This window comes from Maniola hyperantus, chromosome Z (assembly GCF_902806685.2).
Source record: "Maniola hyperantus chromosome Z, iAphHyp1.2, whole genome shotgun sequence".
Classification (NCBI taxonomy): domain Eukaryota; kingdom Metazoa; phylum Arthropoda; class Insecta; order Lepidoptera; family Nymphalidae; genus Maniola; species Maniola hyperantus.
Window position 1 is genome coordinate 10444628 of NC_048564.1, and position 66265 is coordinate 10510892.

The 66265-nt window shown below is 37.1% G+C and overlaps 2 protein-coding genes across 6 annotated transcripts in view; one reads left to right on the forward strand and one right to left on the reverse strand.

The window, feature by feature from the left end:
* The first annotated feature begins 9210 nt into the window (after nt 1-9210).
* On the forward strand, nt 9211-34792 carry scrt (scratch). The gene is made up of 2 exons (XM_069508561.1): nt 9211-9519; nt 28708-34792. The coding sequence occupies exons 1-2, from the start codon at nt 9345-9347 to the stop codon at nt 29757-29759; spliced, it is 1227 nt and encodes a 408-aa protein (XP_069364662.1). The 5' UTR covers nt 9211-9344; the 3' UTR covers nt 29760-34792.
* Nucleotides 34793-46479: 11687 nt separating this feature from the next.
* The window catches only part of Imp (IGF-II mRNA-binding protein), a 65587-nt gene continuing 45801 nt past the window's right edge, over nt 46480-66265 (reverse strand). For 2 of the 5 annotated variants that reach the window (XM_069508557.1, XM_034983738.2), the window contains exons 2-8: nt 59365-59532; nt 56493-56879; nt 55976-56219; nt 54971-55129; nt 54112-54342; nt 53354-53611; nt 46480-51029 (exon numbers count right to left, since the gene is read on the reverse strand). In XM_069508557.1, the coding sequence (XP_069364658.1) occupies nt 50934-51029; nt 53354-53611; nt 54112-54342; nt 54971-55129; nt 55976-56219; nt 56493-56879; nt 59365-59532 (1543 nt within the window). In that variant the 3' untranslated portion in view covers nt 46480-50933. Of the gene's footprint in view, nt 51030-53353; nt 53612-54111; nt 54343-54970; nt 55130-55975; nt 56220-56492; nt 56880-59364; nt 59533-66020; nt 66247-66265 lie in introns of those variants that run through there. The other 3 variants (XM_069508558.1, XM_069508560.1, XM_069508559.1) reach the window with 3 other exon arrangements.

Here is a 66265-nt window from a genome sequence, read left to right on the forward strand (position 1 = left end):
TCATTGAGTGAAGTCTTCCAAACACCATGTCGCCCTGAATTCTGTGTATTCGAAAATCACGGTACACTGTCGACGAAGCATTTGTGTACTCGCCGAGTGGTCGGCTGCCTGTCGGCAACCGCTCGGTACTTATTAATTCTTAACCAATTAATTAAACTTGTAAGATATAAGCTCACAAAAAAATATTTACCAGTTTCTATTCCATTTTACAGTGCTCTATATTGAATGTTATTTTTCACTCGACTACAGAATTTTATTCTGAAAATATATTTAAACGTATGAATGAATACACTAAATTTTTATCACGCCAGGTGACATGCGGTGGTTATCGTTGGATTTTGGGCGGACAAGGACCTAAAAATAAAAAAGCGGCTTATAACTTTGTCAATTTCTAATCTTTTTTATATACACAGATTATTTGAATAAAGATATTTTATACGTGTTTCACGTTTCTATTAATAAAGAATAACGTTTAATAAGTATGTATGTATATTGTATATTATTATGTAAGTAATTTTATTTCCAGAAAGATTTAATTTCTACAATTTTTAAGGTTTGTATTGTAAGGGTTGTTTGTTAATACAAAAATATCTAAGGATAGACAAAAAATATAGCACTCAGATCCAACCCAGGGCAACAAGCTGACACCTTAACTTCCTCGTTGCTGGTGAGTGCTACGAAGCGTGCGTAGCTGGTGGACCGCTACGTCGCGTCGTAGAAAGCAAATTTTAAGGATATATTTACACGTATTCACATTCTTATTTTATTGCAATGAAATAAATATTTGACGCAAAACAAAATATTATATTGATACCTAAGCAATATCGTAAGTTATATAATAATGAAAATTTTGTGTTTAGAATGTACATCTTAGTAAATTTTCTGTGGTGTAAAATAAAATCTAAAAAAGTACCTATAACTATTAAAATCTAAACTTTTTCCGTTCGTACGCTGATTATAAGTTTATCGCTTATCAATTTATATTACTTGCACATTCACGGGACGAATACGTACTATACTAATTATTGTTACGTTAAAAAAAATAAAAAATCAAAATATGTAAACTACTTCTTAATTTTTTTGTATGCAGTCAAACTAATTTGGACAAATCAAGAGATTATCTTGAAATTACAAAGCATATAGTTTAGAACGATTTGAACCACAAAATGTCAACAAGTATAACTAACATGATCACGACACAAACAGCCACGATATTTAAGGCGGATGCACGTTTCAAAGACGTGACCTTAGACGAAATGTACGTATAATTCTGGTAAAGTAAGAATGATTAAAACATTTTCATTTAAACAAGACATTTTATTCCAACTCTTATTAACATGGCTGCAAGACAATTTATACAGTCTTTTGTGAACAGAAGACCTTGAAGTTTATGCCTATACCAAAACCGCCCAACATACCTAAAGAAACTTTAATCCACAATCCATCTTGTTCTGAGATGTCCCTTCCAGAAGGATACCATTTTATCTTCAATTATTTTGAGCATGTTTTTCTTTTTATTATTATAAAACAATTGAAAAAGGAAAATATTTAATTCTACATATGGATCTATGGGAAAAGTACTCGAGCATGCATTAATCCGCTGTCTGCGCTAGCTGTAGGTATAATAGATAATACTTATAGGGTAGTACGTTTGGTATTACGTGTGCACTGTGCGTATATCGAGAAAATTAAAGTAATTTTAACGTTACATGTATCTAATAACTATTTCAAGAAAGGGAAGCTTAGGAGGGAACCTGTTTTTTGAGACATATCTGTTTTATTTTGTTTAGGTATGATTATTCGTTTTATTGGTTTCAAATGTTAGATTTTCTTTCTGGCAGCAACGTTTCTTTCTTGTTTTTCGGCAGCTAAACACATAGACTTGGAGCCTGTAGGGCCACACCTTCGTTAATTTACAAAAGCTGAAAGTGTCTCTGCACATTGTCCCCAACATAGGGAGCGATGATCAGCGACTATAAAATTTGGAATATGGTGACTTTGCAGATACCAAAGGCGTATAAAAATATAAAATCTATTTTTCCAAAGAAAATATTAAAAAAAAATGATTTTATACAACAATGACAGTTTGGACCTCATGGGCTCTTAGTCCATTATAATAAATTCTAGGCTATTCAATCAATGCTTACATGCACAATTTGATGCTTTCTGCTTCAATACGCACGATCGGATGTGCATAGTCAGGTGGATCACATGTCACTACCCATATTATAAATGCGACAGTTTGTTTGTTTGTTACTTTCTCCTTCTAAATCCACGTGAACAAAGTCGTGGGCTAGTATTTCCATAAATTCGTAATATTTAAATAAAATATTTTAAGTCTTAAAATATTCTAGTCGATTCCTACCTGTGAAGAAATTGATAATTAATCGTACTACATATTTAAAATACATTAATATTAAGACACTGAAAAGCAATACTTTCTGTACAATTTTCTGTAGAAAATTATTATTAGAATCAAATATCTATCGTAATATTAAGTCACTATAGGTTCCAAAGTTTATAATTCGCCTAAGTAATCGAAATTGATATTCTACTTATGAGAGTTTTCACTACAGTAACTTAGTAGGTTTTGTTGTGAATAAAATCGTATAAGTTATCATACAGTATGTTGTACATGCTTACTAAGTAACATTTGACGAAGGTAATTTTATTTCTAACTGCACCCAGATTGAAAATTTTGTCGATTCGGATGATGACAGTGGATCGAAAATATCTCGTGTGGAGACTAATACCACTTGGTCACAAACAAACCAGTTTAATATTAAGTAATTAAAACTTTACGTAACACTCATTTTCAACTTTACTTACTTACTTCACTTTAAAGTTTTAACGACGTTTAATGTACTATATCAATATCGACTGTCTAGTGATCGAACCATAAACGAATGTCAAATAAACAATTTCAACTCGAGCTGTTGAGTTTAAAAAAGTATTACATATAATTCCAAATACTCATACTAAGTATAAAGTTATTTACTGACGCATATTGCATCAGTGTAATACACGAAATACTCCAAAAATACTTGTTTAAGTAATTACTTGAGGTTTAAGTTTGTAATAAAATAAATTGTTCACTTCTGTAAATACTCGCTTCTGTATGATCGTTTGGATTCGTCCACTGATCACTTTTAACTGACTTGGCCCAAATAAGTTCCAATAAACTTTTACTACTTTTACTAGGTGGTACGAAATTCCTCAATCACGATTTGAAAATTATAGAAACATACTTTAGAAATAAAAACATAATTCATAATTTATAAAAACGTACATTTACTACAACGAATAATTGCGAATTCCAAAAAAAATAACGATTATTTTTATACATTAGTAAACTATTGTTATTGTTTGTTGAATATGCGCATATATTGCAGGTTTACAACGACTCGGTTACATGAATCAAACAAATGTATAAAAAATTAACTAGTAAGTTTATAATATTAGTGTGTGTATAAATTAATAATACAAGTTTATGGACATCATGGATTATAAAAAGAATATTTACCTTTTCATAATAACGTATCAGTTTACATAGCCATTAAAATTATATTGTATGTTCTACATTATAATATGTGGTGAATAAAGAAAGTTAATTGAGCTCTAAAATACTATTGATCGGCCGTATTGCCAGTTAAACATAATATTGAATCGATAATTACTTATATTATAAAACAGGTGGAATATTATTATATTAGTGTGTAAAAAATATTCACTAGGTATATAATTGAAATCAATGACTCGTATACAAAAATTGTTCACATAAAATGGAAGGGCAATAACAATTACAATTAGCAACATTAACAAAGTCTTGAGTGATTGTTGTTATTTCTTTTTCTTTGATACTCCTCGTATTAGTTATTGGAGGCTAGTTATATATGTGAAATGGCTCAATTGTTAAAAAAGAATGCATATAAACAATATTTTAAATGTTCAAAAAATGTAAAATTAACAAACGAGCACTAAAATGTTGCCTATTTATAATTTTTGTGATAGTGTTTTCTACACTTCGAGGAAATTTCTAAATAATTTTTAAATACATATCGAAAATTGCGGAACCGGCAGGATTGAACCAGGCCTAGCCTGCGCGGCCTAGTCAGTCGATGGCGTTTCGGGCGTGATACCCAGGTGAGACGCACGCAGGTTCGAATCCTGCTGGTTACGCAATTTTTGTTTAAACAATGTTTAAGTAAAAGTGTTACCTAGTATAATACGCCCCTGATAAAAATGTTAAGACATGAAGTCAGGTAAGAAGAACTCTTGACTTAAACTTGCGCAATTTATTGAACTATTCGATGGTACAAACTGAGGTGCCACAGCGCGCTATTGTTTCGTCAGGCAACCTTCGTTCTCTCGTCTTTTACCTGTCGGCATCAAAAGGTAGGTAGGTAGGTACATACAAGAGATGGACATAATTACTACTTAAAATTTTCATTTATATAATTATTATTTTTACATCGTTTGCTACATTAATTTAACTAGGAATTAAGATCAAGATCAATAGCGCTGATATTTCAAAAGTGTTTTTCACGGAAAGTGAAAATCCACTTTACAAACGTAGCAAACGATTGTTTCCTACATTAATGATTTTCATTTTCATTAACACACATCGATGCGAGTGACGAGTGCGCTCACTCACTTGCTCTTAGTCATAAGCAGGATTAAAATGTAATGATTTTCAAACTTTGTGAGATTTATGTTCTTCACAGACTAAGATAGCAAGTGCTTTTGCACTACTACACTCATTTTTCACACGCTACCTGTGAAATGCTGTATCTCTAGCACACACATACGGGCGGCCGCGGCGCCCCTCTTATAATATATGAAGCTCTTCAAAGCCCTGATTCTCTATGAATATGAACCGGGCTGTATTGAATTTCAGTGAATTTAATATTCATTAATACATTTAGTGAAAATCAAATTCACAAACGATGTCTATAATAACATCAACATCATTGAAAATATATCGAATATTTTATCGATTAGCTTATCGTAAAACTTTTCGTAGTTTTATTGTAAATGTATCAATGTATTGTAAACGACTATTTCAATAACTTTACGTAAATGAATAAACAACTGTTGAAAAATGTGTAAACGTTGTATAAATTACGTCTTTATTCATTAAAGATGGAGGGTAAAAATTGAATTGGATAAACTAAACTTTTATTTGTTTATTTTATTATTAAAATAATCTGTTAAAAATGTTTGTCAAGGAAGAATAACTATCGCAAGTACAGTATAATAGTAGTCCGACCGCTGACAATAAGCGTGAAACAAATAGAGCTAAAAACTAGAAACGAGTTGGCGAGCAACGAAAAGCGAGTATGTAGTTTATTGATGTAGGAGGTTTGTACGTTTCTTGAGCGAGAAAACAGTTGATAGCTAGGTGCCTGCCTGAAACACAATTTTTTTAGCGGCCACAAGTATCGTACCTGTTTAAGTTTTTATTCGAATCCCACCTGTTGCACTATTGTCGAGCAAGTACAAGCTTATCGCTTAGCTGGAAGGGAAAGGGGAATATTATTAATGTTAAACATGGCTATTATTTTATTAAACCCCACTCGAGGGTCCTGAAAAAAAATTTTTTTTCAGCCCGCGCATAAATCCGTCATTTTGATTTTTAATAATTTTAGCTTCGTAGTGGCAGTCACGTTTATTAAAATCGGTTGGGCTGTTCAGTAGTTACAAGCGGACATAGCAACGGACATATATATACATACCTACAGATCAAACACATAACCCTCATTGAGCTTCGCCCCAGTCGGGTAAAAAGAAAGATTATGTGGTCATGACATTGAAATTTGCGACGAGCTGTGGCTTCTGGGCTCTATCTTGTCATCACCATTATAAAAACTTTATTCCCTCCAACTCAGCGTTAAGCTTGTGCTTATACATATGTGCGACTATGGTTCAATTGACGGGATTTGAACCCACTGTCGATTTTCAATCGAACACCTTGGCTGTCGAGCTATATTGAGGCTTATGGATACAATGGTACGTTACAAGTAAAACATTTCACCTACTTCGATAGTGATTCTTATCTTGAATCGACTTATTTATTTTAAAATTGACAGTGATTCGTATTCCTTACAATAAATGTTAAGAGAACTTTCGATGTTATAATATTTATATGAAACAGTAAATAATAAATAAAAACTCAACCCCAAAAATAATATTTTATTTTACAAAATAGCTACAGATCCACCCTGAAATTTCTTAAAATACTTTTTATGAGGGTAGTCTACTGAAACGCGGTGATAGCTTAGTGGTTAAAAGTCGTCCGCTTCCTATTCGGGAGGTCAGGGGCACGCAACTTTTCAGAGTTATGTGTGTTTTAAGAAATTGAATATCACTTGTTTTAACGCTGAAGGAAAACATCGTGAGAACATGCATGCCCGAGCGTTCTCCATTATGTTCTCAAAGGTGTGTGAAGTTAGCCAATCTGCACTTGGCCAGCGTGGTAAGCTATGGCCAAAACTCTGATTATGATGATTATGATGATGATGATATTAGTGGAAAGTAAATAAATGAGGAAGTCTGAGGATCAGGTGTGGTGGCGCCCCTTAGGAAACGTTCAGCAGTTGATGATGCCCCAAGCTGAACTGATGAGAATGATGGTGAGGAGTTCAATCGAGTATGCGGTGGCATTTATTCCCCTTTTGGTAGGTACTAGCTGATGCCCGCGACTTCGTCCGCGTGGAATTAGGTTTTTAAAAACCCCGTGGGAACTCTTTGGGTTTCCGGGATAAAAAGTAGCCTATGTCTTTATCTATATCCATGTAAAAAATCACGTCAATCTGGTCCACCGTTGCGACGTGATTGAAGGACAAACCAACAAACAAACACACTTTCGCATTTATAATAAGGGTGATAGTACGCGACAGGTTGGGGAGGGAATGCCCCGCACACCCACACAGCCCCCGCGCTAATCCGGTACAGGCGAGTGCGGGTGACGTGTGCGGGGTATCCCCCTGCCTCATACCTGGATTGCCATCTCGACCTGCCGCGTGCTATATTTAGCTTCTTAGTAGGACATCTCCACTTATATTTGGCACACATAATGATGCGGCTGACCTCACGGCCTATTGAAGGCGCATAAAGAGAGAAAACTCTATAAAATATTACGAGTATACATTGCGGAGCTAGTTTTGCTACTAGTACATTTACTGCAGATGAACGATTACAGGACCCTATAAACTATACATACATAGATATAAAACTCAATTTAATTAAAACATTTTTTTAAAGCTTATAATATAAGCCATGTATTACAAGAGCAGGAAAGTCCTTGAGTGGAGACCGCGTTTAAGCAAGCGTGGTGTGTCCACCCTCCAGCACGATGGACCGACGATATAGAGAGGCTGGCGGGAAGTGGCTGGATGAGGAAGGCTGAGGACCGGGTGTGGTGGCGCTCTTTAGGGAAGGCCTATGTCCAACAGTGGACGTCCACAGGCTGATGATGATGATGATGATGATGATGATGATGATTACAAGATAAATCCAACGAGCCCATACACGACAGAGTTTTAATGAGTACTTGGGGAGTTCCTATGCCCAACTCCCTGCTCCATCATGAGACCACCTCCATGGGAACGTATTAATTATTGCATTGTCATCAATTTACGTGTGTATTCCAAATTACAGCTCAATCGGTTGACGGGAACTGATATAAAATTCAGCGGCAAGATCGGCAAAAGAAGCTTGTAAAAAAAGAACTGTCTGACATGTCAACGTACAGCAGCGCGGGCTAGCTACTGTTCTTATGTAGAAAAAATTATAATTCTTCTGTCCGTCCATATTTTGGTACAGACTTGTTGACACTTCCGTGAAGATTTCTGGCTTTAGTACTGTAATCGTACGTAACGACGTAGGTGGCACGCGATTTACCTTATAACTGGGCTCTAGGTACGTTATTTATAACAGATCGATAGACAGATCTCTGAGTTTATTCTTTACATGTGCATCTTTACGTTCACGCACACATGGAATCGATGCAGTAGCTGCAACACACTTAGGTGTGTATGGCTGTGAAAACAAGAACATATGCAATTTCACGCACCGCTAAAAGCCCATAAAGGTAGAGATGTCATGTCAATGTAACGAGTTTCCGTAAAGCTTCCAAAAATCGTTGCAAAAATGCTAACTTACCAATACTGAGTTTATATTTACCAAAAACGCAGTGCCAAGTAAGTTTTTAATGTTTCACTTAGACCAGCCTTACACGGACAGCTTGAAGCAGTCAGGATGGACTGCTTCAAGCTGCGACTGCGTATTTAACTTAGACTAACAAAATTTTTAAAAGTTTGTTTTCGTTTCATGCTTTAGGTATTCCCATAACATTTTAGAGTTCTTCAAGTTATAAAGCACTAGAGCCACACAAATATAACATTTTCCAAGAAAAAGAATTTTCTATCTGAGGATTCATACTTCTTCCTTAACTATTTTTTTTTCTTCGAAGTTTTAACACTTTATAAATTGTCTTATAACGCAACTACTAGAGCTTCCTCCCTTTTGTAATTTTCCTCTTTTATGTGCTCAAAGTTGTTCCCGCAAAATACACAGATCTCAAATAGTAAAAGCTAACTAACTTTCTAAGACAGACGGACTTCGGTCCTAAAGTTTCTAATATTTTATTGTTTAATTTTTTAGAGAGCGTACTTCCATTTTATATGGGATACATTTAAAAAAAGCAACTATATTTTATATTAATAGTGTTGACAAACTATTTGCTTTTAATTTATAATTTTTACTGTTGGTAAGTGCCGAATTAAACATAATATGTAAATAACATTCATACATGTCAAATTACTAAAAGTAACATATTTTAGGTAAAGCATTTTAAGCAAGGTAGGTACTTAGTTAATTTCTAACATGTATCTAACTAAATCTCTAGGAATAGGTACGCTAGGTTTTACAGTAGGTACGTTTCAGCTTAAAAGTATATATACGAACGGCACGCATGGTCGCGTGCCGCGCGGAGTGCGTGACCGCAAAGGTCCGCGCTGCTTCCACCGGTTGCTCGCAAGGTTGGTCGCGGTTCGTTTCTCGGGCCCGCGCCAGCTTCCCAAGTATCGCTCCAAGTTGGCAGGCGAAGTTTGTATGGCGTGGATTGCCACCCGCCACCCCATCGATCGAAGCAACGGCGCGCGCACCTCCCTGCCTCGATATATACCGCGAGCTGCGGCAGCGACCCTCATAACGCAAGAGAACGCGCGCGATCGCCTACCACGCCGCTCGCCCGGGGCGCCGCTCTTTCTCTTTTCTCTCTTTTTCTCTGTTCGTCTGTTTCTCGCTGATGCGGTCGCGCTGAGGCCGATGCGGGCGCCGCCATGCCGCGCTGCCTCATGGCCAAGAAGTGGAAGGCGGCTCCGACGACCGAGCTCGCCGACGAGTCGGACGAGGAGATCGACGTGGTCGGCGAGGGGCGCGGCCGGAGCCCCGCGCCCGCTGCTACCGCGCCGGGGCCGTCGCCGCGCGACCCCGAACCCACTCTCCTCTACAACGGTAAGCACTTGTTACTTGCACTTGCTACAACTATCGCCACTACCACACTTCTACGATGCTACTGGTGCATTGGACCCATCTACAAATACCTCCAACAAAGTACCCCTGCAAACTTCAGTATACTCTGTAGTTGATGGTAGCCCAAACAATTAGATAAGCACGTAAACACTCCTTACATCTTCAGAGTGCAAAAACTGTCCTTTTAAGTTCGTTACAAAAACGCACAAGAATGAAACGGAACACAAAGTCTTCGCCATTAATAGAGTACAAAATATGTAGTTAATTAAACAGACTTTGACAAGAACAAAATGTAGGTAATATATGCCATTTGCGATTGTCTTTTTGCGAATTTTTCATCTTAATAACAATCATCATAATGCTGTGCGCATGCCATTTGCGACAAATTTGAATAACATGTAAGGCACGGACAAGGCACGGACACATTCATTGTGCTCAAGGCACATTGCGGCAGGGTCAAAACGAAGCGAACGACGCATATGTATGTTAATTAAAATATTGGACTAAGTATGTCTCCACTTTGTATTCAACATACTACTTATATTGGAGAATCAACGAAAGATTAACAAATAGACTCGAGCACTGGCGCCTCTTTTTTACGTTGCTCCATAATTTTCTGCACGGTCTGAAATGTTAGAATTAGATTAAAATCAACAGTTCGCGTCGCTTCGACTCTGTGCCAATATGATTTGAGCTTGATATATCATTTTCCGGTATCAAATTCGGATAGGGTTTCGTACTCGAAGGGTGCCAACGAGACCCTATTACTAGGCCGCTGTCCATCCGTCCGTCCATCTGTCTGTCAGCGGGCTGTATCTCGTGAACCATAATAAGTAGGTAGAATGAAATTAGCACAGAATGTGTGTTTCTATTGCGCTATAACTTATATCGCAATAGAAATACAATAAATCTGTGAATATAACAATTGAAAGAAAGTAATGTACATCGACCTTTAGAAAGAGGTAGCGGTTTTGTAGAGCATTGTCTCTGTCGTTGAAACCCACAAAACGTCACATAGGTATGAGTGATAGAGACAACGCTCTACAAAGCCGAAACGTCATAAGTCTAAAGGCCGATGTACATTACTTTCTGTCGCGTACTGTGCAAAATGACTACTCACGCGCCATTTTAACTCTATGTGTCAACTGTTATGAAGAAAGTATAGTTCACGTTTAAAATAAAGACTAAAATCGTAGTTTTGACACAAAATTTATCACAAAATGTTAAAAACGGCGCGTGAGTAGTAATTTTTTCGCATGATAATTAAAATTTTCAATATGGCCGCCATGAAAATAAAAAAAGTATTATTGCTTGTACGCTGGTACGAAACCATTCGTGTGCAAGTCCGACTCACACCTGACCGATTTTTCCTCATATCCAATTTAAAGAAAAATTTCCAATCTTGAATTTCCTCTTTATTAGTACGACCAGTAAAAATATAATTTTAATTTGTATACGACGTCATTCAATAACGATATAGGTACGCAGACTTTATGACATCTTATAGTTTTATGACGCACTAAATAGCGATAGAATAATATTTATACACACACACTATAATATTTATATGCACTTAATGTTATGGAAAGACATACGATTTATTTGACTATTTATGGAAGACCATCACACCTACTTAGAATTGTATCTATCGGTTGTTCTTTAAAAAACCGGCCATCGGACTCGGACTCGCGCACCGAGGATATTACAGCCGTATTTTTTCGATACTTTGTACGATAAATCAAAAACTAAATAAAAATCTGTTTTAGAATGTACAAGTAAAGCGCTTTCATATGACACCCCACTTGGTATAGTTATCTAACTTTGAAAATTGAAAATACTAATATGTGTTCATGGACACATTTTAATTTGTTTTCTGTGACGTAATCACAAATTCACGGTTATTGGATTTATTCCTTTACGACTACTACTACTACTAATACTAATTTCATGATTCTAGGTCAAGGAAGTACCCTATAGGTTTTCTTGACAGACATGATGGACAGACGGACAGACAGACAACAAAGTGATCCTATAAGGGTTCCTTTTTTTCTTTTCAGGTACGAAACCCTAAAAACTACTCACTTGAACTTAATGATACTTAAAAGTTAAATAAGTTTAATAACAAACACGGCTGAATTGCTTGACAGAATCTTTGTAAACTTGTGGAGAATCTATATATGTATATAAAAGAAAAATCTGACTGACTGACTGATCTATCAACGCACAGCTCAAACTAATGGACGGATCGGGCTGGAATTTGGTATGCAGATTGCAGTTATGACACAGACATCCGCTAAGAAAGGATTTTTTAAAATTCAAGTAAAATAGCGATTTTTGTAATTTGTGTAGTCCACACGTGGACGAAGTCGCGAGCATAAGCTAGTTACAGAATAAAAACCTTCATATTTCACATATTATATAGGTTAATCCATTAGTTATTCTAAAGACAAGTTTAATTTGATACTATTAGTTCATACTAATAGTACTTAGCAAATCAAATTCCTCGCGGCGCGGGCGTTCCCTCAGCGTTGAGAATCGTGGTTTCCCCGAGATATCACTTCCTTCACGGTGTTGCGCTATTTCTACCTATTGGAGGCCGTGTGGAAAGTATGGTGTGTTGACTGCTTCTTTGATTTGATCAGGCCAACATCTCGGGATACCTGTGGGATCTCTCTATTCCAGATCTCCTGAAATTCATATACTTAAGTAGCTGAGCTGAAAAACTTAGTCGGTTGACACCGAGTTTTTTTTTACTTCTTGATAGAAAAAGTATTTTGAGAGCATTATAAAACAATCGATCGCTCATTGAAAATATAGACTGGACAAGTTTATTTATATGCAGCTATTCCTGAAGCTTTGGCCTAGAAAAGGAGAATCTTATAACATTCAACTTATGATTTCCGTTCCTTAGTTCGACAGTGATTCTTGCTTTAAAACATATTTTCACAAATGAGTTACAAACAATGCTTGTACTTAAAAACGGTTAACAAATGTAATCTTTATACTTATAAAAGAAGTCAAAAATATTTTATGCCTAAAAACGTGCCAGTATGTTTTAAATTCTAAAAATCAGTCCTTTCTTTCTTCCTTCTGAGCAAATTTCTGTACTTAAACGTTGTCATCTGTAATATGCTATGATATAGTATGACATGTCGGTACAAACAGTAACATAATAAGTTATGCACCCGTCCAGTGTCGAATAATGCACACAAAAACACACGTAAATATTGCAGTTACAGCTACTAACAACGCACACATACGTAAGCAAAACTGGTTTAGTCGATGCATCGCGTTGCGCTGTAAAATCCACTTTTATAATTTATAGATTTAAAGCAATAAGGATAATATTACGGTACGGATTCAAAGTTTCGTCAATAATTGTGTTAAGCCTAGTATTAGAGATTTAGGCTTCAAATCTCTCTTGCATGTCGTCATTGATATTTTTTTTTTCTACTTATTTTTGTTTTTTTTTTAACTTCGCAACAATAAAATGTTTCTAGGAAAAGCAATAAAACGTCTGTTAACAAATGAACATTTATTTATATAAAATTTTAATATTAATATTAAATGGAATAAATATTAAGTGAGTCTAATTATTATTGCTGTAATTTTCAGTAAAGTTAATAAAAGATGTCAGCAATACATTAGAAGTTCATTGAAAAATTACAATTATAAACATAACATATTATAATAATTATACAACAAAGGGAAAAGAACGTTATATATTAGTAACTGTATATGATGATATGAATCAACATGTTAGTCAGTTAGAGACTATAATAATCTCTAACCTCATATAAAAAGTAACATTATTCACAAATTGGTCCTTCTTTTTAGCGTTCCTTAATATATAATTGGTGCTCCCTTGCTATTTAATACGTACTTGTTGTAATCGTAAATTCGCGATTCCAATCAGATTCCAACATCTAGTTAGTCAGCTTGTTATAATTATCAATTAGTAAAAATGTTGTCGTGTGCATGTAGGAAAATGCACAAATCATCAAAGAAAACTAGGTCAATACCAAGGGATTAGGCACGCTTAAGAATTATTTTAGTTTATTTCTAATTATTTCTATGCTATATGAGCGAGATCGGATTTCAAACGCAATATGCGCGGTAATTTGAATGTAACATGTCTTGGTTAAAAGTTATTAGTAGCATATTTTTTTCATTTCAAAAGTACGAATCAGAAATGTCCAAGAGATGTTTCAATATCAGGCTGAGTAAATATTTTATATAATATAAACATATATATATATATATAGCGAGATGGCAATCGAGGTATGAGGCGAGGGACGCCCCGCACACCCGCACGTCACCTGCGCTATCGCGCACCGGGTTAGCGCGGGGGCTGTGCGGGTGTGCGGAGCATCTCCATCCCGATTGCCGTCTCAACCTGTCGTGTACTATAAGTGTTTTGGTAGTCTGAAATCTGAATCGACGAAAACTGCAGTGAAAACGAAATATTCGTCAGTGTATTTTTTTAGAAGAAGCCTCAGTTGGTACTTCGACTCGACGCACAAATCTCAATAAATATATAAAAGGAAAAAGTGCCTGACTGACTGACTGATCTATCAATATACAGTTCAAAGTACAGCAGGATTAGCCTGAAATTCGTCATGCAGATAGCTTCTGACATCCGCTAAGAAAGGATTTTTGTAAATTCAATCCCAGAGGTGGTAAAATAGGGATTTGAAATTTGTGTAATCCGCGCGGATGACGTCGCGCGCATAATCTAGTTCAATTGTTATAAAAGAAGAAAAACCCGTGGAGTGAAATTAGAGGGTAGAAATTGTGGATAGGGATGAAAAAGCATCCATGCCAAAACAGTCGAAACAAACTTGAAACAAAGAGGCAAAATTTCGATTTTTTGAGTTCTTTTGCTTGTTCGCCTGTATCTTTTTTTGAGCTGAGATAGCATTGCTCAAAATAAAAAACAGTAGATTAAATTTCCTTATAAAATTATAAAAAAAATAACAATATCTAAATTTTGCGTTTGTTACGAGATAGGAATTCGGATTTGGAAGTCGGTTTTTTAATATTTATTTTTTCGGGTTGGATATCAAATTCATTTCCGCTTTGCATTGGAATGTGTCGGTGTTGCTGAATATTAAACGTCTCATTTAACTTATACAACTTTATGATTTCTTGCATTTCTTGTAATGAAGTAGGTAGAGTCCATTGGACTAAGAGCCCGCGACGCCAGACCTATTGTTATTTTATACAAGCTGAAAGTTTCTCTGCTTTTTGTCCCCAACACAGTGAGGAACGATCAGCGACTATGAAGTTTGGATCATGCTGGCTTTGGGAGATACCGGTAACAAAGGTGTAAAAAATCTTACGACAAAGTATAGACTAATTTTTTTATATTTTCTTCGGAATAATATTAGAAATCATGCCATGTATTGCCAGAAACTTAGTGTCGTGGCAATCCCCTGCCAGACACCCTTAAACTTTTAAAGTTCAAGGGCGTCTGGCAGGGGTTGAGTAAGATTTTTTACAACTTTTTTACCTGTTATCCAGCTTTTATAAAATAATGAAGGTCAGGCACGCGCGGGCTCTCTCTCTCTATATATAAACTGTGAGTGATTATTTAACGACTTTGCAACTGGCACACGGCGACAAAATATGTAACTTATTGTTTTTATAACCGCACCTGGTTTTGCTACTAGATTTATTTTATTTTTTACTAGATAATGCCTGCAACTTCATCCGTGTTAATTTACCTTTTTAACCAACTTTCAAAAAGGAAGTGGTTCTCTCAGCCCATTTCCTATTTTTGTGTATGAAGTCGAGCGACCATAATAAAAGAAACTTGAAATCAAAGTATGAAGCTCAACCGACTTCAACATACATACACGTGTAGAAACAAAAGTTATTTGTTACTTTGTAGTGGTTTTGGAACTCGATTTTTTAAATATTTTGTTTTATTTTATCTCACTTCGATTTTCCGTAAGAATCCCGTTTACTCTTTGATTTTCCGGGACAAAAAGTAGCCTGGTGTGTGCTGTAATGTTTCCCGTTTGGTAGCACAAGACACCGCGGTGCGACGGGTGGCGCATGCCATGGTGAGATAGTGACCTTAGTTATAACTTATAAGTTTCATCATGATCAACCCATCGCCAACCGAGTACTGAGGGTGCCATGCTGGGCCAGTGTGGATTGGCAGATTTCACACACTTTTGAGAACATTATAGAGAACTCTCAGGTGTATACTGGTTTCCTCAAGATGTTTTCCTTCACCGTTGAAGCAAGTGATATTTACTCGTAATTACTTAAAACTCATATTATAACTCCGTAAAGTTAGAGGTGAGTGTCCGGGATAGAACTCCCGACCTTTCGAGTAGAAGCCAACGTCTTAACTACTAGACTGTCATCGGCTATAAGTATCTATAATAACTATAGGTGAAAACTTAAAACATATACTTACTATAATTTTTTTCATCATTAAAACCGAATTATATTGTTTTATTTGTTTTTCGCGAAGCAAAGTGTTGGTTCGGAACTACAAGTAAATGAGCTTTTGCCTATCGTTCTACCTTGCCCATATCAACTGGAAACATGGCAGGTCAAGTGTGAGCGACTGAGGCGCGCTCGCGTAACAAGCCTCCGCTTCACCGGACCTGAATACGGAGCTCTCTCAGTCGTAACAACGAGATTATGATGATTCAATGCACAATTACCACTGTACAGCAAATGTTCGAAGACTTAAGAGGAGTTTATTCGTACTGCACTCCAAACAAAACAAATATAGCTTGGCTCTCATTTCGATAATACTGGCACACTACGACAAATATCACTTGTAGTTAGGGAGGCGAATAGGGGGATTTTCGGTAATACTCGAGCGTGGCAGTTTAAGATATGAGAGATACCTTAGACCTAATAGAACAACCTTGTAAAGTATTTAGCTCTATATGTGGTGACGCGCGCCTAGGCTAGACGATCAGATTAGTAAAAAAAAATCGATAGTCTGAAATACTCGAGCGCGTCAGATTAAGATATTGGGGGTTGATTTTAGTGTTTTAAGACTAAATTTAACTAATCTGACGATAAGTCCTTGACGCCGCCGAGTTATAGGGTCGCGAACTTGTAAAAAATAAAACGTTAATCCGGCATTCTCGAGCGCGATTTTTATTTTTTTTATTTTGAAGAATATAATCTAAAACTTACTAAAAATACAAAATCTGCCGGTTTCCGCATGACCGGAAGTGTGGAGGAGCCATTTCGTCTTCCGAAAAACGCGTTGCGGCATATAAGTCGCGAACGATACATTTTACCAAAAAAAAGTTTAAATAAACAAAAAAGATAATTTTATTTTACACAAAAAGGTCTCTTCACATTTTTGTCCAAAGTTAAAACTTTTTGACTTAAAGCATCATAAAAACTCAAACTCCCGGTTTTTTGAGTATATCTGTATATCTCGAAAACTGAGGGTGTTAAAAAAAATTGATATGAAATAACGATAATTAAATTATGTGACTTTTATTATATCTCAAATTTTTTTTTTTCTAAAGCTTCTCGACAATTTTCGTGGACTCGGAAAAAGTTACGCGTATCTGTATACAAAAGTATCATTAACATGTACAGTTTCATGTATGTATATTATTCAATAGCCTGTTGATCCTCACATTGTTTTTTGGACGTACCGTAAGCAAAACGTAGTGAAGAATTGAAGCAAAAAAGAGGAATTTGCCATAAACATGTAATACAGACTGAGCGCTTCGCGGAAATATGCCGTCCTACCAGTATTTTTCCTTAATTTCGCAACATTGATGGTGGGGGAAAAAGCGGTAGAAGGGAAATTTCGGGAAATTACTATTTTTATATCATTTCATTTTTTTATACAATAAATAATACAATTCGTACTATATTTCATCTACATTTACGTTTGTTGTATCTATCGCTTTATTGTCATTCTTAAATTCCCCGTTTTATCAAGGAGAAAGAAAGGAAAAAAAAACCAAAAAACCTTTTTCGGTCAGATTAAGAGAACCTACCAACATTTTTGTCAGATTAAGAAAATATGCTTTCAGGATACCGAGATAAACCTCCCCTATGAAAATCTGACGCGCTCGAGTATTTTGAAAAAACTTTTTTTTTTTTGCATTTTCAAAAATTCATCGTAACTTATCGTCGCGCCGAAATCGTCAGTTTTTTTAAAGGGAGCTTCCTTGGGGCCTACTCAACACCCCTTCCGAAAATCTGACGCGCTCGAGTAATTTTATTTTTTTTGCATTTTTGACTACTTTATATGCCTACCCCCACCACGCAAACTGGCAGATTAGTATACCGTTGTTATCAGAGGCACTTGGGGCATACGTAGTATGAATATCTGACGCGCTCGAGAATGCCCAAGTAACTGTTTTTTTAAACATTTTTGAAAAACCGTACACGCCAAACCCACCGCTAAAATGGTTTTTACCATACGAGCTTTTCTTTTCGAAATTATTTTATCTTTCGATTTTGATAGGTCTCGACGGCGCCGTTGAATTACGCCATTTAGCTACCTCGCCTCCCTAACTATTGTTGTTTTTACAACCACGCCTGGTTTTGCTACTAAGTTTATTTTATTATATTTATCACAGGTGAAAAGTGAAAAGATGTACAATACCTACTCTAATATTTTTCTTTGGCATTAAGCCCGTAAAGATGCTATTTGAATCTTTTAATTGTATATATTTTTCGCAAATTAATCTATGTTTACGGCGATACAAGCTAGTGAGCATTTACCTGCTTTTCTACTTGCCCTATCAATCTGAAACAAGACAGGTCGAGTGTGAGTGACAGAAGCGCGCTCGCGTAACTTGCCCTCCGCTTCACCGGACCTGAATACGGAACTCTCTCAGCCGTAACAACGAGATTATGATGATTCAATGCACAATTAGCACTGTACAGCAAATGTTGTGGAGTTTATCTGTAGTGCGCTCCAAACAAATATAATTTGGCTCTTATTTTGATATTACTCAATCAAACTATGAAATTTTGTAGACACGTTCTAGAAACTGAAATCTACCAGCACCTCCGATTACCGTTAACATTAACAAATTAGTGACGCGACCTTGAAGTTCTTACCCATCCTAAAACCAACCAACGTGCATATTGAGTAAAGGAGTTTTCACTTCAATAATTAATTATTTGTACAGCAATAATATATAAGAGGACGCAAAGCATTTTTTAATACCTACTAAATAAAAAATTACCCGCAAGCAAAAGTCCATGGTTTCAAGAGACGCATTTTTTGCCAATAACAGAATTGATAGATCAATCCGATTGGTTCAATTCCCTAAACGATCTGTACTAAATTGGTTCAAGTTTTTGCGTTACATCTGGAAAGAAAAAAGTGTTTTCGGCATTGGCGCTATAACTCATCTATCAATGCATAGTAGATATTAAGATACCCATTACCCTGGATGAAAAGTTTAAAAGTTTAAAGGTGCCTGGCAGGGGAAACTCTAAAGGTATGATTCCGAACCACGCTGCACGCAGCAGCGCTGCCGCAACAGTGTCGCGGCAGCAATGTAGCGGAATATTGCTGCCTAGCTCGGAATGTAATGGCATATAAGCTTATAGAGATTGTATGGGGACCAGTAGTGCCGCGACAGGACTGTGACAGCTGGTGACAGCACTGTTGCGGCAGCGCTGCTGCGTGCAGCGTGGTTCGGAATCATACCTTAAGTGTCTGGTAATGCATGACGTGATTTCTTATGCTATTCATTCCAAATAAAATATAAAAAATAGACTTTATACTTTGACGCAAAACAATTAAACCTTTATTACCTGTTATCTCCCAAAGCCACCATGATTCAAACTTCATATATCCGCACTTTGCCAGCGTAGTAGACTATATCCAAACCCTACTTACTCTGGAAGGAGCTCCGTGCTCTGTTAAAAACATTTCTTACCTCTGCAAGATCGCTGCAAAATTTTTACTTCTCACATTTTTTGAGATCCAATATTTTTATTTCACACTTTCACAGAGAGCCTTTAGAGAGCCCTGTTTGTTTTTGAATGCAGCTTTTGCACTGAAGTATATGATCTCTGATTCTTTTGTATTAAAGTGGACAAGCACTTTTAACGTGTGGTATGTGGTAAACGGGCCAAGAATGGAAATGCCGAGATGGATGGCCGAGTATGAAAACCATACCCACGGCAAACGCAAACGAAATTAACATTATATATATTCAAAAGCTGTGATAGCCTAGTGGTTAGGATGTCCGCCTTCTAATTGGAGGTCGGGGGTTCGATCCCGGGCGCACACTTTTCTTAACTTTTCGGAGTTATGTGTTTTAATTAATTAAATATCACTTGCTTTGACGGTGAAGGAAAAAATCGTGAGGAAGCTGCCTGAGAGTTCTCCATAATGTTCTCAAAGGTGTGTGAAGTCTACCAAGACTATGGCCAAAACCCTTCTCACTCTGAGAGGGAACGCGTGCTTTGTAGTGAGCCGGCGATTGGTTCATCATGATTGTGATGATTCAAATACAGCTCTGATCTACACTGACACAGGTTGCGTTGTTGTGGGTGATGGGAATCTCAAAAAAATCTAAATAATTTTAGTACTTACCACGAAAGAAAAACTATTGAATCATACTCTTTTCAATGTTTAATAACTTTTTCTTCTCATCGGTTTTGAAATACTTATATACATTAGCCCAGTCGATTTATGCAAAACTTTAATAAAACCTCAAAATAAATTTTACAACTACTGGTTCATGTCCGCAACTTATAAAGGCAGGTCCAAATCGCCTGATTACCTATTGCTAGTTCAGGTTTATTTCTAATTTAACGCAATCAGTAGGTAAGTATTTAAAACAAAGTGAAATCTCTATAATCTGTAATTTATAAGTGTATAAAAAAGCGAACAAGTGCTACTTAGTCAGCAATTATAAATAAAGACTACAATGTTGAACTTTAGTAGCAAGGGATAAATGACATCCACTCAGAGTGAATTTTACGAAAACTCTTTTAAGAGAAAGGTGAGCACATAACTTTGCTTTTTATGAGGTACGATTTTTCCCCACAGATTATTACAATTTAAAAAATCACTACCCTCATTATAAATGTGAAAGTTTGTATGATGGTTTGTCCTTCAATCAAGCCACAACGGAGAAACTCATCGGTGCTGTTTAAAGCATTTATGTAGTTGGACTACTTTTTATCCCGAAAAAATCAAAGAGTTCCCATCGGGATTTTTGAAAACTTAAATCCACGCAGACGAAGTAGCAGTATCAGTTTTTAATTATATAATGAGTATTGATCGGTCCATTCTAACTCAAATTCAAAATCAAATAATTTATTCAAGGTAGGTATTACAGATAAATAAATGGTAAATGCCTTTCAACCATTCAATATCAACCATTCAATCATTTTAATGAATGTGCACATCGCTCCATATGAGCGTAATTAATTAGTGCTAATTTGTATAAAATGCCAATTTGCCGGCCACCCTAGTTACATGTTCGGAAAGGGTTGAAACACCGGTCGGCCGTAGGGAAAAGTATATTGATGATTGCCTTGTACTTATAAAGTTATCGATTGATTTTCCACCTAGGTATTACGAAACTTTAAAGGTACCTAGTGAGGTAAATCAATATAAAATTTCAAAACCCACGAGTTGAAACTTTGTTTTTCTATGATTATATTCCTACATTAAAATAACTATCGTGGGCCACTTACATGTAACTAACATTTTTAAAACATGTCGAAAAGTCTTAACCGCATTTATCATTAAAATTAGCGACTTGCGTAACAAATATTTTGCTGCTAAGTATTTCTATAACGTAGACTCCTACCAAAAAAGGTTTTCAAATATTTTTCTATTTTTCTCTGTCCGGACGAAGCCGGGACGGGTCAGTAATGTTAGGTTAGAACAAGACTTAAGTTAGATTAAAAAATTAATTAATTTGATTCCCGCAACTTCGACTACCTGGATTTATGTTTTATAAATACTATTGGAACCCTTTGATTTTCCGGGATAAAATGTACCCTTTGTCAGTTCCCGGAATGCAAGCTATCTCTGTACAAAATTTCCGGAATATTGGTTGAACGAATGGGCCTGTAGTGGGAACTCTTTGATTTTCCAAATGTCCTTCCTCGGGATGTGAACGTTCTTTAAAACTTTTAAAAATGTACCCATCAAAATTGCTTAAATGCATGTTAAACGAATGGGCTGTGAAAAGCTAGCAGGCAGACAGATAGACATAAAGACAGACACACTTGCGCATTTTTATATTAGTAATGGATTCACATCGTAAATCTATGTTTTATAATATTTTATAGTCTGGACGATTTACAATATTTTTACATTCAGTACAAAGAGCCAAATCAAAACAAAATATTGAAGCGAACATAGCATTCGTATGAATAGTAGACCCAACCAATTTGTTAATGAATATCCGGCTGCCAATACGCTCGAATCGTTTGGACGCACTATGTCAGACAGGGCAATGCTCACCCCTTTGTCTGGACAGTCCAGACCCATGTAGCTATGTGCCTGAGGGCTGTTTGAATACAGGTTTTGTTCGTTAAAATGGTTCAACATACTCAGCCTGGAAAACAGAATTGTGTGCAAAGGTTGCCAACGTACAGTCAATACTCCATAGGTACAGCACGATCTGCAAATCGCATTACAAAATGGACAATTTGCTTCAGATTTCTGATCAGATGTAGTGCACAAGCGCTTTAGTGCTTTGAAGAGGTATTGGCGTTTAATCGTTTTATCAGCTTAAGGTACGGGTAGTCGCTTACGGTAGCAAACTTCTAAAACCATTACGAGGAAAAGTTTAAGAATTGATTTAGAAATAAAATTTAAATGTACCTACATGTACCTACATACTAAACATTGACATATATTTAAACGAGGGAAAATAAATTCAAATTATACAGATACAACTTAGGACATGACTGCAATCTCACCATGGTGGTGAGATCTCACTGATTTTGAAATACTGAAATAGGTACTAAATGTGCGAAAACTTAAGGGCGAATACAAATATTGAAAACAGTGATTTGTTCAAATTATTAAGCGAAAATAATTCTATTTTTGTGACAATTAATAATAACACACATTATATTTAAAAAAGTGCTACATTAAGTAATACCTCAAACGATATAGGAAAATGTATACATTTTAATTAATACCTATGTAATGAAGGTCCGCTTTCAGAAGGAAATCGGTCCTCTGTAGTTGGCTAGGTAGTAGCTACTGGTACATGCGGCAATGTGGATCAGAAAATCAATAAGTGACCCTCGTTTCACGGTCCGCTTCGCCACACCACCCAATCCGCTCTTACTGATTACATCTACGCATTATAAATATAAAATCTAAGCAACATTCAAAGTTATGTGCGTTAAAATACCACTTGCTTTAACGTGAAGGAAAACCTCGTCAGGTAATTTACATGCCCGAGAGTTCTCCATAATGTTCTAAAACGTGTGTGAAGTCTTCCGATCCGCATTTGGCCAGAGTGGTCGACTATGGCCAAAACCCTTCTAAGGGTTACCATGGCAGTCATGTTTCTTAATTTTTAGGGTTCCGTACCTCAAAAGGAAAAGCGGAACCCTTATGTCTGTCTGTCTGTCTGTCTGTCGGTCTGCCATGAAACCTACAGAGTACTTCCCGTTGACCTAGGTAGGTGAGGTAGGTCTTATAGCAGAGGGGAAAATCTGAAAACTGTGAATATGTGGTTACATCACACAAAAAAATTAAATTGTGGTCATGAACTAAAAATTAGTATTTTCAATTTTCGAAGTAAGATTAAATCAAGTGGGGTATCATATGAAAGGGTGCATTCTAAAACAGATTTTTATTTATTTTTATGCATCATAGTTTTTGAATTATCGTGCAAAATGTCGAAAAAATATCGGGACCGTCGTTGCGCGAGCCCGACTCGCGCTTGGCCTTTTTTTTAAATTACGACTTTTACAATGTATTTCTGTACCTTTCCCATTCGGTGTCGAGACCCTTGGTCCGTGGGGTCCTAGCGCTATAAGCCTTTTTAAGGGAATAGCAAAAAGGTTAGTCGACATCACAGGAGACCGAAGAGCTGGCAGCTACCTCGGACAAAGAATTAGCCTAGCTATTCAAAGGGGGAACGCTGCCAGTATCTTCAGAACCTTGCCTAAAGGGACTCCTTTTAATAATATATTTTAGTTATAATATTATATTTTTAAAGGTTTTAGTTTCTGTACCTACATCATCCAAGCTGTTAGCCCATTTTCCTGAATTGTTTGTTGGGAATGAAACTATTTTTTTGTTTTTACCAGGGTTCTACTGCGGAATTTTCCTTGTGCATACTACAAAATTTATTACAGACACATGTTGCCAACTTGTTTTCCCTCACCCTGGTTCACCTTTCCCTGTTATGCTAATGGTTTACTATTCATAAATATGCTAGCAGGGTTATGGAAAAAATATCAGTTATTACAGTGCTTAACTAGATTTTTAGTCACACGCAGTTTTGCTCCTGAATTTCCTGTTCGTTGTAATTTTTTATAAAAAGTATTAGGCATGTTACTTAAATATGCCTATTTTCCATCACTACCCCTATTATAAATGTTATTAGAAGTGTTTTTGTTTGTTGGTTTGTTGGTTTATTGGTTTGTTGGTTTGTCCTTCAATCACGTCGCAACGGAGGAACGGATCGGCGTGATTTTTGCATGCGTATAGTCAAAGACCTGGAGAGTGAAATAGGCTAATTTTTATTCCGGAAAATTAAAGAGTTCCCACGACATTTTCAAAAACGTAAATCCATGCGAACGAAGTTGCGGGCATCAGCAGTCAGCTAGTAGTAAATAAGCGCAAACAGTGCATTTCATTATCAAGTACTTACTCAGACTCAGTCAGTTATCCTTTGTCAGCAAATAGATTGTAATGGAATAGTCTAAAGCAATAAATTACTTCCATCGCTATGCGGATCGAGCGCCTTTCCTCTTTGTAATCGGCCCACGATTTATGTCCTACAAACAAGGCCAACAGCTACATTTTTTATAAGAGTCCGTAAAATACTAATTGAAACTCGGTTTTAGGGCAATATGCCTTGTTTTGTTTGGCTGGTTATTTTTGCCTGCTGTACTTCAAATAAATATGCGCAACTGCGCAACGAATTTCATAGTTTGGAGTACCTACCTTAACTTAGCCCTTAAATGGGCATAATATGTACAAGTGTATTGGAAGAGGTGTACCATACAAAATGATTTTTGGGCCGATTCGAAACGCCCAACCGAGCGTACCGAAAATTAAAACGTATGTTTCTTAATCTAAGGTGTTATTGTTAATCTAAGCTGTTCTTTGTTTAAAAATTAAGATGGTTAGTAAAAATATTGTTTATTTTATATTTGTTTTTATGATAAGTAGGTATGATTTAATACGCAGACGTATGCATTGAGGGTCAAACCTCTGTGGCTTTTTTGCAATGCGTGCTACCTAATATTAATTTTTTTTTGTATGTTGGTAATGGCACGACCAGTGTGTATTAATTGAATAGTCAGTGCTTTATGGAGTTTACTTGATTCAAAATAATATGTTTTATTTGTTTGTCATATGTCCGTCCTCAGAATAATCCTTCATCTATTGTACCCGTCATATAAAATATGTAGAATACGTCATAATTCATATAATATGTATACGTCATAGTCAAATGAGAGTGAGTGACCATTATAAGGGAACCAGCTAATTATCTGACATAGAACTATTAAACACTAATAGACCTTCCTGAAGTCGGATATTAAAGAATGTGATATCGTGGGAACGTTGAGGGTTTATATCAGGTACGCGGCAGCTATATCCGGAACTAAATCGGACCGTGAGACTGACCTAAATAACACGTTATGAGATCCCACAAAGTCTCAATTTATACACGGGATGGAAAAAAGTTATGGGCCCTGGAGGGAACTCTTCACTCTCACTCGTCTGTCGTACAAGATATCCATAAAATTGAATATTTAGTACAGTACTAGATGATGCCCGCGACTTTGTCCGCGTGGATTTATGTTTTTTTAAATCCCCTGGGAACTCATTGATTTTCCGGGATAAAAAGCCTAAGTCCTTCCTCGGGATGTAAACTACCTCTGTACCAAATTTCATCAAAATTGGTTAAAACGTTGGCCCGTAAAAAGCTAGCAGACAGACAGACATACAGACTTTCGTATTTATAATATTAGTATGGATTTCAGCATTTATTAAGACGTTTTAATAAACGTTTGTTTATTTGAACGGGTTTTAGTTTGTTTTTTTATGTCAAGTTACCTGCGATTCTAAACCTGCTGAGATCGACTTAGAATCCCAATCCTATACGGACGTGCGTCAACAAGTACGCTGAACCCCCTTGAGGTGTGCGGCGGAGGGGGGACCCTTGTGTTGTTCAGGGGTCGAGATTCAACTGGTGCAATGCGGCGCTCCCCTTGTCTCATCCCACTGTCCGCGTTTGTTTTTACTATTGTATATCTGTGCAAAATTGGCAAGCTAAACGTTAAATTCGTTGTTTGCTTGCTATAAATGCCTTAAATTAAGACGGTTTTGCTGTCCATTCCAATTATTATATTCTGTCACAAGCCACTTAAGTTGTACTGATATTGCATATAATAATTTTATTTCGTAACTTGAAAAAGTTCACTTCTTTACGCTTTGTTAGAGACGAAAAAGTTGACGAATATTTGACAAGGCTAATATCACTACTCTATTGTAAATGTAAAAGTTTATTTGTTTCTTGATTAAGTATTTGGTTTGTAGGTTTTTTCCTCAATTAAAGCGCAATGGAGTCACGATTTGACGTGATTTTTTGCGTGAGTATATTTAAAGATCTGAAAAGTGACATAGACTACTTTTTATCCCGGAAAATAAAAGAGTTTCCACAGATTTTTAAACAGCTCAATCTACGCGGATGCAGTCACGCTCATCATAGTGTACTATTCATAGTCAATCAAATTTTTCGTTTCACTTACTCGTACATATTATTTCATAATATTTCTTCGGCTAGATACCTATATTGCGAGATGTCATCGCGTGTTTGGGATATTGGCCGCCTCACTTTATTACTTTTGTCTACGATATACATAGGTTTCTATGTAATGAGGCGTTCTATGGTTTTAAGTAAAAAGTTACAAACAAAGATTTATTTTACAGTATTTATTTAGCAGTATGTTCCTTATCATCTTGTATGTGATACCTTTATGTATTGTACCTACCCTGTCTATTTGCCTAGTAGAATCAGCTATTACGCATTATTACAATAAAGATCAGTAAACCACGATAGGTAAAAGTATACTTAATCGGTTGAATCTTCTTAATATTTAACTAGTGGCCCACCCCAGCCTCACACGGGTGCAATGTAGATACTAATGTGGTATCAGGGTGGTTATTTTGTAATTTTAAAAGAATAATACAGCATTTTAAATGAAAGCTCTCATTTGGCTTGATTTCATTGCTATCGTCATATATTAAATTATACATAAAAACCTCCTGAATCACTCTATCTATTGACTAATATCGCATCAAAATCATGGGAGAGAAAGACGGCGGGTAGCGACTTTGTTTGATACTATGTAAGATTTTGTAGCAAACTACCAAATGAGTATCCGTAGCGCATGCTACGGAAATCCTTTGAAGGATCGAGATAGCAATCGGGGTATGAGGCGGGGGGACGCCCCGCACGCCCACACGTCATACCGCGCTATCCCGCACCGGGTTAGCGCGAGGGCTGTGCGGGTGTGTGGGGCATCTCCACCCCAATTGCCATCTTGACCTGTCGCGTACTATACACACAAAGTGGATATTGTAACTGAGCTAGCACCGAGCTGTACGTTCGATTGTTCGCTAGGAAACCGATCTGGCAACTCGTTAGTTTCACGCTGTGTTTGAATAAATTGAGTGGTGAAACTTGATTTTACACTGCAATTCGATTAATTAAAACTGAACGCGATGCCGCTATCGGCAGTGAAACCCCCAAATGTTAGCAATTTCCCTTTTATTTGATGGCACTTTTACCAATAGTGTTCAAATAAATATTTTTTAATTTTATGCTCAACTTGTTTTTAATTGGTTGTGTTTTAGTTTAACACGTTGTTATGCTAAAACTGATGAGTACAACATCAAAGTATAAGCAAATTTAATAGGTACGAAAACCCGTGAAGACGTCCTCCTCCTATTGGGAGGTCGGAGGGTTTGATTCCGGGCACGCACCTTTAACTTTTCAGATTTTTTATTTTTTATTTTATTCAGATACAAGATTTTTTTTTGTAACCTGACCACTGACATACCGTTTAATGTGTATTTTTTTAATACCTATAAACATCAAGCGTCATATAAAAATAAATTATCTCTATTCTTGGTATTATAATATTTTCAATTTAAGTAACTTTTACATTGTTTCTTTTAAATTTATTAAATAATGCCCCCAAGCTTGAAGTATCATTGAAATTCTATTTTTAAATTAAAATCACTGTAAGTATCCAGAAACAAAAATAGTATTTTTGAATTATACCGTCTCTAATCTCTAGATAAAGGGGTAATGAATTCATGACGTTTTAAAAAACATGCCTTGTATTCGTAATATTTAAAATAACAAAATAAAGATCTATAGCATGCATTTCAATAGATAAGAAGCATGGTAACTCGAACTATGTAAACTTGCTCGACCTATCAAACTTGTACCACTAGTAACAAATAGGTACTATTTTTATTTTCAAAAATAACAAAAAATTAAATAGTAAGTAGGTATATGCAGAACGATAAAGATTTCGAATTTAAATTTTGATAAGTTTCCCATGCTCTTCCTAGTTGCATGCTCAAAAATAAAATATGATCGTAGTCGAAGGCAACGCTACAGGTTGGCGGTTGGTCTCCACAGTAAACAGGCCACAGGTTGCCTCTGGAAGTTATTAACGGTCCCAGAATAACTCTTGGAAATTCATGCCGGAGTTGCCGACTGCTTTCCGATTATCGCTCCCCGCCGTTCTTATACCTATCTACATCTATGGACTTTTTACTTTGGTACTTGTCTCAAGTGTCTCTTGTCGTTAAAACCTATTATTTTTGTCAATACGTATTGCTTTGATATTATAAAATAGTAATATCCATATGTTAGCCTAAAATTGATTGATATGCTCTCCGCAGTCCGTACATCATAAAAATAGTGTTTTTCTGGTGTTATCCAAAGCGTTTTGTGTTCACAGGGTACACCGAAGAGCAGCCTTCCACGCAGTTTACCGCCCAGCTGCCAAGTGAGGTGAGCCCGGCTCCCTCCGGCCCCGCACAGCCGACGCCTCAGCCTGTCTCCTATGCACTTCTGCAACTGTCCGCCTCCGAATCGGCCGACACGCCTTTCCTCCAAGTACAGCTCCAATCTTCGCCTGTCTCCCCTCCTCCGCCACCGGCGAGCGGCAAGTCCAACTCCTTGTGTTATTCCAGCACGGGCACTCTTCTCTCTCTCCCGCCCAAGAAGAAAGATATCTATCGCCCCTATTGCCTCGGCGACCGTGCGTTTCTCAATCGGGCCGAGGAGGATCTCAACGCAGCGCAAGCGATTCTTGACCTGAGCCAACACGCAGTTTTCCTAACGACACCGCCTCGAACCGAGCCTGCACCTTCCGAGCCGCCGCCTCCCCCGGCCGAGCCGCCGCAGGAACAGACAGCGGAGCGCCCGCGGGAGACCGTCGCGTACACCTACGACGCCTTTTTCGTGAGCGACGGGCGCTCCAAACGTCGAAACTACGCGAACGCTCCCGTCGAAAGTGCCCAGCAACCTGACCAAAAATCGAAATACACCTGCAGCGAGTGCGGCAAGCGCTACGCGACATCGTCAAACCTTTCGCGGCACAAACAGACGCATCGAAGCCTCGACTCGGTGTCGGCGAAGCGCTGCTCGGAATGCGGCAAGGCTTATGTCTCCATGCCGGCGCTCGCCATGCATCTGCTGACGCACCAGCTCTCGCACGTGTGTGGCGTCTGCGGAAAGCTGTTCTCGCGGCCCTGGTTGCTGCAAGGGCACCTTCGCTCTCACACCGGAGAGAAGCCTTACGGGTGCGCGCACTGTGGTAAGGCGTTCGCAGACCGCTCCAACTTACGCGCGCACATGCAGACCCATTCGGCCGATAAGAACTTCGAGTGCCTGAGATGTCATAAAACGTTCGCCCTCAAGAGCTACCTCAACAAACACCAAGAATCGGCTTGCGTGCGAGACGACGACTCTCCGCCGCCGGATCCAGCCGCCGCCGCCGCCGTCTGAGGTCGTTGCAGCCGGCGACCGCAACCAGGGACCGTAATCACTGTTGTAACATTTACATATAAACGTAAAGTATTAATGTGAATTTAGTTTACTAGCGTAATTATTATAAATATACAAATTCTAAAATAGGTAGATGAGCACGACCGGCAACGGCGCGCAGGCCGTCGCCCGTGTCGTGCCGCAACCGAGCAACGTTTCGCAAACAACGAATCACGTACGACCCCGTAGCGCCGCGCACGCGGCTCTAGGCCGTAGCGATTGACGTCCTAAATAACGTTAAACATTGAATTATGTATATAGATGTCGATAAAATATACCCTTATATACATAGAAGTAATGAAATACGAATGAAACTAATATCTTTTGTAGGTGATTTTTACAAACAGCGAAGTAGGTTAGAGAGTATTAGGGTGTAAGTATGTATGGAGGTGCGAGAAACGAGCGAAGGCGGACGCCCGGGCGCGCCGCGTCGTCCGTCTCGGTGGGGAACTTGCCAAAACTTTCCGTCCGAAGCTCCCACAGCCGCCGCGCCGCGCCGCCGCCCGCGACAGTGCCTTAGCGGTGACCACGAGCCGCACCATGCCGCGCCATGCCGCACCGTGCCGCACTATGCCGCATTCCCGAGCACCCTGCACCCCGCCCCGCGCCTAGTGAATCGATTCTCACAACGCAATCGCTATTACCATTAACACTTATTTTCCAGTATTTTCGAGAGCAGGTTAATGAAATTCATAAAACATTATCTAATTTTCATAAATAAAAAGGCTACGTTATTTCCTTGCACCCTATATTTTTGGTTTTGTCAAATTATATGTATCATTAAAATTCATTAAAATAAATGGTTATGGACGGGCGGTGGGCGCGCCATGCGACGGCTACAAGGGACGGGCTTCGCCGCGTCACTTAGCGAGCATGCCTTTAGGTTGAGTGTGTTATTATTAGTGTCGAGTCGAACGTAACTGGCAATAAACTAGTTTAGGTTAAGGTAATATTAATTCTAGGTTAGTGAGGTGAGCACGAGGTGCTCGGAAGAAATGGGTATTCGAAAAGCAATAATAATGTAGGCACTAACGAGTCGCGCACCGCTGTCGAATAGACGCAGCAGACTTATTATGTCCCCCGTAGCGTTCCGTAGCTCTCGTAGAAGAGTAGCGTCGGCTACGCAGCAGGGCGGAATGGGCTACGCAGCGCCGCACGCGTTCATTACGCCTTAGTACCTGAGTTTCCAGATCTCGACAATGTTCACAGGTCTCGAAACACCAATTCTGGGTAAAACATGATGACCGAAGCTCCCTTGTTTTAAAGTTCATTCATTTATCTACAGAAAGTACCCCAAGCTAGTGGAAAATAAATTTCTATAATAGTGAATAAATGTCAAAAACCATGAGATATATTATTCTCTGACGTTCTCTGACGTCATGTTTAGATATTCGATATCATCTTTGTCGTATGCAAACTGGTACTAAGTTTGTAGTCAACAAAATAACAATCCTATTTTATATAGGGTAGAATATAGTATTTCGAAATCGTCAACCCTGCGTTGCCGACGTCACTCTATTGTATTAGTTAAAGCCTCGCGAGTCAATTGTTTATCCGAGAATTTCATTTAACCCTGTCAATTAAAAGATCCTCTATAAAAAGTTCCTCTATAAATTAAATCATTCACCAAGTAGCTGTACAATAAAGCTTTTTTGAAACTCAAAACAAACTTCCAAATTATTTAACTATGAGGTGTCCGAGTGTATATTTCTAAGATAAAAAAGTGACCTTCTGGGATGTGCTATGTAGCTATGCTGTGAGGAGGTCAAAGCGAAGCTACGAAACTATATTATGAGACTGTTTCCACTAATGCTAAGTGGTGTAGCGGAGCGGGTAAGATGCGCTGCTGCGATGTAGCTGTGTGAGGTGAGCTGAGCGATGCATCGACAGTAGGGAGACGCGGCGCTTGCACATAGCTACACCACTCGCACATCCGTAGCTCCCATCAAAAGCTCCCATCAAAATCCATATTTCTCATCTATAGCACTGAACACGCATCCCTCTGTACATAAAAAACATAGCTTCGATGAACCCGTTTCCACCAACGCTAAGCTATATGGAGCAAGAAAATTATTAGTGGATATCACATACAATCCATAGCAACGTAACACAGCACATCTCTGGTGGAAAAGCAGCCTTAATGAGACATTTACACATGTCACATTCATTTATTTAAAATAATACACTAGGATCTCTAAAAGTATAATTAGTTTTTCATTACTAGAACTCGTCAATCAATTGAAAACGTAGTGCCACAAATAATTTAGATTACCTGTCTTATACTCTACTTATTCGTAAATAAGTAATGATTTATTTACACGAAAAAGCTTAACCTGACGAAGGTGGCGCGTAAAAAAGCAATATAATGTTAATGTATAAGCAATACTACTTATGTAGAATTTACGTAGTTCGTATTCAACGTTTATTGATATTTGGTAGATGTTTGGTGCTTTGGAGTACTTTATAAATTGAGAAATTAAAGAAACGAAATTAACATCGAATATTATGTAATTTATATTATATTGTGATATTGTTTTCAAAATTGAATTATTATATGTTATACTGACTCTGCATACTATTATAAGTTCTATCAATTTTCTCTCTCGTATCTATTAAAATTTCAAGCCAATCGTGTAGAATCTAGCGTCTGTACTCTTAAAAGTAATCCTTCAATTTACCCTTGTAATATTAAATATCTATTTAGCCCCATTTTGTCTTTGTATAAAAATGCTAAAGTATTGGCTTTTAAAGAAACCTTAATCGAAGATATTTTATTCAAATATTTATACTAACGTTATTATAGTTGTAGAAGTTATAAGTACATTAAGTTCGTTTTAGTGTAACAATATTAATATTGATGAAACCAATTTATATACAAAAATATATACTGATATTTTAATGTAAATATTTCACGGTGTACCAAATTCCCTTCTTTACAAGTATAGTAGTAGTATTATAATCCCTATAATAACTTAGTCATTGTAGAAAATGTAGATATCTAGACCGAGAGTCTAAATATTAAAAGAAAACAAAAATTTTGTTAAAAATAATATTAGATAGGTACTCGATTTAAAAAAAAACACATTTTTTTAAATAAATAAACAGGGTGTTATTTTGGCAGCAATGAAAAAAGCGTAAACCTAAACTTAAGAAATAGAGAAATTTTGCAAAAGAAACCGAGAGAGAGCGTCAATTTTGAAGAAAATAACACCCTGTATACAAAGTACAAACATTTCCAATCATTCTAAGTTATTGATAATAATTATTGCAATTATACTACGAAATACATTTTTGCAAATTATTAACTGATAATATATTGTAACCACTATACTCAAACTTTTTTAATTTAAAAATGATAAAAAATATTACACTTACACTTGTATTCTGCGGACTTGTGTATTGTCTAATCTAGATTCGTGAATCTAACGGAGCAGTCAACTTTGACTTGTAATTAAATCTCTACTACTGTATAATGTGTGAAAAATGAGTTCTCATGCGCCATTTTAACTTTATGTGTCAAATGTCATGTCAAAGTACGATTTTAGTCCTTATTTTAATGGTGAACTGTACTTTTGACATGACAGTTGACCCATAGTTAAAATGGCGCGTGAGAAGTCATTTTGTATGGACTATAATAATTAAATTGTATTATTCTCTTTTTAACCGACTTCAAAAAAGGAGGAGGTTCTCAATTCGTCGGAATCTTTTTTTTATAATTAATATTACTTATTGTTTGTTATAAATTTACTCAACATACTTAAGTTAAACAATGTTATCATATTTAAAAAGTTTCCAAGTAGGTATAATGAAAATTATTTTAGCCAGGAAAAGTATCTGGTTGAGTCTCCATTCACTGCAATGTTTTGGTTGTTTTTCTTTAATATTAGTAGATTTTACTGATATAATATCACGCTATATTACTTATTACGTATAATAGATATTAATTCTATTACGTTCGATATTTACGTAAACCAAATGCGATTGTTCTATACGACCTCCGTAATATGGAACTTTTATCATTGGTATTCAAAGAATAATAATTAAGTTTATTATTTAGACATGCAAATAATTAGTTTATCGGAACTAAATGCATCGCTTGTTTTAAATACACTTTAGAATTTAAATTATCATACTTACTCATAATTGTATAGTAAATTATACCCTCACTGTCTCATATAGATCAAGTTTCGTCACTTTAGTTAATTGATATCTACAGTACGAAATGCATGATAAATAAAAGAGATTATTCAAAAGTGTGTAACATATAATATACATGTAAAACACAACACAACTGCAGTGATATACATAACGAGTAAGTTTGTCCAAACTAGTAATAATAATTAAGCAATAATAATTACATGATAGCAATAAATACTTCCTAGTATCTAGTCTAACGTAATTCCTTGAAAGCAATATAAACTAGTACATAAAAATATAGATCTTAGTTTTGTAGATAATATAAAGTATTTTTAAAATTCATGGCTAATGAGTAGACTGCGAAACGTGATATTTAGTTGTTTGTTCTTAGAAAAACAAATCGAAAACTTGTCTAGCCTTTAAATAAAAATAAGTACTCAATTATTTCTTAGCAAATGGAAGATTTATTTTAATTAATACATAGATAATTAATTTGAATACGTGTAGTATGGTACCTACTATGTGAACTCGACTTAACGAAATTGTGTCACTACGATTCTACTGCAAGATACTGAAAACCTTAAGAAATGTGAGTGGTCCAACGAAAACAGACCTGGACTGAAGTAATTGAGGAGCTGGTAAACAAAACTGTTTAACTTCGCGAAATAATATTTTATAGGAGGAACAAAAAGTTGAATGAAAGCTGTTGTTTACTATAATTTCACCGATTTGATCGAAATCATGTACTTTGACCTCAAAAGCACAGTTTTATGCCGTTTTGCTGGAAAATGTGTTACAGGTTTATAATATTCAGTGATCAAAATCATGAACTTAGGACACAACTTCTTGCCGTTTTACTTGGAGTTCAGATGTAAGAAAAAAGGATTTAATCAGAAGTTTAATTAAGTAGGTACCAATACCATTTTGCTAACCAGTTCCTCAATTGATTACAAATAAATTGAGTATGAAGTTTATATTTATGTGGGATTTGGAGTAGTAAAAACGCTTGACTTAAAACATTAAAAAATTAATTGAAAACCTCTCGAAAAAATTCCTTGGACCTAAATACTAAATCCAAAAAGTCACAATCACCGAAAACCCGTTTCCACCCACTCATCCCTTTTCATATGACCACTCACAAATACTAAAAAGTTGAACTGATTCTTTCCTACTCTTTCCTAGAAATATGTAGGTACTCTCCTCATATTATAAGAGACACAAGGGCAGTTTGAGCAGTTGATCGTGGAGCGTTGGAAATTTAATTGCAGCTGTGTAATATGGAAATTGTAGGAGAATGAATAACCTGCCAGAGAAGTCGACACTCGTCAACTCAAAAAGTCGTGTGCAATCAGTTTAGGAATAGGTATTGCCACTAGATCGTCAGTTCGACTGCCCAGGGCAGTAGCGACTGTTCGAGCGGTTTTGAGCGGTCCATGAAAGGAAAATAATTAATTAATACCAGTTTATTATGCAGTCGCAGCTTGAAGCAGACTGGTGTTACAAATGTTTCAACCTATCGATGTATGGTTACTCTTACTCTCAAATAAAAGAAATCTAAATAAATTTCTTCACTGCCAGAACAAACTGAATTTACAATACTATCCATGTAGCTCTGTTTTTTTCATATTTACCAACCATTTTCCACATCATTTAATACATGGACGCCTTCTTGTCAAAGGCATAAAGGCGTCTGCCGCGGCTTATAATATTATGTATCTGGATAATACATAGGTACTACACTGAACTGTGCAAACTGTCGGACGTAAGTTGTGGACGTATACTTGAGTCCGCGCGTAACAGACGTCACCGGACGTCCGCGAGAATAGAGATACCTATCTCGCACAATGACTGTGCACACCTATCCTATGCTCTCCGAAATCAAACTCTACGGCATCAGAGGTGCAGCTAGTCAAATACAAGATTTAAATAAAGTAATATTCAATATATTTTTTGTATTCCTTTTTCTCAAGGCATTAATATTATTTTGTATGTAGATATTATGTATTTATTATAACAAATTTTATGCCGATGTATAAAATATTTAGCTTATTGCAAGTATATAATGCTTAATATTTAAGTAATAAATATTACAATTAATTGTCAAGTAATGTGAAATTATGGAATTTGTCCAATGTATTATACATACATAAAATGAAAAGCAATATAAAACAACGATAGCAATAATATCGAAATTTACAACGAATTTATTTACTCGGGTTTATTATTAGGCCTAGGTATTGAGTGAAGTTGTTTTACGGAAGGGAATATTATGTTGCTTTTTATGTACTTGACCGCAACGCATACGTCACACTGAGCAAGAAAATAATAAGAAACAAATGTTAGTAGTTTGGTAAACTGGTTCAAACTTTTCCATAAATCCAAATTTTAAAGCATCCTATTTCCATTAATGAAAAATAAGTGAAACAATTATTTTAATGATTATTTTAAAACAATATTTAAAATTAAAAATCAAGCCAGTTAAAATTGCAATTTTAGGAAACTATTAGGAATAATTTTAGGAAACGCAAAGAGAAAAAATGTGAAAATATAATAGTCAGTAGAATAAGCATAATCGTATCGAGCCTAGATTCAAGATTCAGATATTATGTAGCAAAAATGGTAATGTGGTGCATAGAGCGTAGTATGTGAAAGTGACTATGAATAGAATTTAGAAGTGGTAACTAGGTATATGTGTGTGAGCACAGACATAGTTCGGGATAGAAGAAAAATATGCCTTATTTTTATGAGTGAGCTTTAAAAAAAGCAATAGAATTAAATAAATAAATGTTTAATATTATTTCGATCTGAAATGTTTATATACATTACAATCTTTCAGTAATTCTCCCTCTTCAACTTTTTAGGGGTTGGCAACCTAATACAAAACTTGATAAAAGAATAACTCTTCTTAAAAAATCAGTACAAAGTTTAGGTTTAAAACTACTTACTCCATGTAAAATAATCTGCCCGTCTATATCAACATATTGACAGAAAATATAAGTACCTACATCGAAGTAACAAATATGTCTCAGGAAGATAAAAATGGAAACCTGTCTACAGGTATAAGCTATACAAGGTAGGCATTAATAAAATAGGCTACAATCCAGCTACCCATCGCTACTAGATTCATCGTCTCATTTTTGATAATACCTACTCTCGGTAAAATGCAGGATGCAGGATTCTATTTTTCAAAATTCTAAGGGCGTTGGCAATCCTGATACCATCTCGTTGGCTTGCTAGATGTTGGAACATCTCGTGATACATTTTTATTCTTATGCTTCATAACCTTCAACAAAAAATAATAGAAATGTTGAATAAAATTAATAAATTTTGAATTCGGAGAACAGTAATATAAAAATTATTTTTCTCAAACTAAATAATATAAGTTTTAGTATAACAAGTCTTTCCTACATTTTGCATTTTATGACGCGTGATGTTAAAACGCTTGCTGGTTTATAAAATATTAAAGCCTCCATAAAACCCAAACTTAATTTATTTATTTATTTATTTATTCAGAACAAATTAGCCCTTGACTGTAATCTCACCTGGTGGTAAGTGATGATGGTGGTAATTTATTATGAGTAGGTATTTTTGTAAACACAGATTATTATTAGCTTAAATAACTATTTCCGGTTAGTAGTATAGGAAAAACATTTTGAAGATACAGTTGTATCTTCAAAATGTTTTTCCTATACTTCAAAATGTTCAAAATGTTGTTGTAGTTGTATGTTGTATTGTACGGATGTAGTTACCTACATAAAGTTCTTTAATTCGTAGTATGTCAATTTTTAAATTAAATCAGTCCTTCCTAAAAAGCAATTATTAAGTCCTACAAGATAACATTAGTATTATGTATTTATAAAATGTATATTTATGCATTATTGGTAAAACATACTCTTCTTGCACGAAAAGCAAACGATAAAGACGCAAATGAACTAGGTATAACTTCAATTTAAGGTCGACGCTTATAATCTACTCGTACGTTGAAATAATAAAGTTACTATGTAATTTTATAGATGTAACTTAACCCAAAAAAACGCAGGTAGCTAAAATAGAGGAGATTTGCACGTTTGGACCACAAATCTCGGTTAGAGCAACAATCATAACATTCACACCTTATTTACACCATAACCGAGCACTTATTAAATGATATTATAAATTAAATTAACCCCAATTAAATAGGTTTAGAACTTAATTTTGTTTTAGTTTTTTTTTAATATATACTTAATCTTAAATTTAAAAGGTATCGTACTGTTGTCTTATTATTTAATGATATAAGACATATAATTATGTGGTTTATCGACATAGATAAATGATAATAATTACCATACGATCCATGAAACTGGCCAGAAATCGGGGTTGGAATCGTTTAAATAAATGTTTAAAACGAGTGTTTTAAATTTTTTTTTGTTAAAAAGACAGTTTTAATCATTTTTTTAATGGTTTGTTTTTTTTAACCCTAGTCGAAACATTAACAACTAAACAATCGTTGTTGTGTGTGTTTATCGTGATAAGTATGTACGTACCCACTGTTACGTAATATTATATCTTGTTTATTTTTGTTATATTATAGTAATGCTTTGTTTTGTTATTGTTAGCTCTGAATTTTTAATTGTGGCACAAATTGTTAATCTCCTTTGTGGCTAAAAATCTTCGCACAAATTGGTTATTGCATATGTTCAAGGCAAAAGGTTTTTTTATGTATTAATATTTTCTCAAATTTCTTGTGCCTCTGCGAATCAAAAATAAAAGTTTTATTATCAATCTTTTTGCCTCTTCATATGCTGATATTTATAGCTACGTTTGGTTATAGATTTATCACTAGGTAAGTATTTGATAGTTTACGTATATATTTTTCTCTACATGAGCAGATTATTTCTTGATTTGTTGTACCTACTTGTTTGAAAAGCGTCGTGGGACATAAGTTACTTTATGTATTTAATATGTAGATAGTAGATACATGTAAAAATACCCTGCAACATTAAAAATATAGGTAAACATAATAAGAATACAAAATTTTCTGTATTATTGTACCTTTTCAGTAAAAGTGTTAAAAGGCTCAAGGCTTATTGCAAGAGAAAGGCTTATTGATTTTTTAAATCTTCAAAAACATTTTAGAAATGACTCTTCATTTGTTTTCTGAGGAAAGTCTTGAAGAAGATCTTTAGCTTCAGTTACTTATATACAACTTAGACAGATACAAAATCTAGGAAGATACTTAATAAACATGTACCTAGTCTTATAGTTACCTTTCACGATGTTCATTAAAACTATCGTAGATCGAGACTTCGATGACCAAATGGTCTAGTAGCGATCGTAGCTTCAATTAAGTGGAAACAATACCAAAAAATATTATCTATTTTGAAAATTTTATAAAATAAGTATAAACTAGAAAAATAATCATTTACCCCGATTCAACTTTGAGGTAGGTGCCGATATATTAATGGCTCAAGAGACCGTAGGTTAAGGAGGCGTTTGATAAAAGCTAAAAGTTTCGGTCTTCTGGCTGGACCTAGACATTGTGGCAGGTTTCACTTACTTACCTACTCAATACTCAGAATAACCTACAGTTTCACGGCTTTAACACAAAAACATAAGTAAACAAACGTTGAACGTGTTTGTTTCCCGACAGATTTTCCATTATTATCATAATCATTATCAACAGCTGGTAGATGTCCACTCTTAGACATAGTCTTTTGTATGGACTTTCACGCGTTTCAGGGACGTTCTTCTCCGAATCTCGTCATTTCTGATTTGATCACGTAGAGCAAAACTCCAAGCATCGCCCTGTAACTGTGCGCATGCTTATGAGGCCCATAGTTAACGACCATGTCTCGGATCCATAAATGTCACCGTGTCCAAATTTTCCATTTAAAAGTGGTAAAACGTCAATTTAGTCACCAGATAAACTTGTTTTATGTTTTTGTGTTAAGAAGTTCAGCTTTTATCAAACACCTCAAAATTTCCTACGAGCTCTCGAGCCTAATTAACTTCAAAATATTTTGATTTTTTTGACGTTTGATGTAGGAAAAACATTTACCTACTTGCTAACCGACTTCAAAAATGAGGAAGTTTTCAATTCGACACGTACCTACCTATCTAAGTACTTTTTCTTAGTTCGTACTAGTATAAAAATAAAATAGTAATATTAACAAGTTATTCCTAAGTACCTACCTAGGGTCCACTACGTTGTAGCCTAGATAACGTAGAGCCCAATGTATTGTCATATTGCCATGATAACCTAATTTCTAGAGCTTGGCTGACCTTGATTGTCATTTTAATAAAATCGTAGTATAAGTAATATTTTGTTTATATTTGCGAGATGATTTATATTTCTAATCTGAGCAATAGGTACAAAGCGGGTTCCACAATATAAGACCTTATTCAAATGTTAAATTGTGTCATCTTCCTTTCTCCAAGCGTTTCTAGAGTTCTGTATTATGTCTGTATTCCATAATGCAGAAACGGGAGACCACGTTGTACTGTCCTTTTGTCCATAATATGTCTGTCGATCCATGTGTCAAAGCTATCGCAAATGGCTTGAGATAACAAAATGTTTACATCAGATGCTAACGTCTATCCATACATATAGCAACACACATGCAAATACTTTGGACACACAACCTCCCACTTGCACACATACAGACATTCAAACACGTCGTGATTTTATTATTAATAATATGAAATAATGAAATAATAATGGTTCCGGAAAACAAATATTGCAGCGAACTATAGCTAACTACTCGTATATCACTCGTACTAAAAAAATCGCTCCACGCAGCTAAAAAAGTTTTTAGTTAAATTGCGTTTCAGCGTTAAAGTGAGTTGCTTAAAAAGAATTACCGAAATATACTTAATTTACTTCCAAATAATAAACTAAGCTTCCGAAAAATCGTGACTTATCGAAATATATATTCTATAATATAAAAATGAATCGCTAAATATGTTGCTCATCGCAAATCCCGAGAACAGCTGAACCGATTTCGCTAATTCTTTTTTTATAATATTCCTTGAAGTACGGGGATGGTTCTTACGAAGAGAAAAATTTTAAAAATTTGAATCGACTGTTAGGCGGAACGAAGCTCGCCAGGGCAGCTAGTATAAGATAGATTTTTTGCGCACTGTAAAAACCAGCTTACAAGTTACAGCTTTACATTTTGTTAGTTGAAACATTGCTTTTTTAACTTTCGAAATGAAATATAATGGCTATGAATAAATAAATAAAATCAAAATTTAAAATTGGTACATAATGCTGTGAAATATTCGATTTAACACAATATAAAGCTATACGGAACCTTTTCATGGCACAAGCCCTACTCACACTTGACTGTCTTGTTTTCATTTTGTACGCCATAAATAGTAAGGTATCCTTCGTGTGCATTTATCCAACGGTACGTTTACTTTCTAGCACCTAGCATGTACCTCCTGTAGGTACTTATTAAGTAGTAGGTATGAATATCTACAATTATGGTGAGGGACCAAAGATCTCAAAAAATAAAACGTTTACTTAAAAAGCATGTACCCTACTTACCTACGTAATTCATATTATTCTCATTACAGCATCCAAATATACCTACCACAAATAATTCAAGCGATTATTTTTAGACGATTTTCACACCAAAATTATTGGTGTTGTTACTTGTTGGTATTGAATAAAATGACACAAATAAACTTTGAATAAATTGTTTAGCAATCGCTCGATATTCAGTCTGAAGAAGTTCCCGAACAAAAATTTTCGATATGTGGACTTGTGGAGCCCGCTTAATGCTTACACAAATACCTAATTATAATTTAACTACCTATATTAATTGTTACCTTTGTTATTTTTTTCTCTCATTCAAGCACTTCACTTTTATGTATTTGCGTTCAAAAATTCTGACTATTTAAATTATGCATATAGGGAACTAAAATATTACCGAAGATATCTTTATATTTTATTTAAGTGGTCGGTATTTAACAAGCATCAGTATGACACATGTATTTAGGATGTATTTTTGTTGAAATTGAAATTATATGAGATAAGCGCGTACATTATGGTAGGGGAGCCCAAGAGGAGATTTTGGGATTTACTCGAGCGCGTCAGATTAAGACAAGGCAAGTTAATCAGATGCAGAAAAGTGGGTATTTCATTGATCAGACAATTTGAGCGTGACATAAGGAAATGGGAGAGTCACAAAGTTTCAAAGCCATGACTTTTGGTTCCCTTCTCAATATCTGATGCGCTCGGTAAATATTTTTGGTTATATTTTCTTTTTTCTTTTCCTTTTTTTTAAATTCATAGACTCGCGCTTGGCTGCAATTAGACCTGGTGGGAAGTGATAATACAGTCTAAGATTGAGCGCCCCCCTTCTACCCCTTCATTCGACCACCCCCACCATGCAAACCGGTAGATAAATATTTTAGCGATAAAAAAAGTGAAAAAACACGTGGGGCGCATTATACACTATTATTATCTAAAGCGCTCGAGTATTTCTTTATAACTATATTTTTTTACATTTTTGAAAACCTGTACGCGCTCTCCCCACCAGTGAAAGGGGTTACATCACATAACCTTTTTTTCTTTTTAGCACCTAATCTTCACAATCCAATAGGTCCCCACGACGCTCGAGTTAATCCCTATTTAGCATCTTCGGCTCCTCACTATTATTATTATTTATAGCAATGATAGATCTAAAACTGTTTACCTATAAATAAATATTTTTGTCAACATACAAATAATATGTATACTTAATGTACTTGTACAAGCTTAATTTGAAAAGGGAAGTGTTTTGGATGAAACTATTGTATTAGTTAAATTAAAATAAATACCTATGTATAGAGAAATGTCTTATTGCATTTTTTGGTTTTATGTCGATACAGGCTTTAAATTATTATTTAAAATAAATACTATAAATGATGAGAGAGTTTTATTTGTTTCACCCGGAGAACCGAGGCCTGCTGCCATTTGGATTGACAAATATATTCTTGTAATTTATACAATGTAGCTGGACTTTGAAAGAAAATTGAATTTGAATAAATAGTTCGGTAGGTAATTCCTGTATTAATCCTGGCAGATCAAGTTTCCTACATTACCTATCTAGTATCTACTCAGGTAGATAGATAATTCCTAGACGCAGAGGAACCGTTACATACTTTCCATTTTTATCGGGTGCGGACAGGAGCCGATTCCTGGATTCCTGTCATGTTTTTTTAGGGTATCAGTTTTGCGATTTGCCAAACTGTCCAGTATTACAGCGCCATCTCGTAGCAATAGTAAAAAGCTATGTTTCTGCTACCACTCGCAAGATGGAGATATAAAAATAGAATGGCATGCCATCTTGTTAAATTTCATGGAACTACGTAGCTTATCTTCTCCGTATTTTTCGCTAAGTCGTCAAGCCTCTTAAGTAATACACTCAGTCAAACCTCATCGTATTAAGACAGCCACACCTAACTAGATGGAGCTTAGAAAGAAAATTGGTTTTATTAACGACTTCATCCTTATTATTATTTTAATACTAGTAGCCCCTACCCACGACTTCGTCCGCGTGGATTTAGGTTTTTAAAATCCCATGGGCACTCTTTGATTTTCCGGGATAAAAGTAGCCGATGTTACTCTCCAGTCTCCAGGTCTTTAACTATATCCATACAAAATAATCACGTCGATCGTTGTTACTCCCTGGTTAATCCTCTACTTGTCTGTGAAAGTCCCATTAAAAAAGGTTCAGCCCTTCCAGAAAGGATTTCTGAAAATCCAACCTCTAAGGGGGTTTGAAATTTGTGTAGTCCACGCGGACGAAGTCGCGAGCATAAGCTAGTTAGTAATAAATATTATATTATGTGTTTACCTACTTACCTAAAGCTATAAAATGTTACTATTTATTGTTGAACTGTGAACAATACGAAATAATCAGATTAAATTGTAAAGTACTTTTTCTTATACGACTGCCTTATACCTACTGCGCTGTAAAAAACCGGCCAAGTGCGAGTTAAACTCGCCACTGTGGGTTCCGTTTTTGTCATTTACTGGCACCGATTCTAAGCACAACCTAATTTTAGAGTATTCGCACCCTCTTCTTACTATTGTAATATGAAAAGGACAGAAGCAGTTTGACATTTCTAAATTTAATTTTTAGATGGTAAAACCCGTGATTTTAGCACGCACTCGCGAACCTACTGTTTAAATTTGTATTGTGCACTAAAATTTAGAGTCTTTAAATGTGAAAGTCATGTTCCGTTCCTTTTTTAGCATTGTTAAAAAGAAAAGGATGCAGATACTCTAAATTTAGTTTAGAGTAAGACAAAGGAATCGGTGCCACTGTCTACTTAAAACTTTGGGCAGGCTTAGAGTCCGTAATGTGTTGGCAACATGCTGCACTGTGCTGGAACAGTTTTTACAGGATCCCGATTTTTAGTAATCGTGTTTCAAACTAGCGTTCATACGAGCATCCTGTTTGCGTATTCCAGCAAAAGCCGGGTCCTATTTTGCTATTCGGTTCTGTCACCAAAGCTCGCTGGTTCAAGTCCAAATAAAACAGGATCCAGTTGTAGTTGACACCTATTACAGTATTTACACTGCGTCCCGCGTCCCGCACTTTAGCGCTCTATCGTGTGAAAAACAGGATAGAAACTGCTGCGTGTGAACACACCACTCAGCTACAGGAAGCCTTCCTGCAGAATTGGACGGCCGTGGGAACGTGCCCTTCTTGGTTACTTCAGTGGTACTACTCAAGGTATTCACAGTACTAGAGTAACCGACATAGCTCAACGGGTTGCGAAGCTGAAGTGGCAATAGGCAGGGCACATAGTTCGTACAACCGATAGACGTTGGGGTCTCAAGGTGCTGGAATGGCGACCTCGCACCGGAAGACGCAGCGTTGGAAAACCCCCCCCTAGATGGACGGACGACATCAGACGAGTCGCAGGGTGAACGTCAGGATGGCCGGTGAGTAGAGTGAATTGTACCTAAATTGTACTATTTAGTACCTTTATTAAGATAATTAGTACCTTGATCAATTAAATAATAATAAAAGAATCTCATACACCGGCCATTCTGACGTCCGTGGATCCAGGCGGCGCAAGACCGTGGCGTGTGGAAGTCCCTACAAGAGACCTATGTCCAGCAGTGAACGTCTATTGGTTGATGATGATGATGATGATGACAGTACGTATGTCATTGACACTTCTCTATATTTTGTGATGAAACTTTAGGTTACTTCGTCAGATCTGTACCTGATTCTTTTTACACTGAAAAAGATAAATAACTATAGATAAAGTAGGAAACTCGTCAACAAAAAATCACTCACGATTAGTGAAAGATAGTGAAAAACGAAAGTTAAGTAAAAACAATACAACTTATACTTTCTAAATATACACGCTGAAGTTTTGATGGTTGTTTTCCCGAAGTGAAATGATTTTGTCGTGGTATTACAATCGATTTATAAAAGTGTCAATTTGGAATTCATCCTACGTAAAATGCTCAATCGTGAACAAATCAACCTATAGGATGCCTATAAGTAACTACTAATATTTATTTCATTTCTAGCTGAGAAGATGAAACTGATGTTGTTTTCCAAAAGAGTATCAAAAGCTAAAAGGATATCATCAAAGCTAGTAAGAGAGCCAGAGTTGTCGCAAGGTGCGGCTGAACTAGCTAAGGAGCTAGCGGATGCTGCACCAGGATCTAGGATGGCACACCGCGTTCCAGTCTTATGGCGTGGATCTACCAAGGTGTACTTGGCAGACAGCACACGTTACCCTCTGCCCTTACCAGAAAACCACGCTTTCTGTTTCACTAATCCCCACAGTGCACTTTGTCAAACTCATAAATAGACACCCATAAATAGATTTAGGGCCGGTTGTTTCAACAAACTTTGACGGACACGTAACCTTTAAATATGGCGCTAACGAACGTAAGTAAAGAAAAAGCGTTGATTCAGCATCTATTAGCGCTAACGTTCGTTAAAAAGTTACGTTTACGTTAACCGGTGCTGGCGCCATTGGTGATCGTCAAATCAGTTCGTAACTTCATACTTCTTACGAACGGAATATTTTATTTACAAATTATAATGGAATAAATTTAATTCAAAGCTTTTAATGGTAGTTTTTTTGAAGATGAAAGAGAATTTGTAAGAATGAAAAAGTGTTTAAAATTCGAAGTAGCAATATTTATAAGTAAGTTAATTTTTAGAGTTAGTTTCGCAACCAAAATAACAATGACGAACAGTTTTTTGTACAATGGAGCAACGCACTTAAATTAACAGATGTTAAGTCTGTTAAATTTTAACGAACGTATCTTACGAAGACCAATGGTTTGAAACAACCGGCCCTAAGTAGTCCAAATCACTAAGTAATTTTCTGTGATTGTACAAAATCTGTCGAGTTACGTTGCGAATCTGCTGAGTTGAGAATCTAGTGCATTGCGGTAAAGTGCTCATAAGCGGGACGTATACCTATAGTAGGTATACATGCCGCTTATGTAGGCTAGGCTAGTAGGTATACCTATGCTATGATTAATTTATCTCTACTTTAGCACTGAAATTATTACTAATGAAATAAAACCCAAAACTAATCATCAATTTTTATTACATTAAGAAACCTAAATTTGACAATTTCCATTATTGTTTATGTAATAGCATTCTTATATTATATTGAATTTTTGTAATCTTTTAAATTCAGTTCCCAAAACATGCACAAAGATAATAATTATCATAATATTCATTTAGTAATATTGAGGTAGTTATTAGTTTCTGAACTTATACCAATTATAATATGGTTCTAAAATAACAGTAAAATCAAATAAAATTTTGGTGGAACATGTAAGAAAGTCCAGTCACTGTCAAAAACAGAAGCAACAAAAAGTAACTAACTCTTATTCGACTTACTGAGATGAGAAGCAACAATCAACAGCTCCTCGGCACGGCTCGCCGCGGCGGCGCGGTGGTAGTGCTCTCGACAGCGCACATTATTCATACGTAACATTGCATTAGGAATTAATCATTTAAAAATGTTTTTAAAATACATGAGCATAAAATAAAATTGAAAAAACATTGTATTAGGAATTATTCATTTACAAATATTGTTTTTGAAATAAACGAGCATAAAATAAAATTGAAAAAACATTGCATTAGGAATTATTCATTTTAAAATATTGTTTTTATAATACATGAGCATTAAATAAAAATTGAAAAAATTCAGACAATCACACGCCAAATACACAAAATATTGATTACACACATGAAAAATGAAAATGAATATTATAATGTATCATGTAACAATAGAACCATCAAACAAGAATGATAAACATTATTACCTGCGACAATGACATGCAGACGGCGAAGCGCGGGCGTCGCGGCGATGTAGTTCAGTCTCGGGCCGCGCGCCCGCGCCTGCCTCGACTTAACTTACGTCACAACAATATATGATAATAAACTAAAACTATTAATTTCTGCTTCCTAACACATCACGATATCAAAATGTCGTGCACATTTCAATACTCTCGCATGCAAGGAATTAATGACATGCCTATATGTACACTCCTCCGTTGGCGGTCAAAGCGGCCACAAACAGCGAACAGTTAATGAAACGGCCGACACGCTCGCGCACTTGTTTGTTTATCTGTTCTCAACTGAATTAGCTACACGTCATGAAAAGAGACATACTATCCAATTAACGTAATATTGTAAAATTATGATCATTCGTTAAACGACGGCTGGTCAGTTTGTAATGCTATACCTGGCCTTCCGTAGGGTCTATCTAGGTAACAGATTTGATGACCTTATAGTTCTGCCATAATAATTTGCCTTTTACAACTAAGCGGTACTGTTAATAACATTCATTGCTATATTAGCCGTACACTTACCAAATTTAGCGCCAAATTGTTCCGGATTGTATGGTAACTAAGCAGCTAATAAAATGCAGCAGAGGCCGCTTCGTGTAAAGATGGTTACTTTTTCATAAAAACGTAAAACACCTTTATTACGATTAATATATTTAAAAAACTACAAACCATCGTTTACACGATAGGGCACCTGTTTACAAGAGTGTCGGAAAACTTAGGCTAAATATGACCTAATAATAAAACTAGCCTGTTCCAAAGAAGCAAAATGGTCTTAGTCTACGATAACATAATTTTCATTTTATTGAATTAGTAAGGATAAGAGTAAATTTTTCAATAGCCAAATATCCTGTACGGAAATAATTTGTTGAAAACTTGTACAGGCAATCTGTCAAATAAATGATTAAAATGATTTATTCAAATCTGTCAAATTAATACATAATGTTATATTACTGATTCAAAAATAACTTTTAGTCAAATAAGTGCTACTACTAATCCAGCGTAAATAATAAAGTATGGCGCGTTCGATAATTAATAGATTCATAACTATTTCATTTCAAAATCAACCTGTACACATTTAATTCAAAATCTACAGAATTAATAGGTATAATAATGCAAGAGTAAAATTAAATTGATTGAGTAAATGCAATAAGGCCATGCCATACCCAGTCATTGATTTGTACAGTATGTATATTTTAAACAGTAATAATGGCACCTTTTAAAACAGCAACTATCTCTTTTCAAAGAACCATGGCCACATACTCGTACGTATGAAACTTGGGCGAACTTATCAACACAATCACTATGTTGATAAGTTTGCCCAACATAGTTAAAATAAAATAAAACCTTAAATATGTAAATACACCAGACAGCAAATAAACCGGGCGTTTACCAAGTTCTAAAGTGGCCCCGTTTATTTGCTGTCCAGCGTATATATAATTAGTTTGGCCATCTATGGCAATGCTGCCAGCATTTTAGGTGCAATGCCTCGCTGTGGTGGTCACAATGAGGTTTTAATTTTTATTGGACAAAAATAGGCTGTTGCACTCGAGTTGTAATGAGCTACCATATTACGAGTGAGACTTGTGGAATATGCACTAATTTTTTTATTTGGCATAACTATTGAAAGTTAGCGCAAAATGACCATGGTCCTTTAAATATTTTTTATAACTACCATTAAAAAAAACTGTTATTGTAGGTATGTACATTTAATTCTGATAAAAATGGGCATTGTTAAACAAAATGGTCATTATTAAAACTAAATTCGATGAACCTGAAATAATTTAATAAATACCGGCTCAAATTTAATAAATACCGGCTCACTAGATTTGCTAAGATTTGGTAAAAGTTAAAAATTGTATAAATTCTGATATTGGTTGAAAGGAATCCTACATAAACCACCTGTCTTAAAATTAAAGTTTGTATTTGACAGGGCCTTATATTTTAATTTCGAAATAAATCAAATTATATCATGACATGCATCGATATGCAGAAAGGTAGAGCATAACTCGCATGGAATGGATCTGCATTGCTACAAGTGTTTCTAGCAACTGATCTCACACGGGATTGAATCGGCACATCACTATATCGTTCGGTAACGGTACATTCGGTACAAATTGAATGCCAAAAGCGAGATAATCTTCAATAATATGTGGAAGTGTATAGGCGGCGGCCGGTGGACCTCTGTACTGGCGACCTTACGCTACTTTATACTCTAGTCTCGAGTCGAGATAATGGAAACAGAATGTAAAACATACTCACTTTTTGCCAAACTTCCATATATTATTATCACATTTATAAATATAAATATCTAAGCTTCTCATCAATTTTGATATCATTCACTTAATCTTAATCTCTCATATTAAAATATCTCACTTGGCACAATTAACGCAAATCGTACACTCGCATAAAACCGTATCGTGCGTGGAACCGAACGACAGCACCGCAACGTTCCGCGCCCGCTTCGCCGGCGCGGCCCGCCGTGGAGATCGCTCACGATCGCATCGATACAGAGAAACCGTCGTAAAGCTAACAAAGACAAAATTACTAAGAAAACGATCAACAAATGACACTTACAAATTAAAACTCGTGTCGTTTTTACTTCTTACCGTCCAACGATGACTACTATATCAAAAATATTTAATCGTCGAATATTATTCGTGCAGGACAGCCCCTCCCCGCAGACTGCGAGCTGTCCCGGCTGCGGTCAGTCGGCGACTGTCCGACTGCCGCTGTTCGATCCCTACATTAGTCGCAAAGCATCCGATATCTCGTTGAGCCTCGTGAGGAAAGCGATGTCGTGTCTCCTTTGTGATCGGTGTTCGCAACCCACACACCCTTCTGAATAATATCAACATTACATTGTAGTGCTTTAACAGATTAATCTATTACTTTATAACAAAACAAAATATGTAATCATCTCGTTTGTATAATAATGGTGCTGTACTCTAACCTATTGCTACTAACATGTGTATATGTAAGAGAACATAATGCCAACTATTTCAATCTGGGAAAACTCTTTACAAAGAATTATAATAACATGGTATGAAAACAATATAACAATTAAATATATTCCGGCTAATTGCTATAACTGGTACAATCGTTAAAAAAAATTGTGTATATGAATAATATATATATTAAATACATAGCATAATATCCAATTACTCATCAACATTAATCCGGGAATAAAATTCACTACATTAATATAATATGTTAACAACAACATTGAACTTAGGCTGGCAACACATCAAAGCGCTAGATGATGCGCAGCAGGGCGGTCGACCAACGCGAGCAGCAGCACGACTTCCCAAGACGCCTCTGTGACAGACTGGCGCTCCTTCACGACGCAAGTAGATGACCGAACAGCCCGGCACATCGACGGGACAAAGGTATCGCTTAGATACGATTTTGTCGACATTGATATATATATCAAAATATATATTAAATATATAAACCATAGCTTCGTCCGCCGGAGAGTCCGCTCATCTATTGCAACACTAAGCGACAAAAACAAACCAGGGTACACCACAATTTTAAGTTAAAAGTGAAAAGCACGTCGTAGTACTGCTCCCATTAGCCTGTAGAGGCTCGGGTTGTATGTGGCGGGACAGGGGAGGCGAGACGGGGCGGGGCGGGGCGGAGTCGGGCGGCGGCGTGCGGTTGTGGCGGAGGTGTGGCGGAGACGTCTACTGCTGCGCGGGCGGCGGCGGCGGCGCGGCGCGGCGGTGGCGGCCCGGCGCGCTGGCCTGCGCCACCATCGCCCGGATGCGCCGCTGCGCAGACTGCAACCACCAACGCGACACATCACTACACATTCTCCATTCCACGCTAAACCAACAACCTAACCTATTCGCTCTAAGGGATAGCTTCCACCAGACGGACCGCATTGCAACGCTAATATCCGCATGCTATACATTTTATACAAAACTGCGTCAACTAGAGGCGCGGCGGGATGGATAATACATACAGTACACGGCAGAAAGTAATGTACATCGGCCTTTAGAATGACATTTCGGCTTTGTAGAGCGTTGTCTCTGTCACTTAATATAAGTTAATTTATTTGGCACAAAAATAAATACAACATAATAAGACATATGGCCCTCGACCTATATGACGTTTTGTCGGTCTCAATGACAGGGACAACGCTCTTCTGCTATCTCCTAACTGTCGATGTACATTACTTTCTGCCGCATACTGTACATACATCCTCGCCGCACCGTTGCGGCCGACCCGTCTCTTGTGGACGCCTTCCTTTCATAGTCAGCACCCATATTATATTGAATGCTTTCACATTATAAATCATAGTGCTTATTTCAATAAAAAATATTAATATAAAAAAAATTCGCCAGACATATAAATATGCATTGAAGCAATCACTTAAACCAACTACTTAGTAAGCTAACATTCACACAATCATACTATCCATAAATTATCAAAATCATTTTTATACATACATATAATGTACATGTAGTTACAGTCCTGTTGAAACAATACAGACAAGAAAAAGAGAGATCAATAACTATATTAAACACAACACAGTTTATCATTATTCTTACGAGTAGGTATATTAACACTAATGGTAAAAACATTCGCGTTGTGTTAATATAAGTAGTGTACAGGACTTACCTATTGACAAGACGAAAACGTTAAAATGTGCTTCCAAGACGGCTTTAAAGAGCATTTCAGTGAGCCATCACACCAGTGTAAGGCCCGAGCGACTGCGAGCGTCGTCATCCCGCATCGGGCGACCGCTACAACATTTAAACATGTATTATGCCACGATGAGTCGCCATTCACTTCATCAACCAGTTCGCATCGCGCCAGCAACTATTTAAATCATAGTACTTATCTTATATAGCGACCGGCAACTCCTCGACGACCGCGACCGTGAAACTGGACTTGTAACTACATGTACATTTCGGAAACAGCACCACAGTTTAATTCATACTAACTCACACATCCATCAAGCTCACAGACATTCACGTTAACACCTAACGCTAGTATACTGCCATAACATCCATAACATTTACACTTATCAAGAATAGAGGCATTCGCCGGGCACGTAAATATCATTATTTATCAAGATTATTTATTTATGTTAGTGCCTATAATAGTAACAGGGAATATAAAAATATCAATTTGTTATATTTAAATAAATAAATAAACTTTTTATTAGGAAACAGTTACTTATACTTATTTTAATATTTATAATAATTTTTTGGTAAGTTAACCCAATCACAATGATGATCCTGTAGAAATATACTGTTTTTAATTTGGTTAAAATAATTCTTTATAATATTATGCTTTATGCCAATAAATAATTCATTATAATATTATGCTTTATAATAAAGTACGGCTTCTTAGCTCGGAAATAATCGTTATTTGGTCCCATCCGGAAGAAAGCATGAAACTTGGCATTCACATGTAGCTGTTAGATAATATATACTTGGAAGTTGGATGTATATGTGGAAGCACATCGAGATACGAGTGTTTCCCCACTTTACCCCCTTTTGTGTCCATTGTCGAGGTTTTATTAATTTTTTAACGAAAACTTAAATTTAAATGTTCTTCATTAAGTTGTCTACGATATAGTTTTCGCAGAACTTTAACCGTTTTCGTTAAAAATTAAAAAACCTCGACAATGAACACAAAAGGGGGGGAAATAATCATATCTCAACATGCTTGCACATGTACAAGTACAAGAAGTTGAAGTACATATATATATATATATATATATATATATATATAATGTAAAAACTTAGGAGCTAACAAGCCATACTATTAACAAAAAGGTTTTTCAAAGAAACTTGTTTAACCAAAATCAATAAGACTACTATCATATTGAAAATTGCAACAAACGGATCTGAAAGACGGAAAAAGTAATGGTCGAATCCAGAAACATTTTTTAATACTGAGCTGTGTAGATATATAATTTTATACATAAAGCGACAAAAACTCTACCCTGCTCCTCATCCTTGAAGTGCGTCTCTGTCCACTTCTAATCTTTTTTCTTGTTAATTTTTTTTGGTACAAATATAGAGAAACGATTGTGTATTCGGCCATTAGAGAGCAGAAAATTGTATGAACAATAACGCAGAATACTAACCTGAACGCTGTAGAAGGGTCCAACAATGTGGACGGTGGTCTCGTGGTCGTGCGCCGCGGCGGCGGGCGGCTGCGGCTGCTCTGGCAGCTTGATAAGCGAGCCGGTGACGCGCTGCAGCTCGCGCACGTTCTGCCCGCCCTTGCCGATGATGCGCCCCACTTGCGAGGACGCCACTACGATCTCCACCGTCAATCGCACGTCGTCCGAGCCAGACATGAACCCTTCCTCCCGCATCTTCTCGTAGATCAAGTACTGCGCCTGAAATTGTTAATCCACAATTTTATGATTGCCGTCAGATATATACCGTTTACACGCAGAACACTAAAAAGCAAAATGCCAAAAGGTGTAACTACACAGAATGCCAAATCAATATAAGAGATTAATAAAAAGAACTAAATTAGATTATGTAATTTTTTTAAATATTGGCTGGTAGTTCACTCTGCCACTGGTTTATACTGTCAAACAATTATGCATATTATAATAAGTAAAAAACCGTTATTTGACATTACAAACAGACACTTCAATTTTATTTATTTGTATAGATTTTCAAAAGTACGTCAGCACCTTCGTAGCTAAGATTTTTAAGGCATGAAAGAATTCTTGTTTTTACGCAATAACTGTTACTATTAATCGAAGGTTGTACAGTACTACCACTTTTACCTACAAGTTACGCCGAGAAGCTTATGCTGTACATTCGGTTTTAGTCGGCATTATAAAACGACTTATTAAAGTGCTTGTTGTACTAAAGTGTGACTCACCTTCCACTGTGCTTCTGGGCTACCAACGATGGTAACCTTGCGTTCTTGCTGCGCCGCGGCATTAGCGGCGCCCGCGCCTGCAGCCGCGGCCCCTTCTGCGCCCTTCTCTTGCTCAAGAGGTGCTATCTTCACCGAAGCGTTGCTGAATCTAATGATGTTGCGAATGTGTGACCCTTTTGTGCCGATGATAGCTCCGACCGCATTATTGGGGATATAGAGGTAAGTTGTCTCCTGCGGGTATAATATTATGCAAATAAGTATGTATCCGCACCTCCAACTTAGCGGTTTATGGTTGTTTAGAGCAATTAAATATCTCTTGTTTTAACGGTGAAGGAAAACACCGTGAGGAAACCTGTATGCTGAGAAGTCCCCAACTATGGAGAACACTAGTTCCCAAAAATACTTTTGAGAAGTCGGCCAATCTGCACTTGGCCAGCGTAATGGACTATGGCCAAAACCCTTCTCATTCTGAAAGGAGAAGTGCGCTCAATAGTGGTACGATAGATTAGATAGGTTAATGAATATAATATGTACATATTGATGCAACAGAACCATATTCCCTCGTTGTTGAGTTTTATGATTCCATGTCACCATAAAAAAAGGAACCCTTATAGGATTACTTCGTTGTCTGTCTGTCGGTCGTGTGTCAAAGGGAATCAAAACCTATAGGATACTTCCCTTCCCTTGACTTAGAATCATGATTCTTGGCAGGTAGCAATACACAGCACAAATAAAGGGGAAACTCCGAAAACCGTGAATTTGAAGTTACATCACAAAATAGAAAGTGTTATTTATGGTACGATGGTACGGAACCTTTTGTGTGTGAGTCCCACTCGCACTTAACCGTTTTTTTCAGTACCTGCGAGTCTCCGGCACCCTGCTGAGCGCCACCTTGGCCGGCCAGCGGCGCATAAATGGGAGGTGGGAAGGGCGGCGGCGCTCCACAGAATCCGCGACCCGTCGACATCATGGCCATTGGATGAAGCCCCGGGAACATTATGCTTTGAGGCGCTAGTACCTAGGACAACAGAATACTTTTATTGTATCGATTACACGTTAGCCGTTCACTGTGATCTTACTTGGTGGTAAGTGATGAAGCAGTCAAGATGACGCGGGCTGACAGCTTTGTTAAACCCATAACCTCCTTGTTTCTATACGGCATCGTACTAGTATACTTAATCGGCTTTGACGTTAGGATGGTAACTAGCCACGGCCGAAACCTCCCACCAGATCAGACCAGAGACAACGTAGAAATTATAAATATCTAAATCCGCCTGCCGGGAATCGAACTCGGGACCTCCCACAGATAAAAGCATAGCGTTCACCACTGCGCCAGGGAAGTCGTCAAAATATAAAACTACAACCCATTAAAGGTTAGTCCTTCAATCACGCCCTACGGGAGCAACGAATCGACGAGATTTTTTGCATGGATATAGTTTAAAGGGACACACAGGCTACTTTTTATCCTGGAAAATCAGAGTTCCAACAGATTTTTAAAGATCTAAATCCACGCAAACGAAATCAGTTAGAATTGAATATTTTGTCAAGCCATAACTTACGACACTCACGACTGCTTTGGCCGGGATGAAATATTAGGGAATCAATGAACCCTGCATGCATGCATACATTACCTATATTATACTAGCTGCCCCGGCGAACTTCGTACCGCCTAACAGTCGATTCTTTTTCAGCATTTTTTTAAATTTTTCTCTCCGTAAGAACCATCCCCGTACTTCAAGGAATATTATAAAAAAGAATTAGCGAAATCGGTTCAGCGGTTCTCAAGATTTGCGATGAGCAACACATTTAGTGATTCATTTTTATATTATAGAAGATTATTACTGTAAATTGAATCTCTTCTTACCTGCAAATCGTTTTCATAACTCTGACGCAGTTTAGCCGAAATTTGTGACTCTGCTTTAGCCATGTTTTCTATGGATCCCTTTACGGTAATGATTCGCTCCAAATTGAAGCTATTGATATCATTTATGGACGAAACAGTAATCTTCGTGTCTGTCTCTTGCATAATTCTTTTGATGGTGTTGCCGCCTTTGCCAATAATCCTACCAATTAAGTTATTATGGGCCAGGATTTTTAAACATATTTCCCTGCAAAAGGAGAAAAAAAGTCAATAATTTTGTTGTCTGCTTACACAAAATTTTGGAATTGTTGCATTAATAATATTAATGATCAACGATTTCTGCGTCCAAACGTAGTACAGTCAGTTTCAGGTAAAAAGAGATCTGGACGACAGTGGACGGAATATGCCTGCGCATATTAGGTACAGTTGTACCATACGCGCGGGAAACGAAACGTTGACTGGCGCCTAAGATTAGCTGTTCTGTTTAAAACTAACTCAGGCATCACTCATTTTTCCTCACCCTTTGTTAGTGTTGTTGGCTTCCTGTTGCATGACTTCCAATATCCGTTTGCAGGCGTTGGTACAGTTGTCCGGGTTGCCGTATATGGTGATGGCCTTCTCCAGCGAGCCGACGTTGTCCTTCCGGTGCACGTCGACGCGCGCGCGGCTCTGCTGCGTGATGAGACGGATGGTGCTGCCCTGGCGGCCGATGATGGCGCCGACCATGTCGCTCTGCACCAGCAGGCGCAGCGGGAAGTCAGTGGGGCGCGCGCCGCTGCCCGGCGCGCCGCCGCCGCCTCGGCCGCCACCCGGCCGCCCGCGCCGCCCGCCGCGTGCCATCCCTTCGGCTGCCTCCACCTTCATCCGGCCCCCTTCCACCTCGCACCCGTTCAGTCCGTTGATGGCTCTGCCACACACAGATATACACTATTATGTTTCACTTTATAAATAAAAAATATTACGCCTTTAGCACAAGAAATTAAGACAAGTCTCTCATACAAACGATTCGCTTCAAACCTACAAACGAAAGTTGATTCTTATTAGAATTTATTTATTAGAATTAATCAATGAAGTTTTGTAGACACCCTCTAAAAACTAATCTGCTGTTGTTGATCAGATTTTCGTAAAAATATTAGTTTCATAGTTACACGGGATCAAACTATGGCTGTACAGGGTGCACTCGAGACTCGAGAGTGTTCCTCTTAAGGCCTTTATGCCTCGGTCGCACAAGTATACCGCAAACCGTATGTCGGGTGCGATTGTGACGTGTGCTAAAGGCGTTAGGCAATAGGCATGTTAGAAGACTTAAGGGTGGGTCATATCTGATATTTTCCTCGATCGTGATCCCTATATCCTAGAAGCTATCATGATAGGTAATTTGGAATCATAATTTATAACCATGATCGGTAGTTATGGACGATGGACGTGTTTTGATAATCTATCAAGATAGTTACACCGATATATTGGCGCCATCAGATGGACAAAAGATCGTGCTAGCGATACGGTTAGTTTCACGAATTTGATACAAAGATACGTTGTAATCGTGATCAGTTGATTATCGAAAAGATCAAATGTAGACCCACCCTAATATTTCCCCTTTCCCTCCAAATAGGTAAAGACAATTCGCAAATAGGAAGCGTTCAGACGTTCGCATTCATCTTACACGTTTAACAGACTTTACTGCTTCATATACATAAAACGCTATACAGCTCGCAGGTATAACTCAATTAATCAAACGAAGATTGTGACGGAAGAACGTGTGACCACCTCCTATCTGCGAAATCCTTAAGCATAAAGCTTGTGTGTGTTCTAGGGCTCAATTATAGTCCGGCGGGTGATTAAGCCGCTGATTTTTTGAGACTACGGCCCTTAATCTCTGGTCAGACAACGCGTTGCAGCAAAAGCACGACATGACGTTACCCTGAAAACGTGACGTCAGCCTAGCCAGGTGTGACTTGTGATATATACGACCACGCGCTCTATGTGGCGACCTTCCGCGACACGTAAGGGCATTATCTCACTAGGGACAGCAGTGGTGGCGCAACCAGTCGCGCTACCAACAAAATCTCTATGGAGGATATCTCAACTGGTGTGCGTTTGGTGGTTTGGTTGCGCAACTAATTTGGTGGCAGCGCGGTGGCTGGGATCAGCCAAGGACGCCGTACGTCGTACGTTTAACAAAAGCAGTGTTAACTGCTCGAAGTTTATTTTGAAACTGACGATCCTGGTCTGCTCTGGTGTTTCTCGTTTGGTAGCTCAACACACGACGGTGGCATGGCCGGTGGCGCCACCATTGGTCCTACTGAGATATTGGCCTAACAGACGTGTTCCCAGTTCCTTTTATTAAAACTTCTAGCATTACAAGAGACGTTATGCCGTTCATTGCGACCGTGCAAGACACCGCGCTGTCTGACCAGGGCTAACACTAATAAGGCCGGACTGCATTACAGCGGCGCTGCGCTGCGCAGCGCGACAGAAAGCTTTAAAATATTATTTTAATCATTTCGTATGGTGCGCCTTAGAGCGGCGCTGCACAGCGCGTCACTGCGCATCGTAGCATTGAGAAAACATATTTTGAATCGCGAAGCGACTCGCCGCGGAGCTCCGCGCCGCTGCAATGCGGTCCGGCCTTTAAAGTACTACAACATTAGTCTAAAATTTGTTCTATCATCATTATTATATTAGATTTCACATTTTCTCCATAAAACAACACAAAAACTCATGGCAATTACATCTAAGCATGCGGAAACTAGGTACTGAAGGATGTTTCCTCTAACAACAAATCAAACGTTTCTAAAATGGTTCATTAACAGCAGCTTAGTAAGTAACAATTTTAGTTGTTAGTGGGGTTTCAGTGTTATAGTTTTAGTCATGTACAACATTTTCCTATCTTTATAAAAAAGCTTTAGTATTTAATGACTTCATAGTATCTACTAATTAGAAATGTGCATGTATTAGTAACAACCTTATCCATTTTAAGTATAATAAATAGTGAAAGTTAATTGAAAAGTCATGAAGAGTAAGTAGTGTATTGCGTGAATGTGAAATAACACTTTCCTTAATAAAAAACACACAGTGCGGAAAAATGTCATGTCATTATCGTGTATCATATAAATATCAAATACTTATCGATTTTACATTAACCACAACTCGCCATGCGCACAGTGCAGCCTGAAAACCCCGAGCTATATTATACAAAGCAACACGTTGCGATACTAAGTAGTAAGTAGAGAGACATCACATAAAACTCATACATCATGCAGTAAGTGAGCAAAGAGCGTGCGAAGTGAGAGACAAGCGGAAGACAACAAGACATTGCCATTCGGCCGACAGAGGAAACGGACCAGGCTCGCTCCGAAAGATGCCGCAAACGTTGTGGACGCAATACTCACTGCTGCGCCTGCTCCGGGGTCTCGAATGTGATGAACACCGATTGGGTGTTGGCATCGCGCGAGTTGGCTTTGTCGCAGTGCTGCACGTTGCCGTACTGTGAGAGCAGGGGCTCGATGGTGTCGAAGCGAGCATGCAGGGGGAGCCCACTGATGAGAATCCTTGATCGGCTGCGACAAGCGACAAAACCTATCACTTATTGTATAGCATAACAGTCATTCTCTACACGGATGCAATTTGTTACTCTCATATATTGACAAGGGATCAAATCAACGACCAGCAAAGATCAACGATACGGAGAATAACATTTTAAGGATTATTAAGTACTAAAGAGATCTCCAGTTGTGTGAGAAAGCTCGGAATGTTCTTTCACCGTGAGTAGGTTCAGAAATTAATCATTCATTGTATCAAGTATCGTTTCACATTCCTTCCATGAATTTAAAGTGTACTTTTATAAATGTTTTTTTTATTGATGAAATAATAATAGAAAGTAGTAGCAAGGAGCAAAAATACGAAGAGTAACATTAAAGATTGTTCAAAGTTTATTATAAGATTACTAGCTGACCCGGCGAACTTCGTACCGCCCAGTCGATTCTAATTTTTGAATTTTTCTCTCCGTAAGAACCATCCTCGTACTTCAAGGAATATTATAAAACAAAAAATTTGCGAAATCGGTTCAGCTGTTCTCGAGGTTTGCGATCAGCAACACATTTAGTGATTCATTTTTATATTATAGAGATAAAGCATATAAAGGCACTTTGTGCATTTCTTTTCAAAAGTTTAATGGAAATGGCGGAAATTAGGGTGGTAGTTTTTATTTTAACACAATTTTTAAGCTGTTTAGTAAAAAACCGGCCAAGTGCGAGTCAGGCTTGCGCAATGAGGGTTCCGTACTACAGTCGTATTTTTCGACATTTTGCACGATAATTCAAAAATGAGTCGAATGTCGTTCGAATGAACGAATTTAATCGCGCGCGGTTTTCAAAACAGGTCTGATATAAATTTCTCTCTTGTGATTGGACAGAAGCTCTGCTCTTATTAGGTCCGTAATTTGACGCACACATTTTGAGACACACAAAGACGTTGTCTTGTGTAATTATACTAAACCGTAAGAGAGAAGAACATTTCGAGAGGCAGCTTTTTGTCCGATGTCGACTGCGTGATCCCCGGGCCGGGCGGCGAGTTTTTGAAGACGTGTACTTACCCAATATTAACATAATTATTTTATACTAATTATGTTATAGTTTTTTTTAATAATTCTATACTAATTATGACAATACTAATAAGATATAAAAATTGGTTTTTTTTTAATTATTTTTTTAAAGGCTTCATAATATGATTTTGTAGATCCCAAATGGTAGGGTAAGCAGTGCCTATATGCCTCTATGGCCTGCACGCCACTACTCATGAATGACTAACATTTGGTTCCGAGTACGCTCACACGACGCTCACTTCAAGTTGCTTCAAAAACAGGTAGGCAATCGTAGGTCCAGCAGCAGGTGTATTAGTAGAGGTCAGTGATTAACAGCTACCTACCTCAATGAGTTTGCGAGCTTTATTGACAATGACCACCTAGCTAAGCAAAATAATTATAAATCGCATTGCTGACTATATTCCGTGACTCTTGTGTCAATTGTGTGTGAAATGTGAATATGAATAGCTCTTATTTCAAACGCAGGCTCACTCAATATTTTACTATTATTTAGTAGATAAGTTATAGTAGGTATCATATTAAGTACATTGATACGCGCGGTTAGCGACCCGCAATACAAAATGGCGGAACGGAGATGACATCACTGGTCGCGCACGCCGGGCCCCCTCCCCCCTCTTGCGGCGATGGCGCTCGTTGCCATTCACAAGTGAGTTCAGTACTCTACTCGGTAGTAATTACGCTGCACTCTACGCTACACGCGATGCGCGCGACTCAGGCTGAGATCTATAGAGCGTAGGCATTATCTACTCATGTCACATGTGGCGAAGGTACCTACTTCGACTTTGCTCATACTTTACTTTCGCACTAGGTTGAGATAAGACACTGTTAAAACGAGACAGTGTTATATCGTCGGCTATATAAAGCGAATTGGCTTATAAATTGCTTTTTGGGCAAAGTACCTATCATTGAACGGCAAAGTTGGCTAGTTTGACGGTAACTATACCATTTAGGACGTAAGATTTAGGAAGGTGTAATAAGCCCTTTAGCTTGGAGGAGACGAGAGGAGATGCGTTCAATCGACCAATCAGATTCAAAATAGATAACTTGAAAAACACGTCATTTTTAGGGTTCCGTACCTCAAAAGGAAAAACGGAACCCTTACAGGATCACTTTGTTGTCTGTCTGTCTGTCTGTCCGTCTGTCTGTCAAGAAACCTACAGGGTACTTCCCGTTGACCTAGAATCATGAAATTTGGCAGGTAGGTAGACCTTATAGCTGACATTTGGGGGAAAAATCTGAAAACCGTGAATTTGTGGTTACATCACACAAAAAAAAATGTGGTCATGAACTAATAATTAGTATTTTCAACTTTCGAAGTGAGATAACTATATCAAGTGGGGTATCATATTATGAAAGGTCTTCAACTGTACATTCTAAAACAGATTTTTATTTATTTTTATGTATCACAGTTCTTGAATTATCTTGCAAAATGTCGATAAAATACGACTGTAGTACGGAACCCTCATTGCGCGAGCCTGACTCGCGCTTGGCCGGGTTTTTCGTGATTCAATCACAAATTCATGGTTTTCGGATTTTCTCCTTTACTTGTGCTATAAGATCTACTTACCTGCTATAAATTTCATGATTCTAGGTAAACGGGAAGTAGGTACCCTATAGGTTTTTTTGACAGACAGACAACAAAGTGATCCTATAAAGGTTCCTTTTTCCTTTTGAGGTATGGAACCCTAAAAAGCGGCAGTGTGTCTAGTAAATACTAAAATATACCTACAGTCCATGCCAATAAAATTGAAAACTAACAATAACAAATATGGCAGTACTGATCACGTGACTTTATTTTGAAATGACGTCTAGTGATGCGCTATTGCTGAACTATATCGGGAATGAACGATTGAACGAACTAACTCTGATGTAAAGAATTATTTGATTTTATGTACTTGCAAAACCTAAATAGTCCGAAATAAATGAAAACTTGAATCTACGAATTCTAATTATAACAAGAAATAAAAAAAATCTCATTTATGTTTTATTTTAATGAAATAGTAGACCTTCAAAGTTTCATACAAGTTTTAAGTTCCTACATTATTACGTAAGACATCCTACTGCCTTACATTAAATTATAGGGTAGGTTGGCTGTATGTATCCAATACGTAATTCCAAAAACTAATGATTTTATGTATTTATAAATAATGTAAGTAGGTACGTAGTGTAACTAGATACAGCCTATAGAAAGCTGTCCACTAGTACACTTATATCGTAGCTCTATCGGTTCACGGCGGATCCTAATTGCGACGTTGCCAAACTTATACTACTTAATAGCATGGCTTGTAAGTAAAGAAGGCTGTGGATATTTAAGTTTGTCTTTCTGTCGCACTTTACTATTCTATAACTTACTAGCTGATCCCATTTAGGTTTTAAAGATCCCGTGGGAACTTTTGATTTTCCAGGACAAAAAGTAACCTATCCGTAGTAGCCCGTCCCCGTGATGCAAGATATCTGAGTGCCGAATTACGTAAAAACATTTAAACGCATGATTCTTTAAAAATTCAAAAATAAAATATAGCCTATGTCACTCAAGAATAATGTAGCTTTCTATTAGTGAAAGAATTTTCAAAATCGGTTCAGTAGTTCCAAAGATTACCCCCTACAAACAAACTTAACGACATTACCTCTTATAATATTATTAGTATAGAGTATAGATTTTGCTGTATAACTTTTATTTAAATAAAATATTATTACGTAAAAGCAATATGAAACAGCATTATATATCTATTAATGGGTTGGTATACAACGCTATATTAAAATAACTTGATTTAAATAACTCGATTAGTTTTCGATTCTGAACGAATTATCGATGTGTACGGTCACTCACTTTCATTCATTTTTAGTCTGTGGTTGCAATGTCGTCGTCCCTGCGCAGCTCTATAGAAATTAAAGAATGCAAACGTCAAAACTTGCAAAGTTATTTTTTCTGTGGTTGTGAATTCTTGTTTTCATTTAGTTTTTATTAAATTTTTTGCTTAAATCATGGATAAATTGAATGAACATTACGTGTATATTTTACTTAATTAAGATGTTGTTCGTGGACCAGAAGGCGTTTGTGCGTGTTTTTAACCGTTTTATCATCGTGAAAAGTATTAACGAAGTTACGTGTTAGCGAAAAGGTATTTTTGTTATTGTTATTTTTCAATTCGATTGGCCCGGACTGTAGTGTGAGGGGCTCTATTATATGAAATAAGATTGGTAGCAGGGGCAAATGTCCGATTGAAGGGAGGAGTTCTTGATTGTTGATTCAATCCAGTTCCTGCCTACTTGTAGTCGTCCCCGTGGACGCGCATTATACTGACCCTTATATTTTATTTACCTGTCTGTATGTCACCGAATATAACTAAGCATTTTAAACTGTAGGTACCTATGTTGCGCATCGATACGAGTACATCCATCATTCAGTTATATTATAATCCATCTCCTATATATAAAAATGAATCGCTGAATGTGTTGCTGATCGCAAATCTCGAGAACAGCTGAACCGTTTTCGCTAATTCTTTTTTTATAATATTCCTTGAAATACGAGGATGGTTCTTACGGAGAGAAAAATTGAATTCAACCTCCCCGCAATTTTCTAAACTCCACCCGAGCGAAGCCGGGGCAGGTCAGCTACCGAATATAAAAATGAATCACTAAATGTGTTACTCATCGCAAATCTCGAGAACAGCTGAACCGATTTCGCCAATTCTTTTTTTATAATATTCCTTGAAATACGAAGATGGTTCTTACGGAGAGAAAAATTGAATTCAACCTCCCCGCAATTTTCTAAACTCCACCCGAGCGAAGCCGGGGCAGGTCAGATAGTGTAATTTAAAAATGAATCACTAAATGTGTTACTCATCGCAAATCTCGAGAACAGCTGAACCGATTTCGCTAATTCTTTTTTTATAATATTCCTTGAAGTACGAGGTTGGTTCTTACGGGGAAAAATTTAAAAAATTGCCTGAAAAAGAATCGACTGTTAGGTGGTACGAAGTTCGCCGGGGCAGCTAGTTTATAATATAAATTATGTATGGCACAGGATAATATTGAAAAGCAACGTTATTAGGGTTTCCGTACCTCAAAAGGAAAAACGGAACTGTCTGTTGTCTGTCTGTCTGTCTATCGGTCTGTCAAGAAACCTACAGGGTACTTCCCGTTGACGTATAATCATGAAATTTGACAGGTAGGTAGGTCTTATAGCAGACAGAAGGGGAAAATCTGAAAGCCGTGAATTTAGGGTTACATCACAACAAAAATTAAATTGTGGTCATGAACTAATAATTAGTATTTTCAATTTTCGAAGTAAGATAACTATATCAAGTGGGGTACCGTGTCATATGTATGAAAGGGCTTTACCTGTGCTTTCTAAAACAGATTTTATTTTAATGCATCATAGTTTTTGAATTATCGTGCAAAATGTCGAAATAATACGACTAGTACGGAACCCTCGGTGCGCGAGCTTGACTCGCACTTGGCCGGTTTTATACCTTTGTAACGAGAAAGAGTCGAAAAAGTCCAATTTCGAGAAAGAGGTTATAGCCGCCGAATCCAACTTGGCTATGCTGTTTTCGGGCGAGGATGTATTTTATGATTATGATCTGAGATATGGTCGCTAAATATGGGCCTCATAAGAAGGCTCAGTCATTTACTCACTTTACTTGGAGTTTCTGTAAGTGATCTAATAACCGATACGACGTTGAGATCCCAAGCTAGAATGGAGACCTCGCACCCGAAAGCGCAGCGTTGGAAGAGCCCCCACTAGGTGGGCAGATGACATCAACTGAGTCACAAGGAGCCACTTCAGTACCCTTATTATAAATGCGAAAGTATTTGTTTGTTAGTTTGTCCTTCAATCACGTCGCAAAGGTGCAACAGATTGACGTGATTTTTTGCATGGGTATAGATAAATGACAATGACCTGGAGAATGACATAGCCTACTTTTTATCCGGAAAAATCAAAGAGTTCCCACGGGATTTTTAAAAACCTAATTCCACGCGGACGAAGTCGCGGGCATCAGCCAGTAAATATATAAATGTGTGCTGTAAAGCCACAGGTCTATATATTAATGAATAACGTAAATATAGGGTATATACGCCACCTGTCTACCAATATCTAAGTAGGTAATCAGAATCGACAATCCCAGAATATGTTCAGATTATGGTTGGCCTAGTTAATAGTACATAGGTATTATACAATTGTGTCATTATGTACTGACTAAATGGAGTGCATTTTATCAGCTCGAGACTGGTTCGACGCGGTGACTCACGGTCACAGGCCAAGCCGGCGCCGCCATTTTACTTCACGAACACCACGTGCTCCAAATATACACGTAGATTTCATCTTTCCTCTTCACTTCAACGACCGGCAAATAAATTGCAAACGAAACAAGTGTGAAAGATAAACAATGAGTGAAATATCATAATAAGCTCGGGTGGTGTTTAACAGCGTATACCTACCTGTTGTATTTTGACATTGTGTCCATATGATAGGCGCCAACGAGACTAGGTCACTGACACTCAACTGTTACAGAAAAGTCAACTTTATATACAAAGACAGTTCTCTTAAATAGGGTAAACTTTCTGAACTATGTGCGAAACTGAAACCGGAGTGAAAAGGAAAGGGGTTGAAACAAAGCGGCGACGCGGCAGTGTACCGCGATATCAGCGCGAGCGTTTCCGAAAGACTGAGCGGAGTGCGGTGC

Bases quoted from the DNA above. Each gene is read 5' to 3' on its own strand.
- scrt (XM_069508561.1), top strand. From the start codon at position 9,345: ATGCCGCGCTGCCTCATGGCCAAGAAGTGGAAGGCGGCTCCGACGACC. The intron at 9,520-28,707 runs GTAAGCACTTGT...TTGTGTTCACAG, and splicing joins ACCCACTCTCCTCTACAACG to GGTACACCGAAGAGCAGCCT.